At 41.9% G+C, this 70761-nt stretch overlaps 4 protein-coding genes across 8 annotated transcripts in view; 2 read left to right on the top strand and 2 right to left on the bottom strand.

Annotated features, from left to right (window-relative positions):
* Positions 1 to 28451, top strand: part of OCLN (occludin) — a 34205-nt gene extending 5754 nt beyond the window's left edge. For both annotated transcript variants that reach the window (XM_082191961.1, XM_082191962.1), the window contains exons 3-9: positions 2419 to 3121; positions 5374 to 5532; positions 13605 to 13744; positions 21191 to 21385; positions 23418 to 23589; positions 25264 to 25305; positions 26702 to 28451. In XM_082191961.1, the coding sequence (XP_082048087.1) occupies positions 2419 to 3121; positions 5374 to 5532; positions 13605 to 13744; positions 21191 to 21385; positions 23418 to 23589; positions 25264 to 25305; positions 26702 to 26803 (1513 nt within the window). In that variant the 3' untranslated portion in view covers positions 26804 to 28451. The remainder of the gene's footprint in view (positions 1 to 2418; positions 3122 to 5373; positions 5533 to 13604; positions 13745 to 21190; positions 21386 to 23417; positions 23590 to 25263; positions 25306 to 26701) is intronic.
* A 6573-nt stretch (positions 28452 to 35024) lies between these two features.
* ANAPC2 (anaphase promoting complex subunit 2) lies at positions 35025 to 39321 on the bottom strand. Its single transcript, XM_082191786.1, has 2 exons — positions 36968 to 39321; positions 35025 to 36865 (listed from the first exon to the last, which is right to left on the bottom strand). The coding sequence occupies exon 1, from the start codon at positions 39265 to 39267 to the stop codon at positions 37021 to 37023; it is 2247 nt and encodes a 748-aa protein (XP_082047912.1). The 5' UTR covers positions 39268 to 39321; the 3' UTR covers positions 35025 to 36865; positions 36968 to 37020.
* A 3973-nt stretch (positions 39322 to 43294) lies between these two features.
* On the top strand, positions 43295 to 60866 carry GTF2H2 (general transcription factor IIH subunit 2). 4 transcript variants are annotated; one of them, XM_082191755.1, is made up of 16 exons: positions 43295 to 43379; positions 44324 to 44399; positions 44497 to 44574; positions 44909 to 44945; positions 47099 to 47185; positions 47782 to 47832; positions 49406 to 49460; positions 50698 to 50803; positions 52201 to 52291; positions 52491 to 52578; positions 53314 to 53421; positions 54784 to 54847; positions 55684 to 55787; positions 56432 to 56534; positions 59446 to 59485; positions 60525 to 60866. In XM_082191755.1, exons 2-16 carry the CDS (start codon positions 44344 to 44346, stop codon positions 60642 to 60644), a joined length of 1188 nt encoding a protein of 395 aa, XP_082047881.1. In that variant the 5' UTR covers positions 43295 to 43379; positions 44324 to 44343; the 3' UTR covers positions 60645 to 60866. The 4 variants fall into 4 exon arrangements, with proteins under 4 accessions (XP_082047881.1, XP_082047882.1, XP_082047880.1 ...); XM_082191756.1 differs by lacking the exon at positions 43295 to 43379 and adding an exon at positions 43454 to 43569; XM_082191754.1 differs by lacking the exon at positions 43295 to 43379 and adding an exon at positions 43460 to 43604.
* Positions 60867 to 63971: 3105 nt separating this feature from the next.
* LOC309514542 (survival of motor neuron protein-like) lies at positions 63972 to 69955 on the bottom strand. Its single transcript, XM_082191706.1, has 9 exons — positions 69824 to 69955; positions 68742 to 68813; positions 68029 to 68154; positions 67244 to 67441; positions 66114 to 66251; positions 65821 to 65892; positions 65447 to 65557; positions 64965 to 65026; positions 63972 to 64551 (listed from the first exon to the last, which is right to left on the bottom strand). The coding sequence occupies exons 1-8, from the start codon at positions 69875 to 69877 to the stop codon at positions 64970 to 64972; spliced, it is 828 nt and encodes a 275-aa protein (XP_082047832.1). The 5' UTR covers positions 69878 to 69955; the 3' UTR covers positions 63972 to 64551; positions 64965 to 64969.
* Between the last annotated feature and the right edge of the window lie 806 nt (positions 69956 to 70761).

The following is a 70761-nucleotide window of genomic DNA, read 5'->3' as shown; positions in this document are numbered from 1 at the left end:
GAGTGTTAGTAAACACCTGACTGCACTTGGTCAGGAAAGGGTGGTCTACAGAGGCCTTTGTTTTATTGCCCACGTGAGTGACTGGGAAGATTCATCAAATCCTGGTTCTATGTTAGTGGAAAGGACTAGTTGGGAAATGTGCCTGACCAGTCTTCAGCTACTATAGTTTGGTAATGTGATGCTTTTCTCAAGCCAGTGCAATGACGTCATTAAGCCCGTGATGGCATTCCTATGGGCATGCTTGTTCCTACAGGTCAGTCCAACCTGTGGGCTTTGCCTCTCATAAACTTAAATACAGAATGAACTTCACATTGGTATTATGGCTGAAGATGTCTGCTTCTTTTAGAAAGCATCCAGCTTCCCTCCCAAATACCACCCTACCTATTACTGTATTTATGTGAATCTAATGCACCATTGAATCTAATCTGCACCCTAATTTTTGCGACATAATTTGTCTAAAAAGGTGCATGTTACATTTGAGCAAATACGGTAATTGATTTTCACTTGCTACAGAGATGACAATGGTATGAAGTTTTTATAAACTTCTGAAAGATTGTAATTTTCTTATAAACTGCTATATTACAATCACATTCTTGTATGTAATCCTCATTAATGAAAGGTCTTTTGCCATATTTTTGTTAGAAGGTGCTTTTGTGATTGTTTCTCTCTCTGCAATAATGCTAAAGAATAGGAGGTGTTAGAAAATTCAGTATAAACGGCTTTTCAAATTTTTTAAGCTAATGCAGGTGAACGTTGTCACAAGATATAAAATTCACACCATGTCAATTATAAAATTGTCTTGTTGTGTTTTAGAGGTTGCTTTCATTTTTAGAATACAGGAGGAAAGGGTCAACACCTGTTCCTGTATTAAAAAAGGGACAGTACTTTCTCATTTCCCAACCACTTTGAGGTATTTTGCATTCAAGTGGTATACAGTATAACTTGTATGAAATAAAATACATTTTGGAATTTTTATCTCACTCGCACATACAATATGCAATAAATCTGGCTTACCTGAGACAGTTTATTGCACCCATACCTGTGTTCATAAATGTGTGTGTGTGGGGGGGAATCTCTTTCCTCTGTCCCGCAACCCCACTTGTAGTCTTATTATGGGCAGAAAAATGCCACTTGTCGTACTTTGTATTCAGTTACATGTGCTCAAATGTAAAACCAACAGGCAGAAAATCCATCCACGGCATGTGGAGGACTCTACCCTTCTGCAAGCAGCTGTCCAGCTGTGTGCTCCCAACTCTTTCTGCTCAGCACTAATCAGGGCTGAGTGTGCAAGTGCCCCACTTTGCAGCACTATGGAGTGCCCAGCATGCGAACTCCTGTTGCCCTCCAGCCCATGCCACATAGGGAGATGGTGAACACCTGTTCTGTAGAACAGACAGCGGCAGAGGCTCAAGCACCAAGAGGTGTGCTGGAGAGGGAGATGGAAGCTTGATTCCCAGAGGTAGGAGAGGTTACTGAAATGAAAGCTACAGAGCTGTGTGGGTGGAGGGGAGAGGAAGGTGCAGCAGGGGCCCACTCCCCATAAGCTCAGAAGCAGGGTAGTGGGTGATCTGAATGGTGTTGTGCTCCATCAGAGATGTTCATTTCATCCTGCTCCTTTTCCAGCATTTAGAAAGTGCCCAGTATGCAAGGAGCCATCACCACTGTTTACTGCAAGGTGCATGTGTACACACATACAACCCCTACTCCACCCCATCCCAGTCAGTTTTGGCTAGTCAGGCAGCAGCAACTTACGGCTGAGCACAACTAAGTTATGTAAGGTTTTAGAAGGTGGGTCAGACTCACCCTCTGCAGAGTCCTTTGAACATGCAGCTGGAATTGTGCAGGCTCTTGCTTGCCATATATTGAGTGTAGTGTCAGACAAAGACCCTGTCTTCCAAGGGTAGGATTCGGACAACAAATTTTGGATTGACTACTAAGGCCAGTCAAAGTTTGTGAAACGCTGTACAGAATACATGCATACCATATAATGTGTTTTTCAAACATGGCAGATGTAATTCTTTATTGTAATTGATAAGTGTAAACAGTTTAATTATTACTTGCTGATCTTTAATTTTAGTGTTTACTATTGGATTCTAATGCATTATTGCATACTACCTTATTTGGTGTAAGTTGTTTATTTTAAACAACTTTTTGTGACTTTGTATATAAGATCTGATTGTTACTATTTATGTTTGATGTTTTATTATTACTTTTTTGTGTGTTGGAAGCTACCCAGAGTGGCTGGGTAACCCAGCCAGATGGGCGAGGTATAAATAAAATAATAATAATAATAATGCTGTATGCTGTTATAAATGACAGTGATTAAATGGTTTTCAGAGGTATCTAGGGAAATTAACATTTCATACTTTAATAGTGGTTCATAACAAGGCGTGTGTTGTTGTTTTTTGATTTTTGCAGCAAACCTTCACACTATGTACCAAGCAATAATGCGTATGGTGGTGAATTCCATTCTCAGCCAATGTACTCTCAGCCTGCATATTCCTACTATCCGGAAGAGGAAGTTCAACACTTCTACAAATGGTCCTCCCCTCCAGGAATAATCAAGATCATGTCGGTTCTCATAATAGTGATGTCCATTGGCATCTTTGCATGTGTTGCATCCACGTTGGCTTGGGACATGGATATGTATGGAACTGGCCTGGGAACTGGCCTGGGAACTGGCATGGGAACTGGCTATGGCTATGGTATGGGATCTGGCTACGGCTATGGTAGTTCCTTTGGTGGCTTTGGAAGTTCTTATGGCTATGGCTATGGAGGAAATTATATTGATCCACGAGGAGCAAAAGGCTTCATCATTGCAATGGCAGCTTTTTGCTTTATTGCTGGATTAGTGGTTTTTATAACAGGTGTTACCAAGACTAGCATGGCCAGGTCAAGGATGTATTACCTCCTCCTGATAATAGGAAGCTCCATCTTCCTCTTTTTGGTATTTATCGCGGCCATTGTATATACACTAGCAGTGAACCCAACTGCACAAGCTTCTGGATCGATGTACTACAATCAGATTTATGCCATGTGCAGCTCCTTTTACAATCCTACAACCACTGGAGTCTTTGTGAATCAGTACTTGTATCACTACTGTGTGGTGGAACCTCAGGAGGTATGTAGATGCGTTAATTAAGAAATTCAAAATGCAAAATACTAGTTGTATTTCGGTCCTGAATCAAACGGTGTGCTGAATAATGATGCTAAAACTAGTTTTGAAATTGAGCTATTATTGATTAGCTTATACTGGTGGCTATTTAGCTAACCTTGGGCAGCATTTGAAAGAATGTGATCATTCTCTTTTTTTTTAATACTGTCTATACTGCTCTATAAGGGACGCGGGTGGCGCTGTGAGTTAAACCACAGAGCCTAGGACTTGCCGATCAGAAGGTTGGCAGTTCAAATCCCCGTGACGGGGTGAGCTCCCGTTGCTCGTCCCTGCTCCTGCCAACCTAGCAGTTCGAAAGCACATCAAAGTGCAAGTAGATAAATAGGTACCGCTCTGACGGGAAGGTAAACGGCATTTCCGTGCACTGTTCTGGTTCGCCAGAAGCGTCTTAGTCATGCTGGCCACATGACCCAGAAGCTGTACGCCGGCTCCCTCGGCCAATAAAGCGAGATGATCGCCGCAACCCCAGGGTCGGTCACGTCTGGACCTAATGGTCAGGCGTCCCTTTACCTTTACCTTTATACTGCTCTAGAGAGGATTCAGATGATTAATTGGAGGCCTAGATCTAGTGAGTAGGGGTTATCATATGTAGATTCAGGGTTTCAACATGGCTTGATTGGTTTTATTTACTGGAGTCGCATTGCACCTCTAAATCTTGAGTTCAGATCTATGTATCCTGGTTTAAGCTCTACTTGAATTATTGAAACGCTTGTTAGGAAGCAGCTGCAGCCTACAAACCATGCTAATCCTTTTAGCTGTTCCTTTTATGGATTTGTCTATGTTGATCCTTAATTGAATAACCTGTGCTAGCTGTCTTGGGCAATTATGTTCATGGACAGTAACTCAGCTCTGAAGACATATTGAATGGTCTTGGACAAGTTTCAATTCTCCATTTGTTTGTTTGTTTAAAAAAATCAATCGGTCACCACCTAGGATTTTTGCAAAAATCTCAAGGGGATTAATAAAAATAATTTGAAATGAAAGTATGGGGATGCTAAATAGCTGCAATCAATTTTTTTTATTGCAATAATGTAATTGTTTGCTTCTGCCCAAGGAAGTTAAAGGCTAAGTATGAAAAAATTATGCTCAAATCCCCCCCCCCCGCAACAGCCTGATCTTAAAAAAAAAATTCTCACAAGAAAGTTCTGCTCAGCCTTGCCTTCCAGTTAAGAAAATTTTGCAGAAGTGAATGTGAAGGAAATGGCTCTTTGTTTCTTTTCTGCCCTATGATACACAAAAGTAGACTGAAGGCTGAAATGAAGAAGGGCCCCTGTCATGGGGAGCTAGTTCAGAACTGGCAGAACAGGAGCCAACCAATCAAAGTATGAGCTTATGTTGGATGACCTCCCCCCAAATATTTGAGAATTGTTTCTTGCAATAGCAGACAAGTCGCTGCTGCTTACCAGGAGGAAGAATTAGGAGGGGCACCGCAGCAGCGATGTTAGCACGGTGTAAACACACCAGCAGGAGCACTTCTGTAGCTCCACTGGTGCTGCCACCTTGCCCCTCCCACTGTTCTCCTGAGAAGCAGGGTGAGTGCCTCTGCTCCACCGTGCCATCTGCAACTGGTTTCTTGCATTGCTGTTGACAATTGGGAACCTGTTCCTGAGCACAAAAAAGACTTTTTAAAAAGATCACATGTATTCATATACTGTGGATTCTGCCAGTAAAGCGCAGGCAGGTGCAGATTCATACTTCTCAGTTAATGAGATTGCCCTAGGACACCTTATTTTTAAGCACTAGGTTCACCTAATTGAGCTAAGCATTATTTTTTTTAAATGACTGTTAGAAAGGCAGGTATCTCTAAATTATCCTTTACCTTTCATTATTCCTTTCTTAATCCTATGAAAGCCTGAGTTTCTGGATATAGAGTATATCAAGTTTGAGGAATGGCTTGCCTAAATAAGTGTAAGGAATTTCTACCTGCGTTGAGATCCCGAGTAATTTACAATGCACTTTGCATACCAAGTCCTGTCATAATCAGTTTTTGCAACCATCTTGTGCGGTGGGCCACCATTTTAACTATTCTGTTAAGTGCAGTTAAGTAACCATGGCTAAAAGAGTAAGTTGCTTAAGACCAATGTGTTTCTGTCTCATTGTTACTTGTAGTTTTGAAAGGGATAGATAGTCGAATTTAAGACTATCTTTGTTCTGATTTGTTGCATTTTAAAACTCCTATTGATCTGTTCCTTTCCTAGGCTATTGCCATTGTACTGGCCTTCCTCCTTGTTGTAGCTTTTGCCATAATAATATTCTTTGCAGCAAGAACCCGAAGTAAAATGAATTACTATGGCAAAGTGAATATCCTGTGGGACCACGTAAAAAGTTTTGAAGAGGCTCCCAATGTAGAAGAATGGGTAAGTTATGTTTTAATATTTTATTTTGAAATTTTTGTCTTCAATAATTGTGAGCCTGTATTAAAGATTATACACATAGACATGTGCATTAGTGACTGCAATGCTGAAGAATCATTAAGTTTAGTGATTATATGAAGTTGTGTTTTTTAAAACCCACCTCCTATTGAGGCAGCAGGGTTCATTCTTGACAGGAGTCTAGGGAAGACAACCCATTTTTATCTCTTTGTTGCACAATGCTTGTGCTGGATAGGTTTTCTTCAGGTTTGCAGCATGTAAAATTGCAGTTTGCACTCAGAATGAACAAGCTAAATGAGTTGTTCACTACGGGTGTGGTGTGTTATGGGCAGAGAAAAATATCCCAGGTCATATCCAGTGCAGAATTGGCCCTTGGATTGTGTTTTGCTGATGCTGTTTACAAAGTCTAAATGCTCTTTTGGAATATAAATACTCAGAATTTTCAATGTAACTTCAGGTAATTTGAGAGGTAGTAGTACAACATTTGAGATAATGATGCAAATGTTATAAATGCAAGGCTGAGCATTTAAAATACCTGCACTGTAATATAAAAAGCAACCCACCTCCTTATGCTGGAGGTGCTTAATTAACTAGGAAAGTGACTCAGTTCAATGCTTACTCTTTTATGAGTACAGTATTCACTGTGCACTTTGATATTTTATGACTTGCACATGACATGGACTTCATTTGTCCTTTATCCATCAGGCCAGTGTAAAGGGACTGACTGCTTCATATAGTGCCTTACATGATATGAAGCAAATGTTTCGGTGAGACAGTTTCGGGGCGTGTTCTTTACTAGCTAATGAACTTGTTTACTCATGTTTCACTCTGCCAGGAGAAGTGCAGGTGAAAAAAAAAACCTGAGCCAAATAACAAATCCCAGTGAATAACTATACAGTACCTGTAGCTTTTTGTCTTTACCAGAGATCAGATATCCCAAGCAGAAAATTATGGCTAACTTCTGATATTTGAGGAGGCTTTTTATGAAGAACTACATTAACACTTTAGAGGAAATCTCTTCTGTTTTAATGCCGGGGGAGTTCTGAGGTTCACTTATATGTAACTGATTTTTTTAAAAAATGACACTTTGTTCAAGTGCACCCAGAAAATCCACAGTGACCAATTTAGAATTATCCAGATAAAGTACTAAATACTCATGGAGCCTTTTATACTGCATGTTCCAAGCTCTGCAACTTGTTTCAGCCTGGGACTGTGGCTGACCAGAGTTATTAATAGATCAAGCAGAAAGTAGTGGGATTGGATGTATATTGCCTTTTAGATGTCCTGGAAATGGTCAAAGTCAACCATGACTTAAGAGAGTAATGTATTAGCAACACTGCTCATTCATGCTTAACCAGGTGTGGCTGACTTGTGGTCCTCTAGATATTGCTCAAGTAAAACTCTCATCAGCCGCAGTCATAATTACAATTGAAAAGGAATGGGGGGGGGGGTTCAGCAACATCTGGAGACAACAGCTTAGCCATCTCCAAAAACTATGAAAATCTGTCATAGTTACTGTTGTCGAGTAGTATATTCAATGCCCTATCTAGCGCTCTGTATATCCAAGTTGTAAAGCCAGGTTAGGAGGGCTGTCACAGCTTTTAGAGTGCACATAAAAACACTCTTATATCACCATACTTCAAATGGTAATTAGAAACAATTGTAGCATTCTCTCATTTTGTGGCGGGCGGGGGGAGGTTTAAAAAAAGTCTTCCTCTTCACATTTTGTAATGTACCTTGGAAGTCAAACAGAATCTGTTCCAGGGGTCCGTTCGACTTCCAAAACGTTCGAAAACCAAATCGCAGCTTCTGATTGGCTGCAGGAAGCTCCTGCAGCCTTCAGAAGCCATGGAAGCCCTGTCAGATGTTCGGGTTCTGAAATAACATTCACAAACCGGAACAATCGCTTCCGGGTTTGCGGCGTTTAGGAGGCAAAACGTCTGAGTTCCAGGGCGTTCGGGATCCAAGGTACCATGGTAAAGGTAAAGGACCCCTGACAGTTAAGTCCAGTTGCAGATGACTCTGGGGTTGCGGCGCTCATCTTGCTTTACAGGCCGAGGCAGCTGGTGTTTGTCCGCAGACAGTTTTCCAGGTCATGTGGCCAGCATGACTAAGCCACTTCTGGCACAATGGAACACCAAAACCAGAGCAGTGCATGGAAACACCATTTACCTTCCCGCTGGAGCGGTACCTATTTATCTACTTGCACTGTTTGGCATGATTTCAAACTGCTAGGTTGGCAGGAGCTGGGACCGAGCAACGGGAGCTCACTCCGTGGTGAGGATTCGAACCGCCAACCTTCTGATCAGCAAGCCCAAGAGGCTCAGTGGTTTAGACCACAACGCCACCCGTGTCCCTTACCATTGTACAATATATCAACCTAAAATGAAATACATGATTAGGTTTCTGAGATACATGGATGAGTGTTTGGATACATCCACCTGTCAGAAAACCGATAACCTACCTTTTACTTTGGCATATGCTGATTTTGACCTAGTTTTGGCAGTAATTATAAACTAGACGTGCAGGGGAAATGAGGGTACCAAGCTTCCCGGGACTTGCATAACATTCCTCTGTGCAGGATGTACCATGTGCACCAGTACTGAGCCAGTTTCTGTAATGGCAAACCATGGTTTTGCGTTGCATGAGCAAGCCTCAGGCTTGCATGCACCCTCCCCTTTTTTCCATGTTCCACTTAATAAGTTGCTTTCAGGATTGCAGCCAATCATGACTTGCTTTTGCATATTTAACAGCAAACTATATTTGCCATAACTCAGGAAGTGTCAGGGAGAGGTGTGAGCATATATGTAAATACAGGCTTCATTCCTGCATTGCTAAACCATAGTTTGTCTTGTATATTTATTGAATTGATGGGATCAGCAGGACTTCCGGAGTTGATTATTCAGTGCCTCAGTGTCTTACCACAACCATTATATATGTCCTCAGGCTTACTTTACACAGTAAATAGATAAACTTGGGTTTACAACCAAGCATATTCTCAACTGGGAGTTGCAGCCAAAAATGGATGATGCATGTCTTTGCATTCAGACTTCATATTTTAGGTGTGCCCTTTTAAATATAATGCGAACCACCATACTCTGGTATCTGCCTGTTCTGCATCACTCTTTAAAACTAGAGGTCATGCATGGATTTCAGTTATGCTAAACAAGAGGATGACTTGCTTCATCTCTTATAACTTAGTGAGATAGTCTTGTTTACCATGATTTGCACATTCTCTTTTCTTCTATGCCTTAGTCCCCACAAGAATCTTGCTTCTAGCTAACATGCTAATATGTGCAATCACTTTAGGTGAATTTAGGCAGTTGAACATTTTCTAGTCTCCGCCATAGGGAAAATCGTTTGGGTCTCATGTAGTACTGATTCTTTACATGCTGGGTCAACAAACCAGCTAAACTAAATAAGTGAGTTCCTTTGACCTTAAGTCAATAGGATGAAATTTGTGCCAATCCAGTTCTCAGGGTTAAATGGTTACTAGAGCTATTCCTTGAAAAAGGGTTGTTGTGTTAATTGGACAGCTATCTTTCGTTTGTGGTGTGTGGAAAGTAGATTAAATTTGAAAAGAATACAATGACTGGGTACTTAAGTGAAAACACTGCTTTCCTAAAAACATTAGCAAAGAAAGAGCTGTAGCTCCATGGTGGAGCCACCCGTCTTGCATTCAGACTGTCTTGCATTCAGACTGCAGAAGGCTCTTCAAAAGCCCTGCATAGGAGGTCCCAACAATCATCATCTGGCATCATTGTGATATCAGGTGATTGACCAGTGAGTGACTCTACCCATCTCTCTCCTTTGCCCCACAAGGGGAGAGATAAGGAGCAGATTTTGTCCAGCACACTTAGTCTACTTGGTCATGATGGCCAGAATGGGGAATTCCTTGCTCTGCATAATCCGCTTAGTCCTTACTCTGTTGGCTTTCCACTGTAGGCAGACCACCTTTTCCAGCTTGGTTTTTGTTTTTCTTTCCTCTGGTGTCCTGCATTATGCATTGCCATTGTTTTGGCTTTGTTATTGTGTATGCCTTAAAAAACAACAACAGCATTAATCACCTTGAACACGGTGTGTCCAAGATGTAGAGAGAAAGAATAAGAAATTCAGCATAAATTGAAATGGGTATGAGCTGTCCTCCAGCGCTGTTTGTGTTTTGGAAAGATGAAATTATTTCATCTGGAATGTTGCACTTCCCTCTTAAGTAGCTGCTTCTGTGCTCTGGAAAACATAGCTGACAAAGCTCTGTGGCTGTGAAGAGATGTAGGCTTTCAGCAACTCTGTATGAAGTTTTAAACCTCTGGAGAACTTGGAACCAAAAGCTTTTTGTCATATTCTACATAGAGCAAACTGTGGAAGAATGCCATTTTTTTGGGGGGGGGATACTTTCCCCCTTAAACACTCTAACAAATATCCATGTAAAGTTTGAAAAACCAGTCAAACTGCTCTTTCCCTCCCTCCTTCCTCTGCCCAAAAGAGATCGTGAGGTGAAGACACATAGCACTCCATATCTAATACTGAATATCAGATGGAATTTGAGAAGAAAGTAGTTCCTTTGTGAAAGTAGTTACACCCAGCCTCTTGGATGGGGTTGTTGTTGGTATCCCTCTGTCTCAAGAGACAATGGATTGCACCTCTAGGGGTGAAGGCAAACTGCTGTGTTAGTAGCATGGAAGTGACCTTCCTGAGGTGCAAGCCTGGGTAGTGTGTATGGAGGTCTTGGGCTGCCCAGATGACAAGACCCCCCTCTCTTGACCTCGCTGATGTGGTCCAAAGGAGCAACAACAACAACAAATTTTATTATTTGTACTTCACCCATCTGACTGGGTTGCCATAGCCACTCTGGGCAGATTCCAGCAAATATAAAAGCTTAATAACATCAGACTTATGCTTCCCTATGCATTTGGCACCAGCTTGGCTGCAGGGGTCACTGGAAAGAGGTGTACAAGGCGCCACCTTAGGGACTCCACTCCGGATTTCTGTAAGGTTTACTCCTTTGCCTTTTCTTCTCCCAAGGCAGTGGAGGGTTTGACTGTATACTCACAGAACAAATGTCTATGCACACCATTTTACAAAATGCTGAGATTAGAACCATGGTGCTTTCTAGTGTGGTATCCAGATACAGTGGTGCCTCGCAAGACGAAAAGAATCCGTTCCGCGAGTCTCTTCGTCTTGCGGTTTTTCCGTCCTGCGAAGCAAGCCGCTTAGCGGATTAGCGCTATTAGCGGCTTAGCGGATCAGCTGATAAGCGGTTTAGCGGATCAACTGTTAAGCAGCTTAGCGGCTTAGGATCAGCTGATAAGCGGCTTAGCGGCTTGGGGAACAGGAAAAAAACCCCGCAGGAACTCGCAAGACATTTTCGTCTTGCGAAGCAAGCCCATAGGAAATTCGTTTTGCGAAGCACCTCCAAAACGGAAAACCCTTTCGTCTAGCGGGTTTTCCGTCTTGCGAGGCATTTGTCTTGCGGGGCACCACTGTACTGGCAGGGAATATTTTGCCCCATTGGTTAAACTGCAAATCATTGCAGTCCCATGCAGCTTTGAAGCCAGTATGAATTTGATAAAACCCTGTAACTCAGGGGTGGAAAATATCAGCCTGTGTATCAGCCAGATGTAGCCCCAGGATCCTCCTCATTTGCATCATAAGCATCCCCTTCTTGCTGCACCCCTGCCCTCCAGCTATCAGGCTTCAAAAAAAATCCTTCATTTATATACAATTGTCCCCTGGGGTGGCAATTGTAAACCTTTCCTTCCCCAGCCAGGACCCCCTGTGCTGCAATTAGGCTTGAAAGACTTCCAAACAACAGAAGCCTAATTGTGATGTAGGAGAGGGGCTTTCTTTCTCTCCCTCCCCCCTCCCCCGCCCTCCAGGCAGAGCTTGTGAGGAGAGTTAACCCTTCATTTCCCACCTGTGATCCCAGAAAATCCCTGCTTGCAGGTAGGCGTGAAATAAGGTTTCCTTTCCATGCTAATTGTTGTTAGCAGTTTGGGGTTTGTTACTTTAAAAGCTTTTAAAAACACTCTTTTAAAAAAGCATGTGTGAGCAGGGGGTGGGGTAGCCACACCCCACTTTTGGCATGCAGCCCTCCTCCCCCCAGTTAGACAACAGGAAATGCAGCTTTTGAGCTGAAGAAGGCTCCTCGCCAATACTTGGCCATCAATCTCTTGTGGTCAGAGCTGCTCCAATTCATGCAGAGAAATTTCTGCCTAGCGGGTGTTTTATGCCTTAAAAGAGAAGTACGTGTGTTCTGTGTCTCTTGATATGAGTGGTGCACTCCATATGTAACTTCTGCCCCACCTCAGAATGGCACGACTGGAATTATTTAGCAAGATGTCACAGCTGCCCCCACCCCCACTGTTTTTACATGGTGCCATATAGTTAGAATTGTTTTTACAAATTCTGCCACCTTGGGCTGAACATTCCTGAGACTGGGTTCATGCATCAGCCTGGAAACTGACCTGGATCACTCTGGATTGATATCCTGGGTCTTGCCTTCAGCCAGCATGCCTGGGGGTCGGAGCCGCCTCATGGGAAGCTCTTTGAACTGAGAAGTTGGCTGATAAGAGAGCCAGTCACTCAAGGGAGAGGCACTTGGATTCTGCTCTGAGCAGCCTGCTTTGGGTGAGGTCAGTGAGGGTGTAGAGAGCTGAGCCTTTTCTGTGGAATGCATTCCCCAGAGTGGGCTGCCTGGCTCCCTTGGTGATAGCTTGTTGCTGACAGGTGAAATTGTGGCTCTCGTTGAAACCTTTTTCTACTGGCTGATTTGGTTTGTGTGTTTAAGCTTGCTTAAGCTTTTAATTAGCCAGTTATGTTTTGATGTCTTGAGTTATTCCTGGACTGCTGTGTTTGTTTGTTTTTCATTTTCGTGCGATAGTTGTTTATATTGATTTTTTTTAAATGAACCTTAATGTTACCATGTGCGCATTTCATCACCTGCTGCTGTTCTACAGCAGAGAAGGTGACTAAATGCCTGTATTTTCCTAATGAGTCAAGAAAGGGGATTCCCCAGTGGGAAGTTCTCGGGTGTTCTTGCTGTGGGATACTGGGAATTCTCAGGCTCCATCAACAGGCATGTAAAAGTCGCTGCAATAGGTCCAATTCAAGTAAACAGTTGTGGTAGCAGGAACCGGTACGAGTCCTGCTAGAACAATGGGTCTCCCCCCCCCACCGTCTCCTACCCCTGGGCACCCGGGCGCCCCCCAAACAGCTCTGGGAGAACCTCAGAACAGTACACAAGGGGCAGGGAATAGCATTTGTTCTAGTAAGCAGAAATGCATGTGCTGACGAGCAGACACAATAGTGAGATGTTGAATTCAAGTTCAGCATTTGTTCCAGTTGTAGTGCCGTGTGTGAGGGGCTCTTGAGAATGACTTCTAGAAAGGTGTCTCATCTCGGATCTCTTCAACTGTGGGTCAGACTAAGAAGACATGATCACTGTGTACCCCATTCTGCAAGTCTCACTTGCACATTGCTGTATGCACCAAAGAAGGGACAGGAATGGGCATTACCTGTTTGGTTTCCCCACCCCAGCAACCCCCCAAACCCCTGTTCAGGAAGCTGTCACCTGCACATGCATAATGGCTGTTTAACTGTGGTTTAAGTTAGTAAATTGGATGGAAGCTGGTATGAGGCATTAAACAGCAGTATTTCTCAAACCCTTACAGGATAGATATTCATAGTGGCTAATGTCATGCATACACAGTTTCAAACACCAGCAACGGGAGCGCACTGGAGCCAGAGTGAATCTGTATAAAGCCTTATTCTCAACATGCACATTTGAGGCAGGCTTCGTTTGGTGCGAAATTTTGGCATTTGAAAAACTTCATAATTCTCCCTTGAGTGTAGTTGCTTATTATAACCTCTTTGGGCCAAGAGAGCTGGCAAGCAACCTGTTCTACTGTGGAGTCTAATCCTTTCTTTAAATACACATTTTGCGCCATTTTAGAATCTGAAATGCAGCCAATTAAAAGCCGAGGGAAGTATTCTGCTCTGGGATGATGGTATCCTGTTCAGTGTTACGTGTTTATCTTAACACATGTATGTCTTTCCAGGTGAAGAACATAAATCCGGAGCCAGCAATACCTACCCCTGTAGCTGACTATACAGATCGAGTTGCCAGTTCTGTGGGTTACTCTGTTTCTGATGTTCCTGTACAACAGATCTATAATGACAATAGCTACAGAGCTACTCCGTAAGTATAAATGTTCCTGTTTTTTTTCCCTAATTGAATGGACACAATGCAAAAGAAAGACCACACAGGATCAATAGTAAGCAATTCAAAGCAGGTTGTGATATCATTTTCTCCTCCTCCCCTTTCGGAACATTAATCAGTTACTAAGATTCCTGTTGACAAAACTGTAACACTGACCTGCAGTTGAAAGGGGTGGGGTGCAGTAACAGCGGCAGATTTAGGGGAGTGCGACTAGTTCACCTGCAATGGGTGCTGAATTTTGGCATTACACAGGGTCCCACTGAAATTTGAAAGCCCAAATTCTGACACTGGCGGTGATCCCAGGATCTGAATTACACCTTTGTTTGGATCATGGGTTAGTTTAGGTGAACAGCTGGCAGATAGGTGTAGCTAGGTTGAGGATGGGGTGAAGGGTTAATTCTCCAGAAGGAGGGGATAAAGAAATGTATCACTGCTGCTCTGTTGTCTTTAAATGTAATGGTTTTATGGTTATTGTATGTGTTAGGTGATTCTTTTAAGCTTTTCTTATGTGAAGTGCTCCAGACTAGAGGGGATAGGAAAACTTCAATAAATAAATAACTCTTGGATCTGACCTGTCCAGAGAGTTAAGAGACTAGGGTGTATGGAAAAAAAGAAAAAAGCATACTGTTGATCTTCATCTCGTAGCTACTTTGTCATATACAGGATTTATTTGTTACAGTGTTCATCTGGGATGTGCATAGCTTTGTTTTTTCTTTTCAATATTCTGAGGTAAAAGCAAGGCTGATGCCTGAGTGGGTATACTTTTCAAGGTATGCAGACCTAACAATAAAAGTGCAAATATTTTATAAAATGTAGAATGTCCACATTCACACTTACACAACCTGAGAGAAGAAACACAGGCCCTGTGCTTTTAAGAGCGTAGTTTCATGGTTACACTGTTGTTTACTTTTCATGTGTGTCCTCCACTGTTTAATAAGTATTTGGATAAGGATAACCAATCCACATTTTGATAACCTAGGAAGTAAACATACACTTACACTCCTCTGGAAGTACCGTATTTTTCGCTCTATGAGACGCACCAGACCACAAGACGCACCTAGTTTTTGGAGGAGGAAAACAAGGGAAAAAATATTCTGAATCCCAGAAGCCAGAACAGCAAGAGGGATCGCTGTGCAGTGAAAGCAGCAATCCCTCTTGCTGTTCTGGCTTCTGGAATAGCTGTGCAGCCTGCATTCGCTCCATAAAACGCACACACATTTCCCCTTACTTTTTAGGAGGGAAAAAGTGAGTCTTATAGAGCAAAAAATACGGTAAGTCTCGCTGAGTTCTGTGGGACTTGTTGTCAGATAAGGGCATAGGATTACAGACTTAGTCCCTTGGGTGTATTGTTCTTTCACTGTTGCACCCTGCATTTCACAGCATTTTGTAAGGGAATTTATGATGAAAACAATAACATAAAGCCAACACCTAGAAACATTAAAGCAGCACTAAGAATCCTAACTCTAGGGATTTTTAAAGAATGAGCAGTACTATCCTATCTTCCTTCATGCATCTAGTAAATACTGAACAGCCTTTTTTTAAGTTCTTGGGTGTGTAGAAATTTTTTTAAAGCTTTTAATCAAGAGCCAATATCAACTTAGGGGTGTGTTGGGAGAACGTTAAGCATAGTGATTTGAAAGAATCATGTTATCCTCTGGGCTTGAAGAGGTTGCTTGAAGAGATTGCTCTTCTTGTAATATTCTCTGGCTCCATTGTTTAGAAAACTGACTATACCGAGTATAGATAGAAGTGAGAACCAAAGGAACGTAAACAGGGGGAAGCTCCCTAACTCATTTAATGAGTTAGTGGAAAATTTAGATCTAATTGACATCTGGAGGCATCGGAACCCCACAACAAAACAGTTCACTCATTACTCAGAGCCACACCAGAGCTGGGGTAGGATTGACCAGATATGGGTGACCAGGGCTATGGTATGGAGAGTTAAGAGATGTGAGATATTACCCAGGACCCTGTCGGATCACTGCCCCTTGACTTTGGAAATTAAAAACGAATTGAAAGGGCAGCTCAGGTGGAGGATGAACGAATATTTATTTGAAAATGAGGAAGTACTGGATATGGCAAAAAAAACTTTGAGAGATTATTTGGAGACGAATCTAAATAGAGATACCCAAATAGAGCTGGTTTGGGATGCTGGTAAGGCCGTCCTAAGGGGCTTTCTAATACAACAAAATAGCTATAGAAAGAAGTTAAGGGAGAAAAAGAAGGATGATATTTTAGCACAATTGAGAGACTATGAAAGAAGACTTGCTTTAGATCCGACGGACGAAATAACCAATCAAACGGTGAGGGTGCTGCGGTCCCAATACTCAGCTATTTTGAATCTAGAGGTAGAACAGAAAATTAAATTTACGAGACAGAAATATTTTGAGTCGGCAAATAAAATGGGGAAGTTACTTGCTTGGCAGCTTAGGAAAAGAAGGAAACAAAATGTGATTAATAAACTTATAATAGATGAAAGGGTAATAGAAGATCCAGAGGATATTGAAAACAGGTTTGTTGCCTTCTCTGAAAAGCTGTATGAAAAAGGAGAAGAGAGCAGTGTAGAAATAGAGAACTATCTAAATCGAGAAGAAAGGAAATTCATTACGGAAGAGGACTGTATATATCTAAATAATGCGGTGTCTGTAAAAGAGGTCCGGGACGCTATTAATAAAATGAAGAACGGGAAGTCCCCCGGTCCGGATGGCCTACCGGCAAAATATTATAAAAAAATGATAGATCTATTAGTGCCGGTACTAACGGAGGTAATTAATAATACTCTCCGAGAAGGGAGGATTCCTAGCTCCTGGAAGGAGGCGTATATTACATTAGTCCCTAAGACCGAAAGCGAAAAGACAGATTTAAAAAATTATAGGCCAATCTCATTATTAAATTGCGACTATAAGATCTTCGCAGACATTATGGCAAGCAGACTCAAAAAATTACTAAATAGATATATACATAGAGACCAAGTGGGATTCTTACCGGGTAGACAATTGAGAGACAACGTCCGGCATGTATTAGATATTATGGAGTTTTTAGAGGCAAGACCAGATGTCCCAGCAGCCCTTATCTTTGTCGATGCAGAAAAAGCTTTTGACTGTGTGTCTTGGGAATTCCTGCTACAAAAACTCGACAAGGTGGGTATAAGAGGCCCCTATCTGAAGGGTATCAGGGCAATCTATAAAGAGCAGCAGGCCAGGTTGATTGTTAATAATAATTTGACTAAGTATTTTCCGATTATGAAAGGTACAAGGCAGGGCTGCCCTTTGTCACCCTTATTGTTTATTTTGGTGTTAGAAACAGTCGTAAATAAAATAAGAACGACCCCGAGCATTAAGGGTATAAGAATTGGAGAGAAAGAGTACAAATTAAAAGCCTACGCAGATGACCTAGTCTTTTTCCTCGAGAACCCATCTGAAACCACCAGTAAGGCGATAGAACTTTTGGAAGAGTATGGCAAATTATCCGGATTCAAGCTAAATAGGGGGAAAACTAAAATACTAACAAAGAACCTTACTGCACAAGAAAGAACACAGTTAGAACAACAGGTGAATATTAAAGTAGTAAATAAGGTGAAATATCTGGGAATTTGGTTGTCCCCAAAGAATATTAATTTGGTTGAGGATAATTACAATAAATTATGGAAGGAAATTAAGAAAGATATGAACATCTGGCGTAGATTGAATCTATCTTGGACCGGGAGGATGGAATCGATTAAGATGTGTATCCTCCCGAGATTGCTATTCCTGTTCCAGAACTTGCCAGTCATAAAAGGCACCACCTGCTTTAAAAATTGGCAAAAGACCCTGACCAAATACATTTGGCAAGAGAAGAAACCCAGGGTGAAACTTAAATATTTGATGGATGCTAGGGAAAGAGGGGGTTTTGGCGTACCGAACCTAAGGCTCTATTATGAGGCGGCATGCCTACTATGGATAAAGGACTGGGCCTCCCTGAAAGATACTGATCTATTAGACCTGGAAGGGTTTGATTTAAGATTTGGGTGGCATGCCTACCTTTGGCAGGGAAAGGACAAGGTCCATAGAGGATTTACTAACCATATAATTAGGGGATCACTCATAGAAGTTTGGAACAGGAAGAAAAATGTGATTGAACAAAATACTCCCTGGTGGCTTTCACCCGTGGATATCATTAAAATAAAGAAATTAAATATGACCGGTAAAAGATGGACTTATGAGGATCTATTAATTAAAACAGAAGAAGGGTGGAAATTAAGAACACAGGATGAATTGAAAGAGAAGATTAAGGATTGGTTCCACCTTCACCAAGTTAGTGCAATATGGAGGGAACATAAGAGAATAGGTATGGGAGAAAATAAATCAAGATACCAAACCGAGATTATGGAGAGTAATAGCAAATTACTGTCTAAGATGTATAGGCAATTGCTGGAAAGTGAAAATAAAGAAGTGTTAATTAAAGAAGTAATGATTAAATGGAACAAAGATCTAGGATATGAGATAGGATATGACAAATGGCAAATATTATGGAAAAAAGGGATGAGATTTACCGTATGTGCTGACTTACGTGAGAATATGTATAAGATGATGTACCGCTGGTATCTGACCCCAGCAAGACTAGGGAGAATGTATAGAACAGCAGATAATACCTGCTGGAGATGTAAAGATAAGGTGGGGACTTTCCTCCATATCTGGTGGACCTGTGAGGAAGTGAAGGGTTTCTGGGGTCAAGTTTATGAGGAGTTAAAGAAAATTTTGAAGTATAACTTTCCCAAGAAGCCTGAAGCGTTCCTCCTAGGGATGATAGGAGAAGAGATAAAAAAGACAGATCAGACTTTCTTCCAATACGCCACCACCGCTGCGAGAATTCTAATAGCAAAGAATTGGAAATCTCCAGAAATACCTACAATGAGAGAATGGCAGGAGAAAGTATATCAATACCTGGAATTGGCGAGACTTACACAATATATTAGGCGAGATAAACCGATAAAAAAGATAGAAGAATGGTCTAAATTCATAAGCTACCTTGAGATTAATTTGAGAATTAATAACTTAACAGTAGATGATGCTTAACTCCTTCGACATATAAAGATAAATGAAAATAACTGCAGATGATAAATGTAGAATATTTAATCCAAAGCTGAGGTTAATGGAAGTCAACTGTATGTAAGGGAATGATTGAAAGTGGTTTACTTTGTGATGTTTGGTTTTTTTTTTTTTTCTTTTTTCTTTTTCTTTCTCTACTTTTTTTTTTTTTTTTTGTTATTCCTCTTTTTTAGAAGCATGTGTTTTAATGTGTTATTTGTATTGTATTTTTTTCTACGATACAATCACTTTTGTATGAGAAAGTATACCTGATTGCAATAAAGTTTTTCAATAAAAAAAAAGGACCTGAAAAAAAAAAAAAAAAAAAGAAGAAAACTGACTTTCCTTCTATTATTGACTTCCATTGCCCACTTGCTCATCAAGCGTTCCTTACATCAGGTAGTATGCCCTCCAGATGTTTTGGACTAGAACTCCCATCAACCATAGCAAGCATGGCCAATGGCCAGGAATTAATGGGAAGTGCAGTCTATAACATCTGGAGTGCATCATATCGGCTGCCACTGCCTTAGGTGATGTATTGGTGGTTTATCATTATTTTGCCCCCATGTATCACATTTTAATTGGGTTCAAGAGGAACTGGTGATCAGAAAGTATGTCGTTCATCCAGCTTGCCTTTGTACCTTCAGAACTATGTTTTGTCTGGAAGATAGCCATAGTTGAACTTGTTAGTTATTCTGTTTATGAATGAACATAATGGAATAAGGACAGTCTTTGCATACATATTACATGAAATAGCGCTGTAATGAATGGTTGTCAAAGGTTGATGGCCATGTTATGAGAGGCGCAGCAACACCATCCTGCTTGCAAATTTAGCTCACAAGTGACGATTTCATAATATTCTCAGTCTCTATATTGAATGAAATAAAAACACTGCATTCATTGGGCGGGGGCAGGCAGGGCGGCTTGTCACATTAGTGGCATTCAGAAGTTTCACAACCACGTCTTAACCTAGAATGTGTAAGTCCCTCGGTCATCTGGGGTCTAATTGCAGAAAATAAATTGACCAGGGGGTGGGGCTAATATTTTTATCGCCATGCATTGGAAAGTGTTCTACCAGCCCAATCAAGTTTCTTTGTAGCTTAGAGTTGGGCAGGGATCACCCTTGAGCAGATGGAAGAAGATGTGTTCCCCACCATCTTCAAGCTATAAAGGAAGGCTATGTTGCTAAAACACTCATCATGGCATGGCAGGCAAACCAGCTAGAGAAGAAGGTTTGGGGCAGCTGTTTGACTGGTGCTCAAGCCACCTCAACTAGTCCCTGCTAAAACAAACTCCTGTTCTCTTATCCCAGTTCCCCCAAAACAGAGCTGTAAATTGTGCCTGACCTCCCATGGAGGCGCAGCATAAGGTCAATTACTACAGCTGCAACTCTATGCCTGTTAACCTAGGAGTAAGACCCAGTGAATGTAACGAGACTGACTTTCAAATAAATATACCCAGGATTGCATTGAAAGCAAAAAGCAGGGTCCTAGAAACCACACAATTTTGGCTGTCAGGGCCAGCCAAGATGTGCCAGACCCAAGATGTGCCACTCTTGTTTTGTCACTTAAAGACTAAGTTAAATGTAAACCGCTTTCAATAATGGCTGAACACAAGTCTCAGGGTGGTTTACATAATGAAAAATAAGTTTTGTTATGAATATTGGTCTGACCCTCCCTAAAACTGCCCCCAGCTATGGCTATAGCAGGGAGGGGCAGAACCATATTCACAGTAAAATTTAATTTTAATTATGTGAGCCAGGTTGAGAGGGGTTTTCAATATCAAAAAAGACATGACAAAACACAGATGATGATGAGGGAAACTAAGGCAGGATGTATATCTGGTTGTTTCACTTGCACATACTGAGGTTTGCTTACAGAAGGATCTGAGGACTGTTGTGTGTGTGCCAAAGGAAACAATAATTAATATCATTTTGTCTTGGATTCTTGAAGTCAACTGTTTTCTGTAAATGACAGGGAGATTAAATGTGCCCAACATTTTATTTCATTAAGTTCAATGCGCAGGTCCCTTTTGTTCCTATTTTAATCATTAGCTTACTAAAGCTGAACAGTAACTCTGAGCCCTTAGAATTACAGGGGTTACTCTGATTAACATTTTTAGAGAAGGGTACCAGCTTATACTACAGAGCAGAAAGTATCTGGCATGACTTCACTGACTTTGTTACCTGCTGCATTGGTCCACCTGACTTCGTATAACAGCTCTTAGACAATAACGTCATTTTGTGTGATGAAGAAAATAATCTTAACATTGGGAAGCCTAGCATTAACAACCAGCAGTCTTTATTTTGTCTCTCTTAATATCTGCTCAGTGGAAATGAATTGTTCTTGTTTTGTAACAGGATACCTGAAGTGAATTTAACAAAGAGCCCAATGCCACCTCAGTATGCGAACACTAGCAGTTACAATGGGTCAGCTAAGGAGCCAGCACAAAAAGGAAGAGCAGGAAGAGCAAAGAGAACCTACACGGACAACTATGATGCAGATTACACCACTGGAGGAGAGTCTTGTGATGAACTGGAGGAGGACTGGGACAGGTATGGACAATTCCATAAAACCTGGGCATTGGTACCATGTTAATGGCAGCCTGGTTGTAGAGCATCAGTACAGAGAACCCCACTTATTCTAACACAAGTTGATGCAGGTTACCATGAGGCTTTAACAGGTTGTGTATGTTATGAATGACACTGGGATACAGCCCCTTACCAACACACTCTCTCTCTAGGTTTCCACTAGCATAAATGGAAACTGGATATGAAATTCAGAAGTTGATGTCACCTACTTGTTAGTGAAAAGCTAGTATTTCGGCAGGGAAAATAGAAGTGCAATGCCTTTCCTACTACTGATGGAAGCATCACTGTGTTTGAATACAAGTATTTTACATGAATGTGATGGATTGAAAAATTAGTTGCTGTTGCTTCTGTGTGTTACCTACCTATTAAGGTGTCAATCTTGTATGTTAGGGCAGAGCAGGGAAATGAAGGGAGGTGCAGGCAGATGTCATATTTTGGAACACTATTAGCCTCTGAAAATTGTCTGCTGAAACTGACTCATCCTGAGCTGCTGCTTGTATGCATACTTGGAAGGTCTCTGTTTTTAGAATCTGGTCACAAGAATGTAAGATTTCAGAAATGGCTCTTCCTGTGTTTCAGTGATATGATTCAGTTGGTTAAAAGTTCTTGGATCACTGCTTAAATAGGTAAAAACTGACAAGCAATTAAATAAATATACCTCACTCTAATCAGATAGTAACACAGTTTGTGAAATTCTTGATTTGTCCCTTAAGAGACCTTTTTGTAAGTAAAACTTATAGTAACCAATTTTCAAAATAAGAGATACAAATGAAATGCACTCCAGCTACCCTTTATGTAACCTGAGTTAGAAACTCAAGTGTGTTATGCGTAACTATGGCAACTCATACGGTGAGCCAAGATAATGAAGTATGAAGGAAAGCTTGCATTGCTTGTTAAGTAAACAGTGACCTTTCCATGCATGTGCCCAATCAACGTGCAAAAACATATTATGCGGAATGCGTGTGTGTGTGTGTGTGTGTGTGTGAGAGAGAGAGAGAGAGAGAGAGAGAGATAACCATATGTACATGGAAGAAGAAGAAGAAGAAGAGTTTGGATTTGATATCCCGCCTTTCACTCCCCTTCAGGAGTCTCAAAGCGGCTAACATTCTCCTTTCCCTTCCTCCCCCACAACAAACACTCTGTGAGGTGAGTGGGGCTGAGAGACTTCACAGAAGTGTGACTGGCCCAAGGTCACCCAGCAGCTGCATGTGGAGGAGCGGAGACACGAACCCGGTTACCCAGATTACGTGACTACCGCTCTTAACCACTACACCACACATGGAACCCCAAATAGTGGTAATAATTTCTAGAAACTGAAGTCTTGCTGAAGGAAAGTTGCAAATGGTCTACCATCATGACTTTATATGGGATTGTTACTCAGTATAAAAACTTTAACAAAATGCATACCATAAGCACGTTGGTACATTGCCTGTCTGGTTCTTTCATTTCATGACTGCAAAAAATAGGAACTGTTCAGTGAAATACCTGTGTAGTCCATTTGATCAAATCAGGTTATATAGCATGTCAATGTTCATTTCAAAAATATGCTGTGATATTGTTTGTTAAATTACATTTTTAACACAAGTGTTGCAATATTCTGCAGAAACCATTGACATGAAGTAACTTTCTGGGATTGAGAATTCTCCTTGGGAAAACAAACATGATAGTTGTATTTTTCAATTTATTGACATGTTTCTTTTGCACAGGCTAATGTTTAGTGCAGTGAAAACTTTACTCTTTAAAGGTGTGGAAATGTACTTCTTTTTTATGGCGTTGGTTCATCTTTGTACAAGGCTCCTATAGGCATTTGCCAGTTCTAGTAAAAAATGCGGATCTAAATTCTACATTTTCATGCTTTGACCAAAGCACAAAACTGAAATATTAATTTGCATCATAGGTATCCTTTCCCTATAAACAAATGCTAAATCAGCAAGTCTCTCTGCAACTGCCCACTCCATTTCTTCAAACAATGCCATTTAAATCACTCTTCATCCAGGGAATATCCACCTGTATCATCCGATCAACAAAGGCAAGCATACAAGCGAGATTTCGATGCAGGTCTACAAGAATACAAGCGGTTGCAAGCAGAGCTTGACGAAATCAGCAGAGAAATTTCTCGTCTTGATAAAGAATTGGATGACTACCCTGAAGACAGTGAAGAATATAGGGTAATTTCATTCATTGAAATATATTGCGATATGAATGTTGCTCTTTAGTGGTACATACACCTTTTGCCGCTTGAGAGAATTTTGGACATTAGAATTATGTCTGCATCTGCACATGTGCTGTAATATGCACTAAATTTGCTTGCATCCCATCTCCCAGAACTACAGTCTAGCTAATGCTGTGCAGGGTGGGATAGTCCTCCAGATGTTGTCAGATTCCTACTCCCATCAACCCCACCCAGCATGGATGATGGGCATTGCATTGGATATTTCTCATGCAGAAGGACCCGTGTTCTATCCTTGGCATCTCCACTTAAAACATTCTTAAGCAATAGGTCAAGGAAAGAGCTCTGCCTTGAAGAGTCACTGAAAACAGCAAAAGATTGGTGAAGTGACTCAGTGGTGTTTTGGTGAAGGCAAATTTGTATTTTTTATGGCTCTTCTTTGTTTTTTTGAAATGTGGCTTTAGATGTTGAACGCAATATTAGTAGCCAATGGGCAACTATTATTAGTCCCATATGCTTTCCCCTAAAAAAATCACAAGCTATTAAAGTCTGTGATACTGTAATTAAAAAGGAACCAGGAAAGAAACTCCTAATAATCAATGCAGTGTTTGTTGAAACCAACTCTAACCTTAGGCTTCCCTTAGGCTAGGTAGCTGGAAGCAGTTTTTCCTTTCTGAAGAAAAAATGTTGCTCTTTGACCTGAAAAGACAGATAGCAGTCCTTAATACTAACACTGACTGGGACTCAAATGCCTGTAGCTTTAGAGGAAGTAACATGCTTGATAAAGGAGCTTTCTAACCTACTTCATCCAACAAGAATCCCAAGTGTTGTGGGGAGTTAGCAACGTGGAAAGTATTTAATGTTGGTGACCTCTGAGGAAGACTTTTGGGGCTGACTGCACAATGTTTGCTGCTTCCTTTTTCTTTCTGAAGGATCTGAGTCAGCTTTTGAGTGAATACACTGATGAAATAATGGGATAGTTTTCTCTGTCTCCTTTCCTGCTGCTTGTTGCTCAATCCCTCTTCTAGCCTCTTTAGCACTGCTTAAAGATAGAGACTCTGGCCCTTGTCAGTGGTCAGTCAGTCTAGACTCCTACAGTGGCTTCCTGGAAACCACTCCTTATTTAGGCTGAGTTAAACCATTACTCCATCCATCCCAATGTTGTCATCTTTGATTGGTGGTGGCTTATGGGGGTTATAGGAGTCGAGGAAGCTGCATTAAAGAGAGTCGGACCTTTTGTCTATTTATCTGAATATTGCCATTCCTGGGCTTCAGAAACGAGTCTTTGCAAGCTTTACTTGGAGAAGTTGGGGATTGAACCTGGGACATTCTGCATGCAAAGCAGGGTTATCACTGAACCATACCTCTCCTTCCCCACTCCCAAATAGTGTGTGATCTCCAGTCCATATTTGTGAAGGATCGGGGTAGATGGGAATTCCTCAAACAGATGCCTATGCTTGCAGGCTTTGAGAAAAGAATGGTGGCCAAGATGGGCCCTTGGCCTGATCCAGCCAGGCTCTCCTTACATTCCTGCAGCTGTTCTTGTCACCAATAAAGATATTGGTTTAATAGTTAAATATTTATACATGCGTCATAACGAAGCCTGCCTCCATTCTGCTTTTGATTTTTGCTAATGTTTGTGATACCTAATTTGAGTTATTTTTACTTGTAGTCTGCTGCTGAAGAATACAACCGACTGAAGGATATAAAGGCAGTAAGTAGTTTACTTAAGTAATCTCCGCGTAAACCAAGATATCTCCTGTTGCAGCAGGCTGTGTAACCCACTTTGAAAGAAGTACAGCTGGATTGTCAATTTTTGCAGACTTTGAGTGGCTCCTTCCTGAAACCTGTTGCAATTGTTTTTGTCTTCTAAAAAGCTTGTGGTGTTTATTCAAAAACACTAGTAGTATCCCAAAGTTGTTAATTTTTGTTCTTCACCAGTTTGGACCTAACTCATTGAACACATGTGCAACATGATGGGGCTAGAAGTGTCCCAGATGTGTTGCAGTAATCCTTGGCCACGGAACATGTAGACTTCAATTGTGACTTAGTACTTGTTGAACAAGTTGCCAAGTTAACATAGCCTGGATGACTCTGGCCCAGGTGATTTATATCTAGGAGAGTGTGCAGTTGGCACACCAGCCTCAGCTGGTGAAAGGGTTTCTGTGCCACCAGTACCACTTTAGCCGCCAGTGGACAAGTTGGATCTACGGATTCTGTCACTGAATCTACAGGTGAGGGGGCCAGGCAGCCTCTACTGGGCAAGATGAAACCAAGTTTTCCTCTGAACACTGGAGCTATGGAAGAGAGAGGATGAATCACACCCCAGAGTTTGGCAGAAGGCTAAGATCTGTTTTGGCTTTATACTGTCCAGGTACAAGCTCATAGCCATAGCAATCCTCTGCCTCCCAGCTCCAGCTCTTAAGAATTTGGCTTTGACCTGATGGGTATTCCAAAATTCAGACCACTTTTCAGGTTGCAGAGGCAGAGCAAGGGAAGGCTGAGGTTGGGCTTGCATCTGTCCCTGTCAAATACAGAGCCAAAGTATGTTCAGTCTCTAGCTTTTTGGAGTGTTTCCCTCCCTGCACCAATATTGGACAGAATCTAATGTTGGGTGTGTTCACCATATGAATTCTTACTGTTAAAGTGGCAGCCTGTTTTTCAAACTGTTGTCTTTGAACTGTTCTGTCTCTTTTAAAACAGAAGCACAGCTATTGGCCTGCCATACATGTTCCTTCTGGTTTTTCTTCTTCTTTTAAACAAATTTTCATTGGTTTTTAAACAAATACAATAACCATTAAACTCTTATCTAATAGTAAATCTAAGGGTGCTTGTTTTATGCATTGTCTTTAGACATTTACACATTCAAAATTCAAACTTACGTGTTCCTTCAGTTTCAAACAGAAGCACATGAGGTCATATCCCTTGGTGATTATTCTGCAAATTCATTGTTTTAAGGACTTCATAAACTATTGAGAGTTTCAGAATAGGCTCATTTGTGTCTTCTGATAGTGATCACTTTGAATGAATATGACAGTATATTATTCTAGCGTTTTTAAGATGAAATCTGATTTACTTCATTTATTAATAGTTTTCATTCTGTGTTTTAGTCAGCAGACTATAAGAACCGCAAAGCCCACTGCAAGGCACTAAAGAGCAAACTGTCGCACATCAAGAGGATGGTCAGTGATTATGACAGACGAAAGTCATAACAAGAAGAAAGAAAGACAGCCTTGTTGCTTAAATATGTTAATTTTCATAAAGGTGGGACATGATTGTGTTGGACCACAGATAATGACAGGGCAATATTTTCACCAATACAATACTTGTGCCATGTTTACTATGAAGTATGAAATTGAGCACTCAGTATATGAGACCTCTTATTGTTTCACTGAGTCAAGGAATTTCACCACTCATCACATCAGGTTCATCCGTTTTAACATGTAGTGGGCATCTTCCTGTCCTTTGTCTGCGATGACTCATCCTCCATTCACCTCTGTATGTCGCATCTTATTTTTAAAAGCAGTTGAGAAATGTCCCCCCCCCAAAAAAAAAAATTGTGCCCCCCCAATAATCCAGTCCTCCCTTTCTTAAAGATTTATTGCCACATTGTATCCTTCTAAATGCCATTCATAGTGTGGTCTGGGTGCTTCTTCCAAAAGGTACGTTTCTTCATTATTTTGTTTTCGAAACATAGCAACCAATTTTCCTTGTAAATGTCAAAATATTAAGAATTGTATTTTTTAGGTGCAGCCCAGTGTTGATCATTCTGTATGGTATCATCAATGTCAATGTGAAACTAAATGTAAATATATCTATTATTTTTTAAAATAACCATTTGTATTGTAGGGAATGTTTTCATTGTACAAATGTAGCTTTGAGTAGCAATGTTTTGACTCTTAATATCTTCTGTGGGTTGACTTTTGAGTTGTATCTGAGTATGTAAAAAAGGATCGACTATAGCTAGCCTGGTTCTTCCAAGTTGCCAAAGTCTGGACCACTCTGCAGTGAAACAGTTTTGCCATAGCCAAAGAAGAATGGAAACCAAAGTAGAAACTGATCATTTTATAAACATGTGGGTGCTCCTTTTTGAATGTTATGTTTAACAAAAGCACCGTCCCTTAGGAATACCCAGTGAAAATCCAAATGAATTGTATACTTACTGAGATCCAGTGCTCTCTTAGGTCAGTTCTTAGCACACTCCATGTCTGCCGGAGCACAAATGCAATAGCCTTCAGTTCTCCAAGATTTGTATTGCCCCCTTTTCCCAAAGCGAAACATCATCTGAAGTAGCAAACAAGCCATTGTTAACATTAACTGCACCTTATCAGTTTAGATAACATGACAAGCTGCGACTAAGTCTCCCAGCTCCACCTCACACTTGTGCTGGTGACTGGCGAGGGGGGGCATTTGAGACGAAGACTTTGCTGCATACGTTCTCATTATGCTAAACTATGGTTTAGCTTGACATCTGAACCAGGAAACTGGTTCCATGAGATTAAGCTACTAATCTATATTGGCATATCAAGGCTAAAGTTTAACACTTAGTTGTTTTCTTTTTGAGGCATATTTCTCACATTATTTTGATATATTCATGCTAGGGTAATCACTTTTTTAGTCAAACCAAAATACAACAAAAAAGTGTGTATGCTTCCTGTTTTGTGACACTTTTGACATAATAACGGATAATACAATTTTTTGCATTTTTCTTGTGGGCAGACTTATTTACTTATTTCTTTGCTACAGTTACTGTAGCTCAGTTTTAAACACGGCAGACTCACACCCCGCGTGCATTTAACTTGTGTGAACACAGCTTTATGTGCCCTGCAGCTGGTCAACTGACATCACACAAATTAAATGCACACAAGGCAGAGAGCTGTTAGACTCTCAGATTTGCTTACTGGGCTTTGGAAGACTGTCACAAGGGTTCTGGAGTTTGTGAGACCCCAGAGCTTGCTAAGCAAGGCTTAAAAGCTCTCTGCCTCACATGGGGGACAAGGCCCACTCGGCACACCAGCTTCAGAAGAAGGGGAGGGGTGATCATGCCAGGATTGGTTCAGGGATTGTTCTGACTATATGCTAAATTGGCTTTATAAATGTAACCCCTGAGCAACTTGTGAGTCTACTGTAGTTGCATTGTGAATAACAGCACAATATTATCCATGTTTGCTAGTGGAATATAGATGCTGTCTAATCTTCATGCATTCCATGATAATTAAAAATGGCAGTTCTTTGTTCAGAAAAGGCCACAGTTGTAGTCAGCCATTCTGCAGCTCTGGCTTGCACTGCTTTTGGGGAAAGTATATTTGCCTGAAAGCACCCCCTATACATCCAAGACTCTAGATCAGGAATAGGCAAACTCGGCCCTCCAGATGTTTTGGGACTACAACTCCCATCATCCCTAGCTAACAGGACTAGTGGTCATGGAGGATGGGAGTTGAAGTCCCAAAACGTCTGGAGGGCCGAGTTTGCCTGTGCCTGCTCTAGATAACAGACAATGTTCATAAGGATTTTAATGGACTGAATAAAGAAAAACAAATTCCTTGAATTTGGCAAAAGAATGGAATGTGTGCTTTTAATTTGTCTTAATTGGAACATAATAACTGTGTATGTAATGGCTGATTTGTATTTTTGTTATATGGTGTCAATAAAATAATGTGCTTAATACTAATTCCCAACCTTCATTGCATGCTCCATTGCTAAGGTGTTTTTTTTTGGGGGGGGGTTCATGAACTATGTATGAACTTCAAGTGGCAGCTGTGTTAATCTATTGTGGCAGAAATTAAATTAAGAAGAGGTATGTGCTTCCTTAAAACTAACAGATCTATTGTATCTATTGTAGCTTAAGCTTTCATGGAGCAAAGTATGTCATTGGGTGCACATGATGAAGTGGACTATTAATCCACAAAAGCTTGTGCTACAAATAGGTGTGTTAGTCTAAAGGTGTCATGGGAACCTTTCTATAGAGCAACAACAGAATATCCTATTGTGTTAAGAACCTAGGGTCATGCCTTATGGGAACAGAGCATGGATTTAAGCAAAGGGCCATTGCACCTCATCTCTGCCTGGCAACTAGTGCCCACCGTTCTCAAAGGGATAGTTCAACTGGTGGTTTTTAATGGTTGAGAGGGGCAAGCTCATACGCAGCATTTAACAGGACATGGTTGTGGGTGAAGCAATAAAATGTAGCTTTCCTTTAAACACGCATAGCGATACACCTTGTATATGAACTGTAAGAATGAGTGCCCAGAAAAGTTTCCATGAGCAGCAATGGTTTAATGAAACTCCAGCTATCCTTGAATGATGCTAATTATGTGGGTCTGTCGCGGGTCTAGTTTCAGATCAGAGTCCAGTGGGTCTCGTTGTAAATTATGCCCGTGATGTCTCCAAAATAAAATGAGCATTCTAAAAAATAATAATGAACAGCTGGTCAGTTATTGTTTTAATAAAGCATGTAACATTTTCCATTATGGCTATGCTCTGCCACCTGTTCAACCAGTCTTTGTGACATATCTTAGGAGTCCAGCAATCAGATAAAGTACTTATTACTAATTTTAGAACAATATTTTTTTACATTATGAAATCTGCCACATATGAAAATACTACTACAGCCCTTCAAATGTAAGCACTGATCTGTACTCTCATGTGTGGGAGTGGGGAGGTCAAGTACCATCCTGACAATACTGAAAATTATTTTCACAATTTAAGATATACTGAAAATACCCTGTCTTAGTTCTGGTTGTTGAATATTGGACCTGGTGGGGCTGCTTGACAACCAGAGGTCATGTTCAGGTTCTTTCTGTCCTCCTTGCAAAGATACTGGACACTTAAGCATTTAAATTATACAAATACTTAGCCCCTAATGAAGCCCAAAGGCTTTGGTTCAGAAGGGGCCTCTGCTGCCATAGTCGCTTTTTTGTTGAGAGGGAAAAAATGTGCCCTCCACCTGTTCTGATTTCCGCCTTCTCTTTTGCAAAGAAACGGTAGGCACTTAAACACTACAGCTGCATAAATACTTGTGCTACCTTTGTTCTGAAGGAATATATGCTATCACAGTTTCTAGTGTGGGTTCATGCAACAATAACCACATTACTCAGAAGTAAACTACACTTAATAGTGATTGCTCCTTGATACATATGTACAAGATTGCACTATGTGGCTATCTGCTGTGAATGCGTCAGAAATAAATGGCGCAAGCATGTACAGAGTGCACCAGTCTTGCTGGTAAGGATTCCACAGCAGACTGACTTCATAGAAAGAGTACATCCTACCATCACCACGGTATTGACAGCCATAAAGTTTTGTAATCACTACACATACTCTGGTCCATGGGTCACGAAGAGTCGGACACGACTAAACGACTAAACAACAACAACAATCACTACACCCAGTGTGGTGTAGTGGTTAAGAGCGGTAGACTCGCAATCTGGGGAACTGGGTTCGCGTCTCTGCTCCTCCACATGCAGCTGCTGGGTGACCTTGGGCCAGTCACACTTCTTTGAAGTCTGTCAGCCCCACTCACCTCACAGAGTGTTTGTTGTGGGGGAAGAAGGGAAAGGAGAATGTTAGCCGCTTTGAGACTCCTTCGGGTAGTGATAAAGCGGGATATCAAATCCAAACTCCTCTTCTTCTTCTGAACAGTTTGCATAAATGGGATTAACCCAGTTCCCTCTGCCCAGTTCATAACAGGAAGCAACTTCTTGCTTAAAACAAAACAAAAAAATACATGTCTCAGGCAAGATTGCAAACAAACTTACAATTCCCAACATGCACCTGTATCAAGTTGACAGGCTCACAGCATCCGTGGTTGGTCAAAAGAAACATGTCTCAGCATTCCTTTGAAGAAAGCATCAGCAAAATTAACTTTGAAATTCCATCGGCCTTTAGTACAGGTTTTATACATGTATCTCAATTAAGCTGTTGAATGAGGTTGTCTGAAGATTTAGAGCTATCAGCATGTTCATGCCATCCAGCTCAATTTCTTTTCATCTCATTCAGCTGAGGCTGTAGCCTTGCTGAACCAGCATTTTGGATTTTAAATTGACTGGATGAGGATTGATACATTGAAGCTCAGTTCTGATAAGATAGAGAGAAGTATCCAAACCATTCTGGTTGGGGTATCACTTATGATGGATCAGCTGTGAAATTTGTGGTTGCTGCGAGACCCGGCGTTGTCAGTGGAGACTTGAATGCCTTCTGTGGTTGATATGAAGCACCTTTCAACAACTTCAGATGGTTTGCCAGCTGTGACCCCCCTCACGAGAAGAGAAAGTCTGGTCCTAATATGATTCATGCTCTGGTAACCTCCAGATTAGACTATGTACTGCAGTGAATTCTACAGGGGACTGTGTTGTCAGATGATGTTGTTGTTTAGTCATGTCCGACTCTTCGTGACCCCATGGACCAGAGCACGCCAGGCACTCCTGTCAGATACTGTACTTTAATTAGTCAAAAACAGCTGTTAAGTTCTAACCGAAACTGGCTATATCTTGTCACTCTAAACAACACCACAGGCCATTGGAACTAACCTTGAACAACCGGGGCCTGAGTCTTATAAAGAAGTGCCTTCTTCCACGTGAGCCTACCTGAGTTGAATTCACCATTTGAAATCATTATTTGAGGTTTTTCTCCACTGAAGGCAGATGGTGACCAGAGAGGGCACCTTTGCAGTGGTGGCACCTCTTATGGAAAACACTATTCTCTGGAGTAAAATAACCTCTGTGTCGTTTTCAGCACCAGGTGAAGACTATTTTATTTGCACTGGCTTCCCAGCATGTTGAGTAGCTGGTTTTAATCGCTCTACTGTGTTTTATATAGTTGTTTTGTTCTTGTATGTTTTTATGATCCTCTGAAAACTTGATAGCTGAGGCCGGGCCTTTTTGTAGTGTCAATATGGGAGTGGTTACTGAGGCTTTGCAGCTATTTCTTGAATGTTGAGAGTCTTTTCGGGAGCAGTTAACCCTCGAGTTAAAGCTTTCTCTAAAATGGCATTGAGTTAATCCAGAGGACAGGGCTATGAAGGGTAATTGACCATGATAGCTCAGTTGATCCTCCAAGTTCAGGGGAAATGTACCGTATTTTTCGCTCTATAACACGCACCCGACCATAACACGCACGTAGTTTTTAGAGGAGGAAAATCCGTAGGCATGCCACCCGTAGGCATTTCCTCCATAACACGCACAGACATTTCCCCTTACTTTCTAGGAGGAAAAAAGTGAGTGTTATGGTGCAAAAAATACGGTATTTCTGCCAGTTGCTGGAGAACAGACAAGCCTGTAGGCATCCCTAAAGTACGTATCTGTGGCACTAGACTGGTCTTGTCAGGGCGGGTTTATATGGGCTTCCATTATTGCTGACTTCAGCCCACACAGCATCCTGCCAACTGCCCAGAAAACAGACCTGTGGAGTCAGGTGTGTGTTTTCCTGGAGAGGTGGAGAAGCTGAGTACAAGCTCTTTCAAAACAGACTTTAGAAAGAATGACCTAGTTGAGAGAGGATGGCCTGGCATCCTTGGTTGTCCTATATCAATCATGACGTGAAGCACAGCCACATTTCCACATTTCAAGATACTAAAAGAAGGTGGTGAGAGAAAATAGAGGCAAAGCCTACATTCTCTTAATCAGCATTAATTATCTTTGACCCAAAATACACTGGACATTTTGTAATGTGGATGTTGAATGAAGCAACAGCAAAAACTGTTTATTATTATTGCACTTCAGCTTCATTAATGATTGTGCTGCAGCTCCATCAATTCAAATGTTTACATCATCACAACATATGGAACAGGACGTCCCTATTTTCATTGGAGACATGTTGGAGGGTATGCAACCCTTTGTCAGGAGTCCAGTCCCTGGCTTGATAACACAGTGAGTGTAGTTAATTAAAAAGGATGATTTATTGTCAAAACAAACAGATAACTAGACGGCTCTAACACAGCCTCCACCATCATGACCCTTCTGAAAAATGCTTCCAGCGAGACCAGAAGCAACTGAACTTTCACTTTGTACGTCTTTTGTTTCACTTCCTATATTGCAGCCCTCCCATTCATGGAGGGGGTCAGCTCCCTCCTCTTCCCCAGTCTCTGAGAGGCTGTCTCTTAACTCTTTCTCACCTATTTGTGCTTCCAGTGAGCTATGACTGTGTTGTAGCTTGCTCTCAGCCATTCCCTTATCAGCGGGCATTCCAAGGGGTGGGTGCATGGCAGTTAACCCTCTCTGTTCCTGACTGCTTCCTTCAATTGTCAGCAACCATTCTCTGGGAGCGGCTGCAAACCTTCCCTGGGGGGTTGGCTCATTCATGACACCCTTCTCCATTGTTTAACATTCTCTTTCAGTATTGTCTAGCTCAGACAATACTGAACTAGATGACCATTGGACTTTATTTGGTATCAAGCAGCTTCCTTTGTGCCTAAGAGGGAACAATTATGGTAATACACTTCTTTAAGCTCTTACACGATCACCTTCATTTATAATCTTTACTTAAAACACATTTTGTGTTACAAATTGTACTAAGAATATGGAAATATTTGGTCTGGCCTCTCCTGTGAGAAGGATTTCAATTAGGAGAAAAGAGGGAACACATGCAGTTCTCACCCAGTTTCAGGCTGAATCGAGAGAAGGAGGGTAAGGGTGTGGAGTCAGGAATTGCACTGAAATATTTCATCAGTTTTGATTTAACATTTGTCAGTTCCAATTGTGTCATAATAAATGATGATGCAAAATGTTCCTCGTCTTTGCAGGGAGGAACATGGTATCTGCAGAATCTGAAGCAGTGCTCAATATCAAAACTATGCAAACAAACATATTATGACAGGCACTGTCTCTCTTTAGTTTCAGGTGCCTGGTTAAAGCCATCTTATTCCAGGAGGCCTTTGCATTATGGATGCTTCTCCAATGTTCTAAAACGGGTAGGCAATCTAAGGCCCATGGCCCACAAGTGGCCCACAGGGGTCATTTAACCGGCCCCCGAGCCGCCCACTCGGCGAGCCCCTACACACTGTGCTAAAACAGCACAGTGTGGCGCAGGGACTCGCTTCCGCGGTGCCGGAAATCGCGTCTGCACATGCTCAGATGCCGAAAATCACGTCTGCGCAGATGCAGATGCCGGAAATCATGTCTGCACAGACGGAGACGCCGGAAATTGCGGCTGCGTGCGCTAATGCCCGAGCTCGATCTGGCCCACGGAGGGATCTCTGCTGGAGTAAACCAGCCCAGGCAAGGTAAACCTTGCCGACCCCTGTTCTAAAACATTCTCATTTTCTTGTTCAGATGTTCAGATGGATATTTAAATTTCTAAGGTTTAATTTTTTTGCAGTTTAATTATGTTTTTATTTTGGAAATTTTGTGGGTTTTTTCATTGTAAGCTGCTTTGAGAACGAGATGGTGAAAAGATGGATATAATTTTTAAAAATAAATAAACTGCAGGGTGTTAATCTTAAAACAAACACCACACATTTTAATTGCACATAACAACCATAAGGGTAATACCATGCATGCAAATAAATGTTGTTAAGAAAATGTAAATTATCAGCTATTAATTAATATAGGGAAAATATTTTCAAGCCTTAAAAAAGGTAAAGGACCCTTGACAGTTATGTCCAGTTGCGAACGACTCTGGGGTTGCAGCACTCATCTCGCTTTACTAGCCGAGGGAGCTGACGTTTGTCCACAGACAGTTTTTCCAGGTCATGTGGCCAGCATGACTAAGCTTCTGGCGAAACCAGAGAAGCGCACGGAAACACCGTTTACCTTCCCGCCATAGCAGTACCTATTTATCTACTTGCACTTTGACGTGCTTTCGAACTGCTAGGTTGGCGGGAGCAGGGACCGAGCAACGGGAGCTCACTCTGTCACGGGGATTCGAACCGCCAACCTTCCAATCAGCAAGCCCAAGGCTCAGTGGTTTACATCACAGCACTTGTTGTTTAGTCGTTTAGTTGTGTCTGACTCTTCGTGACCCCATGGACCAGAGCATGCCAGGCACTCCTGTCATCTAGTTCTAACTAAATACCTTCACCCAGCACATTGTTGTTGAAATAAAATGTTTTATGTGAATGTAATTTAAATGATCAGAATTTTATAGTGTGTACTTAGTCCTCTATTAAAACTAAACCTTTTTGGAACAACAGATTATAGCCAGGTGTTCTGAAGGAAAACAAATGATATTTCAAATGGGTCACAGTGAATGTTGAAATGAATGGAAGCAGCAGCAAGCTTACTGGATGGTTCCCCAAAACTTTCAACTACAGTATTTCCTAATTTCTACAGAAGAATCAGGTGGAGGTTGACATGTTTCAAACTTGACGTTTTATATTGAAAAATGAGTGTTTCCATATTCTAGCAGTATTAGACAGGTTTTGTAGTTTTTTTTAAAAAAAATCGGATATAATTAATTGGATAGTCTGATTTGTGTGATATCCAGAGCCCAAAACCTAAAACCTTAAGTATAAGAGGGCTATTTATTTTAAAGCTCTAAAAGTAAATAATGTAAAATTTCCATGAAATATAATAATTTAAACAGCAGTCAAAAACATCTAGTCTATAAAACCACATAAATTATTAAAATAGCTTAACTTTCTCAAAATACAAATCAAGAACTGCTTGATGGGTCCTGGGCTGTTATACCTCTTTTTAACCAGCTAACATGGGCTGACTGGGTGACCTTTGAAATTATTCTGTTCATAAAAACTAGACTAAAATTGCCACAGATGCAAATGTTAAACAACCAAAGTGTTTATAATTTGGTCACAGAGCTGTCTTTTGAAGTCTTACTATTTTAAAAAAGAACTAAAAACTACCTGGTTTTACTTCCTTCCTTCCTTTGTTTTAGAACAGGCTTGCGTGTATCCATTTTTCCCTTGAGAACATGACTATTGATCTTCATGTTATGATTGTGGGTTTCTGTCATGTGACATAGCGAAGCATTTTGTTTGGATATGCAAGTAGACGTGTTCAGCTGTTGGGCAACTGAAGGTATCGGGAAATGCACTCTCACTTGCTTGGCAGGTTTCTCCTTGAAAGTTGTGAGCACATATGGGGGTTGGTTTTTTTGACATCTTATGGTGATGGATGTGATATTTGTCCACATTGTGTTTAGTCATTCAACAAAGAACTGCAGTCTCCAGAGAGACACGGAGGAAAGCCTTTTTGTGCCCAGATATGTTTTGTGCCAAATATATGGTTTTGGGTTTTTTAATGAACAAATAGCTTTATTGCGTGGGAACTGTAGCGTCCCCAAACAGACATCACCCAGTGGATCTCTCACACCCAGTGGATCTCTCACACCCAGCGCTTCAGTTCCTGGCCTTGGGGAAAAAACCCAGGCGCTTTGCTTGTGAACCAATATCTTTATTGTGTGGGAACCGTAGCGCCCCAAACGGATGGCGCCCGGTGGATCTCTGGCACCCAGCGGATCTCTCACACCCGGCGCTTCAGTTCCCGGCCTTGGGCAGGCGGTAGACGCCGCCGCAATAGACCAGCTGCTCGTCCTGGACCTTCTTCTGGAGGAAGATCTGGAGCTCCCGCAAGTCAATCTCGCTGACCATGGGACCCGTCATGACGAAGATCTTCAGCATGCTGTGGATCCGCTCGAGGGGCAGGCTCTCCAGGTTGGTCAGCATGGCCTGGATGTAGGTCCAGAAAACCTGGAGCTCCCCCTCCTTCTGGTCGGCCTGGGAGGCCATGGCGGAGTCGCCCTCCTCGTCGCTCTCCACCAGCACCACCTTCTCGGGCGCCTCCTTGGGCGCCTCCTCCACCACCGCGAAGGTGCCGGGCGCCTCTTCGCGCAGCACCCCCTGCTGGAGCCAGAGGGCCAGCTTGCGGCGCAGGAGGGCTGGGGGGCAGTGGAGGGCCGCGCTCAGCTCCTCCAGGGTCCAGGTGCCCTTGTCCTGGAAGTGGAGAATGATGGCCGCCTGGGCCGGCGTGACGGACAGGGAGAGCGTCCTATCGGCGAGCTCCACCTCCAGGCAGACCGCCCCCAAGTGGTGCTTCCAGCTCAGAGTCCGCATGGCCTTGAGCTTCTCGTACTTCCGGGCATAGTCCTCCATGGCTGCCTTGATCTCGGCCGGCAGCTCCAGCTTCTCCTCCTTGAGGGGCGGCCAAAACTCGCTGGAAATGATGGCGGCCGCCAGCCGGAAGGGGGGCCTCTGGCCTTCCGGAAGCTTCTGCTCCTCGTCCCGGATGTGGGCGTTGATCCGGCGCGAGTCGGCCATGTCCTTCAGCATCACCTCGCAGTAGAGCATCTGGGTTTCCCCAAAGCGCAGCTTGAGCAGCTCGACGTTGCGGATTTCCCTCTCGGCGCTGTAGTTCAGCTGGTGCAGCAGGCGGTCGGCCAGCAGGGTGCGGTATTCGTTGATGAAGAGGTCCTTGCTGCCGTAGATGCTGACCAGCAGGGTGATGATGTCCGCCGAGCGGCGCTTGGCGGCGGGCTTTCCGGCTGGGTGGGCGTCGACCGGGTCGGGCACCCAGTCCTCTGGCTGGGCGCCGGCCTCCTCATCGCTCTCCTGCCCGTTGTCCAGGGCGACGGGATCCGCTCGGGAGAGCTCGTGCGCCAGGTCGCCCGATCCTTCGCCCGTCAGGCCGGCCACGATCTGCCGCACAGTGTCCTCGCGGGTCCTCAGGTACTTGCGGATGGGCTCCCCAGCCACCTGCAGGATGACCATCGAGGGGTCCAGCTGGCGCAGGGCCTTGATGGCGCAGATGTAGAGGGTGATGATGTCCGAGGTGTTGACCCCAGGATGGAGGAGTCGCATCTCCAGGGCGCTTTTCAGGGAGGTCAGGAGGTGCTGGCGCTGGTTGGTCCTCTCTAGGCAGAACTTGAGGTCCTCTATGGCCGGCTTGGAGTCGGGGAAATCTCGAATGATGCCAAAGAGCTCCTCGATCCTCATGGCGGTGTAGAGGCGGTAGAAGAACCTCTGGACGTGGCAGCGCCAGCGCCGCAGGGGGGCGGCCTCAGCCCCGCCCTCCCGCCGGAAGACCCAGCCGACCCAGCCAATCACGCGCTCGAGCCATTCCTGGAAGTCGGGGAGGAAGGAGCGCTCGAACTCGCCCCGGCAGGTGCCCTCCAGGCGCTCGGCGATCATGCGGTGGAGGATGTCGGTCACGGCGGGCGTGCTGATTCGCTCGAGGAGGCGGAGGCGGTGCAGGACGCCGTTCAGCTCCTCAAAGCGCGCTACAGTTCCCTCCTCCTCGCCGCTGCCCGCAGGCGCTACGTTTCCCGCCATGTAGACCCGGAAGCTTCGCCCGTAGAGGTCGCCCAGCGCCTCCTGAAACGCCCCCGGCGGCGCCAGGAAAACCACGGCGCGCAGCAGGGCATCGAGGTTCCCGCGCAGGCGCCCAGTGGCGCCGGTGCCAGGCACCGCCTCGGGCACCCACTCCTCCAGCAGGGCGGCGCCACGCAGGTAGGGTGCCAGGTGCTCCTCCAGCCAGCGGAAGGCCTCCAGCAGTTCACCGGGCGCCGCGCGCCTCCAAAACTCGGGGCCCAGGCGGGACTGGAGGTCCGTCTGGAGGACCTCGAGGAACCAGTCTTCCAGGGCGCCCTGCAGGCCGTGGTGGCGGAGGGCGGCCCAGGCCGGGCGCAGGTCGGGGGGGGAGTCGTAGCGCGGCGGCGCCTCCATCCCCAGGGCTTCGGGCGGCACCAAGCCGGTGCTCAGCGCGCTCCAGGCCGCCGACAGTTCCATTTCGCGTCCGAACGCGGCGGCGGCAACCCGGAGGAGGACTAGGTTCCGCTTCCGCGCATGCGCGGACCGGCGGCGACGGCAAATGACGTCCGACGCGCGACGTGACGTCGCCAAATATATGTTTTGACACTGAATTCCGGAATGAGATAATAAGCAAGAAACTACAATGCAGGAAAAAAGCAGATATAATAAAAGTTTTTTTGGGGGGCAGTTACTGCCTGCCTTCCTTAATGTTTGATTGGGACAAAAAGAAAGAAAATGGATCAATTAATTATATGAACCAGGATGTTTTTTGCTTGTAGTTCAGTAAACTTATGAAATGTCATGACCTTTGGCTAGCACAATAAGCTTATTGTTGATGATAGGCTTATACCATTTTTGAGCCATCTTGTTTTATTAATTTAAAACAGAACATTTTTTTTAACAATAAAAAGGCTAAAAGTGAGAACCCACCCTATCGCTTATTTGTTAATGCAATGCTCTGTTACAGAGTCTGTTCACCTGTGATTAGTGACTCCCTTGTCCTTGGGAAATTGAAAGCTAGCAACACCTTTTTGGGGAAAAGGTGATGCCAGTCTCTGACGGTGTGATGCGTTTCAGGGAAGTCCAAAATGATTAGGAAAGGCACATTTGGGATTTCTGTTAATGGAAGCTGGAGATGCTAATATTTTGATTTATAATTTGGTTGAATTGTGAATGGTTTTATATTTTAACTGATTTTTATTATTAGCCGCCTTGAATTTATTCTGAAAACTAGACGAGATATAAGTTTTTAAAAACAGACTATCAATAAATTGGAGTATAGAAGGGAGCTGATCAGATATATACTTGATTAAGTATACTTAATTAATGTAAGGCTTAATTTGTACCAGCTTTTTTTTTAGGAGGGAGAAACAGTTGAGGCTCCAAATGTTGCTGAACCACAACTTCCATCAGCTCTAGCAAGCACTGCCAGTGTCAGTGGATGATGGGAGTTTTTTTTTTCTCCCCCCCCCCGGATGATGGGAGTTGTAGTTCAGCAACATCCAGCGGTCCAAAGGGCCCCCTCTTGACTTAAAGAGAAACTGGCTCAAAGGTTCCCCACATCTGCTTTAAGCGATGCATAGTTTTGAACCAGCTGGCCAGTGGAACATTGGAAGCTGCCTTGAATCAGTGGTCCATTAAGCTCAGCTTAGTCTGACTGGGAGCAGCTCCACAGGTTTTCAGGCAGCTCTACCTGGAGATGCTGAGTTGAACCTGTGATTTCTACATGCTCTGCTAAAGCAGACCCTCTAAATGTCCCTATTTTCCAGGGATGTGCTTGATTTAGAGAAGCCGTCCAGGTTTTTGATTTGATACTGGAATGTTCTACTTTTCCTTAGGCTGTCCCTATTTCATTGGAGAAATGTTGGCGAGTATGGAGTTATCAGACTCATGAGCCATCTGAAGGCAATCCTGTATAGGGAAGGTTTTTTTTTTTAAAAAAATATATCTTTAATATTTAATGTTTTCTTATGTTTATATATATATGTTGGAAGCTGCCCAGAGTGCCTGGGGAAACCCAGTAAGATGTGGCGGGTATAATAGTATAATTATCATTATGGAATGGGACATTCCTATTTTCATCAGAGAAATGTTGGAGGGTATGCTGAAACTAAGCCCTGGAACTGGTGAAGCTCAGAGGGGGAATAAAGTCTGTGTGATTAGAAGGAGAACTTTCCCACCCTGAGATGCGCCCCAAAGTTACAAGCCTCTAAATTTTAGCCTCTAAAATACAGTACCTACTGGATGACAAGGAAGGCTATCCAGGTCACAAGGCATGGTCAGCAACACTGTAGACACTACAGGTAGGCTTAAACCGCAGCGTTAGCAAAAGAGAAGCATCTCTGAGAGCCAGTGTGGTGTAGTGGTTAAGAGCGGTAGTCACGTAATCTGGGGAACCGGGTTCGCGTCTCCGCTCCTCCACATGCAGCTGCTGGGTGACCTTGGGCCAGTCACACTTCTTTGAAGTCTCTCAGCCCCACTCACCTCACAGAGTGTTTGTTGTGGGGGAGGAAGGGAAAGGAGATTGTTAGCCGCTTTGAGACTCCTGAAGAGGAGTGAAAGGCGGGATATCAAATCCAAACTCTTCTTCTTCTTGGTTTCTGTTAGAAAACACTGATGTCCTAGATCTGGAAGGGTTTAACAATGCTTTTGGGTGGCATGCATATTTGTGGTACGACAAGGCAAAGACTCATAAATTGTTTAAAAACCATATTGTCAGGAAAGCTCTATTTATTGTCTGGACTAAATATAAGGACTTACTTGAAAATAAGACTCCGAGGTGGTTATCACCGATGGAGGCTAAGGCCATAAAACTACTTAACATGGAGAGTGGCTGGGCAAAATATTGTGAGATAATAGAAAGAGTTGGTGATACTTGGAGGTTGCAGAGTTTTGAAAAACTGAAAGGAAAGCTGCGAGACTGGTTTCACTATGCCCAAATCTTAGAGATCTTTAAAAAGGACAAAAAAATTGGTTTCCAGGTGGAAAAATCAAAATTAGAGTCAGAATTACTTGAACCTAAGACGAAAGTGCTTTCAAGAATGTATAACTTGTTGCTTAAATGGAACACCCAAGATGAGACAGTTAAATCAGCCATGATAAAATGGGCACAAGACATTGGGTACAACATTATGTCTGAAGACTGGGAAAGGTTATGGACCACCGGTATGAAATTTACGGCATGTAGTGCCTTAAAAGAAAACATTATGAAAATGGTGTACAGGTGGTACATGACCCCAGTTAAACTTGCAAAGATTTATCATCTGTCTGACAATAAATGTTGGAAATGTAAGGAGGCTGAAGGAACATTCTTTCACTTCTGGTGGACATGCCCGAGGGTGAAGGCCTTTTGGGAAATGATCTATAACGAGTTGAAAAAGGTATTTAAGTATACCTTTCATAAGAAACCAGAGGCCTTCCTCCTGGGCATTGTAGGCCAGAGAGTGTTAAAGAAAGATAGAACTTTCTTTTTATATGCAACTACAGCAGCAAGAATCCTTATAGCCAAATATTGGAAGGCACAGGAGCTACCCACGCTGGAAGAGTGGCATACGCAACTGATGGACTACATGGAACTAGCCGAAATGACTGGCAGAATCCGAGACCTGGGAGAAGAGGCAGTGGAAGAGGATTGGAAAAAATTTAAGGACTATCTACAAAAACATTATAAGTTATATGAATGTTGAGAATTTGCTAAGTTTTGGGAAAAACATGCTTCAGTATTGAGATTTGAAAATGATGGAAATTAAGTTATGACTGCGAAAAGTTTAAATTTTTAGAGTATATAATTAGATGAAAGTACAAAAACACATGAAACAAGGTATCAATTTGCTGTTTATTTTTTATTGTAAAGAAAACAGGGGATGGAAGATGTGGGGAAGTCCAGTTGATTATGACAAAGGATCTGGAAAAGTGAATGTTCTTTTATTTAATTTCCTTTTTCTTTTTGTAAAATCGCTTTTGTTGTGTTATCGATGATGTATTCTGACCTTGGAAAAAAAAGCAATAAAAAATATTATATAAAAAAACAAACAAACTCTTCTTCTTCTTCTTCTCTCTGGACTGGAGGAAGCAATAGCTGTCCATAGCAGTTGCACCAGTTTATTCCCACGCCCCTTCCAAGACAAAAGGGCAGCAAAGAGTGGAGTCTTATTTCACCTGAACCGTTCATTATTTTAAAGTTTCTAAAAGTCTGAGAGTCCCCACATTGGGGGCAGGGACGTGAAAAGAAGAAACTGAGAAACTTCTTTATGACATAAGCTTTTGGAGTCCTTTATCAGCCTTTAAAGTCCCACAGGGCTTTGTTGTTTTTGCTGCGACGCAGACTATAGCAAAGTGGGGTTTTAATTGCTGCCAGAAGCTGAGGCTGCGTCATCCATAGCAGCAGAAACATACTTTTTTTTTCTACATCTATGTCAGTCACCCTGCTCTTTCCTTCTTCTAATCTTTCTCCCCAACAAGCTCTCTGCACGGCGGAACTCTTCTTCTCAATATTTGCGCTGCCGCCGGAATGTTTAAAGTGTGGAACCTTTAGCCAGAGAGATGGTTTTCCTAGAGAGGCTCCGAAGTGCATGCGACTCGGTTCTTGGGCGCGCGCTTCTTTTGGTTCCTCCTCTTCGATTCTTTCTGTCTCCAGAAAGATAAAGGCAGGTGGCAAGAGCAGCCTCCCCCCAAGACCTCCCTGAGAGCTGTTAGCCTATTCCTGAGCGAGGAGACTTTGTGGGAACAAGACGCTTTTGTCCCAAGCCCAACCTTGTTCTTGTCCACTAGCTGAGGAGGGTAGTTCTACTTGTCTGGCTCTTGAGAGTTTAGAGGTGCTAAAGTTGTAATATGTGGCAGCTATCTTAGTTTTCGGTGGTGGAAGTGTCATTTTATCCTAGCTATTTTCATGTTGTTGGTTTTGTTCTTTTCTTTTTTAAAAAGTCATTTGGGTAAGGGTTGAAATGTGCCTACTGTATGTTTTGTCCTCTTAAATCAATTGCAGGAAAAGGCTCGTTAAAATCAGCAAAACTTCCTAATCTGAAGGGGGGGGGGAGGGAGGCTTGAAGCGAGCATTAAAAATAAATAAATCTAGTTGATTTCCTTGTAGCCAGAAATTTGCCCAGGCTGGGACCCCAGCTCCGGATCAACCAGAGTAGTGATGTGTGCTGATGCAGCAGAATCAGGATGTTATAAATCATTTCCCATCAAATACCTCTCCTTTTCCTAGTTTTTAGTACTGGATGTAGCTTTGTAGACTCTGAGTCTTGAAGACCACAAAAGCTGATGGGGTTTCATAAGGGCTTCTCCTGAGAGTTACATCTGATTTCTCTGATTTATGTACTATTCAGGAACCTTGAACCTGACAAGATGTAGCCATTTGTACATAAGTTGTGTACATAAGTTGTGTTATTTAATTAGTTATTGAACCTGACAAGATGTAGCCATTTGTACATATGCTGTGTTATTTAATTATTTATTATTTATTTATAAATTCTATTATAATATCTCAAAATATAGTTTTAAATTACAGTATAATAATTTTCCTTATTAGTTTCTTAACTTGGAAGAGAAATGGATGATGAACCAGAGAGAACCAAACGGTGGGAAGGGGGTTATGAAAGAACTTGGTAAGCTTTTATATTTCTCCCCCCCCCCATTGTTTAAGAACTGTAGTCTTCTGTTATCTATATACAGTATATTATACTTTATTTTTGTTGCTTCTAGGGAAGTTCTTAAAGAAGATGAATCTGGATCATTGAAAGCCAGCATAGAGGATATTCTTTTTAAGGCCAAAAGAAAAAGGTAATCACTAAGCTGCACAATGTAGGAATGCACTATAAATGACACTTCAGAATAAATTGCATTTTGCTGCAGTCTTACAAGGAGAAGGGTGAAAAGTTTCCAGTTTAAATTCAAATCTAACTTCATTCTACTTAGGTTGTATGATGTTATAGTCAATCAGATTACAATGTGGCTCTGACATCCATCTTCACAGCATAATTAAAAACTTTTGTATCAAAGTATTTTAAAAAAGTAAATATGAGTCATTGAATATAATCTGTTTTTCACAAGTGAGATGTATAATATATAAATGCTATAACAATTAGCAATTAACTTTTTTTTCTTTACTTTGCAGAATCTTTGAGCATCATGGACAAGTTCGACTTGGGATGGTAAGTTCTCTTTTTCTACTTGGCTCTAAACATATTTTGCTGTGAAGTTGTATATGAAATAGGTCTCGTTCATATGCCTAATAATAGCATAGTCAGCCACTTGTTTTTCCTTAGATTGCAGTTTGCTTTGGGCGGACAGCTGCAATATCATTCAGCAATAAGAACAAGAAGAGACCTGCTGGATCAAATCAAAGGTCCATCTTGTAAAGCATTCTGATGTCACAGTAGTTCACCCGATGTGTATGGGAATCCCACATGAGGGATATGAGCACTCTTGCTTGTGTGCCCTAGCAACTGATCCTGGAGGTCGTATATAGCCACTGTGGTTAATAGCCATTGAGAGCCTTTGTCCTCCATGAAACTGCCCAAGTTGGTGACCATCACTACATCTTGTGGTAACAAATTGCATAGTCTGAGGATGTGCTATGTGAAGAAGTACTTCCTTTAGTCCATTCTGAATCTCCCACCACTCAGATTCATTGGATAACTCTGGCTTCTAGTATTGTGAGAGAGGGAGAAAAACTTTCCTTACACCGTACACACCTTCTTGTAAAATTGCAGTGACATTTAACTATAATCTATTTAGGCATAAAGAAATTCCTTCCAGCAGCACCTTAGAGACCAACTACGGTAAGTTTGTTATTGGTGTGAGCTTTTGTGTGCATGCACACTTCTTCAGATACCTGAAGAATACTTGCATGCACACAAAGGCTCATACCAATAAAAAACTTAGTTGGTCTCTAAGGTGCTACTGGAAGCAAATTTTTAATTGTGTTTTGACTATGACAAACCAATATGGCTACCTACCTGTAGCTAGAACTATTTTGGCATGTTCATATGACCTTTGAGCTTCAAGCAAGCAGGTCAATAAACTTCAAATTGCATAGCAGAAATTCTAGCCATCCAAGTTCACAGATATAATCTGAAGTCAGCCTAAACAAAAGGTAGCTCTGATTGTTTTTTGGTTGAGGGAAGTTGGATTCTGTTTAAAGCAAATAAAGTTTAAACAAGTCTTAGCTTTGCTTAAGTGCTTTCAATAAAGACTCTGGGGTTCTGACTGCAGCTTACCAGCTTTTAGAGTTGGTTTTGGGATGTTATAGTAAAATGCTGGATTCTTCAGTTAGGATAAAGACGTGAGAAAAGTTCTACTTGATTATTATTTTAGGCTGTGTGCAAATTTTACATTGCATTTATTTGTGATGTTATTGGACTATTAATAAAAAAGTATTTTGATTACCGTACATACAATTGATTGGATTTGAACTTTTTTTCTGCCCCCCTCTTCCTCTTAACCAGACCCAGGATAGCTAACAAGAATCTTAAAAGCATGGGTCATGAAGCAACGGTTTAAAATTATACCAGTTTAATGTGCTTAGAGGCACAGCAACAGATGAAAAGGTCTCTGGATTGCATCCAATGATGTTGTGCTGTTAGCACAAGGACTTGAATGGGACTACCTCTTCTCTCCCCATACCCCTGCCCCCTAATCTGCTTCATAGGGTTGGGGGAATCCCAGAACCTATTTGTAGGGGTGAGGGAGGAGAGTCTTGCACTGGACAACTTAGTTGGATATAACCCTCTGTATCTTTTATTATTATCATTAGTCCTCTGCTTTGGTGGTTGACCAGATTGGATGTTGAGTGTAATGTATCTGAACTGAATCATTTAAAAAAAACAAACCAACAACCCATGGATGTCTAAGAGAATGTCAGGGCAGGATTAGTGGAAAATATGGGTTTCAGGGAATAAGTGAGTATATAGTATGATAAAGGTTGACAGGCTTCCTTGGCTCAATGCTGTGTGCTGCTTAAAAGCAAATAATACTGTCAGTAAACACAAAAACCCAAAACCAGCACAAAGAGAAAAACAAACAGCCTGAAGTGTAAATTTACCCTGAAGTAAGTTCCATGGATTCAGTGGGGACCACTCAAAAGCAAGTACGCATAGATTTTCAGTTTTCAGATATATTTCTGTAACTCTGAAAGAAGGGGCCAACAGCCCACAATTCCTTTGCAATGTTGTGCATTTAGAATAATTTGTGAATCCTAGATTACTTTTGAAAAGGTATGTATCATATTGGCCTGATACTCTATTTTATGAATATTATAATAAAATATATTTTAATTCCCTAAAAATATCTTACCCATATGTAGATGCGTCACCTGTATGTAGTGGTTGATGGATCAAGAACAATGGAAGACCAGGATTTAAAACCTACCAGGCTAACGTGTACCCTAAAGGTATTTATTCTTGATAACTTGCATTTCTCTAAGATCACGGAAATCAATGAAAATAGATAAAATGTCAGATTGGGACAACTCAGATTCAAGTTCTTGCTCAGCTCTGAAACCCACTGGGTAACCATGGGCCAAGTCCCATTTCTAAGCATAATGTACCTTGCAGAGTGGTTTGGAGGGTGAATTGGGTGTGGTTAGATACAGCAAACATCACCTAGAATCTCTTGAAGGAAAGGTGGAGAGAAGGAAACAAATGTGATAAATTATCCTTCATTTGTTTCCCTTTCTCATCTGGTAATCTCAGGGTTTCCAGGAACAGTGTCTTTCAGCCATCAAATGGGAATGTTTTCAAATTCCTCCTGAAAGTCAATAACTGTCCTAAAAATAAGGTTTAGATGGACCTTAACATCACTCTTGAAATACCATTGGTAACCACAACTTTTTTTTTGTTAGTTATCATGCATACTTTTTAGATGACAAGAAGCTTTTATCATTTTTGATGACTAGGTATAAAATGACTGTTGTGATGTTTATAAAGTTGTGCACTGTAAAGTAACACTTGAGAACTAATGGATCTAATGATATTTCTCTTTTTGTAGTTACTGGAATATTTTGTTGAAGAATATTTTGACCAAAATCCGATTAGTCAGGTATGTACACTGTGCTGGAGATGGTTGCTGTGGATTAGAAATAATCACCTCTTCGAATGTTTAGCTAAAAGCAATCTTAAGTGTGACTATTAGCATATCGGTGAGTTAAAAACATTCTAAAGACAAAATAAAAGCCATGATTTATGTTAAAATTAAATAATGAAAATGTTGTACTGGGATAATTCAATTTTCTGTCAATAAAGCGCAAATCATTTTGGCATTCTAAATGAGGGGGTTAATATCTTCATCCCTGCCTGTGCATTGGAGAATGTCTGAAGAAGGGAGCCTGCTCCATGAGACAGGCTGCCACCATGATTCAGAGTTCTATGCGATCATGCTTCCAAATCACAGGGCCATCTTCCAGTGCATAGCCAAAGGGGGCTGGACACCAGCAGGGGACTTGGCAGTCAGGCCAGTAGGTGGACTTTGCTCTCTAATCCATGTGATTAATACTAAGGTGATTTATAATGCCTAAATAAGGTTTGGTCCATATAAATGAGCATGCATTTGATGATTTTGCACAATTCATTTTGCTTCTGTTATCTATGGGCAAGAGCAAGAAATGACACAGTGCAATGAAGCCTCTGACCACCCCTCCTTTTGCCTTTCCCCTCCCTCCCTCGGCTTTTGATTTCATCAGGCATCACCTCCCATCAAGCCTGTCTTTGTATCCACCTAGGCTAGCAAGAAACTAAATAAAAAGGTAAAGGGACCCCTGATCATTAGGTCCAGTCGTGACCAACTCTGGGGTTGCTGCGCTCATCTTGCTTTATTGGCCAAGGGAGCCGGCGTACAGCTTCTGGGTCATGTGGCCAGCATGACTAAGCCGCTTCTGGCGAACCAGAGCAGGGCACGGAAACACCGTTTACCTTCCCACCAGTATTTATCTACTTGCACTTTGACGTGCTTTCAAACTGCTAGGTTGGCAGGAGCAGGGACCGAACAACAGGAGCTCACCCTGTCGCGGAGATTCGAACCGCTGAGCTTCTGATTGGCAAGTCCTAGGCTCTGTGGTTTAACCCACAGCGCCACCCGTGTCCCGGAAACTAATTAGGAAGTGGCTAATAATAATAATATTAAAGCAGAGACTCTCGAGATTCTGAAATTTGCAGTGTCAAACTCTGTTTCTTCGTCATGCTTATGGAATAAAAGCTGCTGTAAATATAGTAGAATGAATTATATAGATTACCAGGAACGGCATAAACATTCCCCCCCCCCCCCCGATTTCATATTTATAGCTCTTGGTCAAACTTATCCCCAGCTGTTGATGTCATGGGGTAAGTGGAAGTAGCAATGGCTTCCATAATTCAAAGGCAGGCGGAGATGAAACTATCCAGCTCTGCCATGTTGAATTCCCTGCAGTGTTGCTCATTACATGTTTTGATGGGAAGCTGCAGGAGTGCTAGGTGGCTCTTGGTCTTCTTTGCATCTCAAGTAACTCTTGTTACTATAAGCTCTGCAAATGATTCTTGGCCCTCTGCTGCCACCTCTGTACGTTGGAAAACATGGTTGGGCTCAACAAGACTTCATTACTCAGTTGTGACTCTATTAATAGTAGACATCTTTCTGGCAGGTTGGAATTATTGTGACTAAGGGCAAAAGAGCTGAAAAACTTACTGAGCTTTCAGGTATGAACAAATTATTTCTTTCATACTGAGAAGAGATTTGTTATTATGGCCTTGCCATTTTTTTAAAAAGCAAAACAGATAATATCTTCTATATTTCTGCCTCATTCGGCCATTATTGCTATAATAATCATGATACAGACAACTGACTTTGACCCAGTGTGAACATTAAAAATACACTGGAAATTTAAGGATAGTTACTGGACGGAAGTAGCAAGTTTAAAGAGGATGTTCCCTATAATGTTTCTACCTTAGACTGTGTACAAATGAAACTTTACTTGAGGGCAACTCTGTAAATTCATTCACTGTTTGCTGTTTAAATAAAGTTTTCTCCAGGATGGTATTGATCTTAAGTGTATGTATGTGGTGGGGACGGTGACAGGTTTGGTTTTGCAAATTTGATTCAGCAGCCAGATGTGCCCAGTGCTCATTGGCTGCCACATGTGACATGTCCCCAAAGCAAGCTTTTAATTTCTAAAATTTTAAATAAAGCATTGAACCAGTGTTTTAGTTGTGTATATGTACACCCCCCAAGTAAAAAGTGCAATGAAGATTAAGCATTCTCAGTCCCAGAATGTTGACAATCAGTTGGAAAAGAAAATGGGGTGGAGAAAATGAAATGGTTTTCTGGAGAAGGGGATGGTTGACTGATTGGCTGACTAGAACTGTGAACAGGATCACTCTTATCACTCTAGACCAGACTTTGTCAGCCTTGGGTCCCTAGATTTTGTTGGACTACAAATCCCATCATCCCTAGCTAGCAGAACTAGTGGTCAGGGATGATGGGAGTTGTAGTCCAACAATATCTGGGTTCCCAAGGTTGACAAAGGCTGCTCTAGATTGCAGCATTTTGTTGCAGGCCCCATTTCTTAGGCATAATGGACACTGGACAAAGATGAAGCAGGGCTTGAATAAGGGAAACTAGTTGATTGAATGGATAGAGGACCCTCTTGCGGCAAAGGAGAAGGAGTGCATGAAAAATACTTGTTTTGAGCTTTCATGTGATAATGAAAGCTGGGCTTGGGGTGCCTGGAGACTTAATGAGCATTGTTGGTATAGTCTTGGTTCAGCTATAATGCCAGACCATGGGTTGATATTGCATGAATGTGTGTCAGTTTACTTCCTTTGTATTTTCCTTCCTTCCTGCTAATAAAAGCAACGTTTTACGTCAGAATATTTGTTTTTTGTTTTTTAATTCAGATATTTTCTGATGTTTGATAATGAGTGATTTTCCTCATAGGGAATCCGAGAAAACACACAGCTGCTTTGAAAAAAGCTGTAGATATGTCTTGTCTCGGAGAGCCATCTTTATATAATGCCTTAAATTTGGCCGCACAAACATTAAAGTAAGTATATATAGTCTACTGTAGTGTGCTTTTTTTTTGTTTAGCAACCATGGAGATCTATCTGACTATAATCACAGGGAGAGTGATTTATTAATCAAGTATCCCTTTTCAGCATTCATTAATCTGCTTCAGCAAAAACAGCCAAGTTTTGTAGCCCCTTAAAGATTAGTATATTTATTATGGTATAAACTTTCATTCATTTCATTAGACATATGGAATGTTTTTACTCATGGTTTGGGGAGAGGCAGAGTGTAAACTAGGTTAGAAGGAAATCAAATGCAATAAAGCAGTCTGACAATTGTGTTAAAGTTTAAATGCATGTAAAATAATTACAGTGACCATTCCCAGAGCAGTGTTGATGATACCGTAAACATTGTCGCATTGGTTAGCTAATTAACACCTATATTGGGATAAGAACCTGTTCTGTATTCAGGCCACAGGTGATAGAATCAAATTTCTTGATAAGTAGTTTCATACTAGAATTTCCTGTTTGAAGTTCTTTTATCCAATAATAGAATATTTTGTTCAAGAACTAGATTATTCCTCTTTGTCAAGATTGGGGAATCTTTCTGCAAGAGTCTTGGGTAAACTTCCAGAGACTGCATATTGAGAACAAAACTGCATACACCTCCCCATTCACATGTACCTATCCATTTAAATTATCTCCCCATTCACACACATCCATACAAACCCAGTTCTCACACAGCCATTTAAACAGTCACTTACGTTATCTCTCCACCTTTTCTCTCTTCTCTCTTCCTGCCCCTCCTCAGTGTGGCACTTAGGCTTAGATTTTTTTTGGGGGGGGGGTGTTGTGCATAGGGTGAGGGGAATGTTAGCTTCCTCCCCATGCAGTAAGTAGTCACAGGGAAAAGAACGGTTCCATTTGTGCAAATGGGACCTTTTTCCTAAGACCGAGGGCTAATTACTTAGTACATGGTGAATGGCACTGAAGAGGGCAGGCTGTGGTCCAGATTCAAAGACTTAGCCAGAGATTGCCCACCCTGGCTCTTGGACATTCTGCAATTTGAAGATGCTGCAGCAACTCAAAGCAAACTGCAGAATTATCCTGGAGATTAGCATGTGCTAAATTACAGTGCTAAATGTTTAAAGTCCACATGTCCAAGACTGATTCCCCTCCCCTATTTCTTACTTTGCTTTCAACAGCCTTGGCTGAACCACCAAACTACTTAGTGAGCATAAATGCTCCTACTTATGCTGTGTGTCTGTGTGCAACATCTTCTCTGCACCGATTCATAACAAGTCTCATTGCTGTCAGAGTGTAAAATAATGTTCTCACGTAATTTATGTAGAAATGGGTCTCTGTCTTGCGCTTGATTGTTTTGGCATTTGTTTTTGTTTGTCACAAACATAAAAGAGTGTTTTATTCTCTCTAGGCATATGCCAGGGCATACAAGCAGAGAAGTCTTAGTAATATTCAGCAGCCTGACAACATGTGATCCTTCCAATATTTATGATCTAATTAAGGTACGCAAGTTTTTGCTTTATTCTTTTTCTATTAAAACAATCCAGAATGAATTCTGGACTTTCTTGACATTTGGGATGATGCAGAGATACTTAACATGCTTGAAACAAATATTTGTCACAGAATCCTGAAAGCCTTGCGCATTTTATAGGTTTTTTTTAGATCTCTTATTGCATGTGTTTTCTCTTTTTTATATCAAAGAGTTTAAAGGCAGTTAAGATCAGAGTGTCTATTATTGGCCTTTCTGCTGAAGTTCGAGTTTGCACTGTACTTGCCCGGGAAACTGGTGGTATGTATATGTATTGAGTGTGTCTGAGTGAGTGAGAGAGAGAACCATTAACTAAATTGAAAAAGCCCTGAAGGCCTGCATTTTCAGTTGGCCTTCTTGCTGTGAAGTTTATAATTTGGATGATCGTCTGACTGTAGTTTTGAACTGTAGTTTTTAGCTTTTAAAAATATCTATCAGGTTTTTTAAAATCTTTCTTTGGTTTTGATTGTTAGCTGCTTTTGACTGGCATTTGCCCCAAAGAGCTATCTGGAATAAATAAAATAAAAACTGCTCGTATCTAACATATTTTGATGACAAATCGCTAAAAGCTGATGCTAACAGAAGGAAAATTTCATAAATAGTTAATCTTTACAAAGTCAGTCAGTGTTATCTAGGCTTATCTAAATGACTTTTCACGTCAAAACCTTTTTATCTCTTTGCGCTCTGATGGAATTAGTGCAAAACTTTTCATTTGCTGTTAAACCATTGCAGCCTTTCCTCTGACATACTTTCAAAAAGCCTCACAATTAGGTCCACAAGGTAGTAGATGACATGTATTTTTACTCGCCCATCTGTCCACATATACCTGTGTCAGGTTTGGCTAAAAGGAGGAAAAGAGAACTAATTGGTTTTGCAGGGCTCCTTTCCTTAGTCACTTATTGACAATTCTTACTTACCCCTGGCAACCAGATGAGCCACTGTTGAGATGCCTGCTCTCAGTTAATTAGATTTTTATTTTGTTTCCTTGTGTGGCAGGAACCTATCATGTCATTTTAGATGAAAGCCATTATAGGGAACTTCTGATGCACCACGTCAGTCCACCACCAGCTAGTTCAAGTTCTGAAAGCTCGCTTATTCGAATGGGTAAGAAATTGTCCTTTAATATTTTTGTGTACTGGTATTGAACACACAGCATTATTTACTCTAAATCCAGAGGCAAGCAATTAGGATAGTGCTAAAGATCACCTATTCTGAGCTGGCGATTTCGGTGTTATATTAGGAAGATAACTGATTTCTTCACTGGCTCCCCTCTTCCCGTATTAAAGTTGAGCCATCATTCCGAATGACAGTCAATTGAAGGAACGAGGAAACCCCAGCTTTCAATATTAAGTTGGAACATTGCTGGATGGAAAAGTAAAAAATTAGATCCAGATTTCCAAAAATATATTAATTCCTTTCTTATCATACTATTACAAGAAACTTGGGTGTTATATTATGGTTGCCAGTAATTGGCATAAATTATCTCCTGCCATACTCGGTAATATTTCACTTGTATTCTGCAGATATTTTAGACCTGTGGTTCTCAAACTTTGGGCTGCGCAGAACAAAAATTTGCTTGTGCCACACTGCATTTTTTATTGATAAGAAATGCATTGGGAAACAAAAAGAAATAACTCCTAGCAGTGCTTGATTTATGATACAGAACACAACTACCTTATAATACAGTGGTACCTCGGAAGTCGAATGGAATCCGTTCTGGAAGTCTATTCAACTTCCAAAATTTTCGGAAACCAAGGTGCAGTTTCCGATTGGCTGCAGGAAGATTCTGCAGCCAATCAGAAGCCATGGAAGCCATGTCAGCCGTTTGGGTTCCAAAGAACATTCACACTCACTTCCGGGTTTGTGGCATTCAGGAGCCAAAACATTCGAGTTGCAAGGCATTCGTCAACCAAAGTACGACTGTATTAGGTCTAATTTGAGACAAACTCTCATCTCCTTATCAACACAAAGAAGCCTTTCCATTTTCTGATCTTTCATATTTGTCAGAGTTGAAAATCCTTGTTCACAACAATATGTTGTGGAGAACTGTAGAAGAATAGCCAATACTCTTGAAGAGAGATGTAGATACTGTTTCCAGTTGTATATCCATACCACACTGAAATGTTTAAATTTTTTTTTTATTATCCTTGAATCTTCCCCTGACAATTGCCATCCTCTCTCCTGCCACACCCATGCGCAGTGCCACATTCTTTGAGAACCACTGCTTTAGACAATTATTGTTTATTAACTACAGGTTATTACCATTTTCAGTTATCTGTAACATACATTTTGCCCTGTCTACCTAGTGATGGCATGGTCCAGGCCGACCACACAGAGATTTGTGTGTCAGCGCAGTAAAGTGGCTTATATTGGGATGTAAATCAATGCACACTAAGATTCTCCTCTTAAATGAGGACCACAATACATATAAAGTGACTTAAAACTATGACTGTTCTTTTCTGCTAGGCTTTCCTCAGCACACCATTGCATCTTTGACTGATCAGGACGCAAAGCCATCTTTTAGCATGGCGTAAGTAATGGGTTGCTTTGTTTAGACATAGCATGGACCGTGATTTAAAAGTCTGAATGAGTATATTGAACAGCCAGCATTTTATCTGAAATTACTGCTTCAAGAGCTCCAGTAGTGTAAGGGAAAACATCATTTTAATAGCAGCTCATAGTCTCTTTCAGCATTCAGAAATAATTTGGTGGAAACATCCGAGGCAGGTTTGGCTGTGTAGCTGTTCTTCCCCATATGTCTAGATTTTGGTCTTCAGTTCTGTTTAACTAAAACTAGGTTTTGCTCATTGTCAATTTTATTATTGCTAGAATTTCAGTTGAACCAACTTTCTGTATGAGGTAGAACTGTTTAAGGATACAGTGTCTGCATGGGTCTTCCCAGATGGATTTATGGCACAACAAATGCAGAGTTCTTTTGCCGTAGAAGGAGATCTCATTGTCTTTCCATTGCAGAATAGTCACCTTTTCTTCTGTAATATTATAATGAACTCAAGTGACTTACTGGGAGGGGAGGGGAAAGGCAGCAGTGAGGATGGTGTGGTCCAAATGCAGCAGTGGGAGCAGCGGGTTGGCTCTTCCCATGCCTTGAACCATGCTGGCCTCTCCCCTCCCCCTCTCAGTAAACAGCACTGATTGTAGTGATGAAGCACCCCTGCTGGAAAATGCAACTCTTCTTCAAGTGCTTGACAAAGCGTTGCGATTTCTTTAGCCATACTGGCTTCCCCAAGAACTTAAACCATAAACTTTGAGGCCTAATGCCATTTCTCACAGTTACAAACCTTTTCAGTTTTTTCAAAATGTTTCTGTGCAACATTGTCAGGGCGGTGGAAATGTTATTCTTTACAGGCAGCTAGAAAACAGCAATGATCCAGGTCTTACCCTGGGAGGATATTTCTGCCCCCAATGTAGAGCTAAATACTGTGAGCTTCCTGTGGAGTGCAAAGTTTGTGGTGAGTAATTAAGTGTATTTATCTTTGGCTATTATAGTAGGGTGTGTGTGTGCGCTCTAACCCCCAACTGGGAAAACAGAAAAGTAAGCCACCAGCCTTGATTCCTGCTGCATCCACTGTGGTTTAGCCACACACTTCACAATTGTGCATGCTATCCAGCTTCAATGTGTGAGGCAATTATGACATTCCCGGTACTCAGTTTCTTTTCTGGGGTGGAAGGTGGTGAGTTTCCCCAATATTTAACTTCTAAACGAAATATTGCCACAGATCAGGCCTGTGTAAAAGTCATATCCTTTCATCTAGAAACCCTTCACATTAGTCACAGATAGGGGGTTGGTTGTGGTCTCTTGATCATGAATTAAGTGTCATTTGTACATACCAAAAGCACTCCTTTACTCTGTTCATATCTTCCAAGCATTCAGAAGTGACATCCAGAACAAAACCTTGGTCATTTACATGGTGAAGAGCAGAATTTGCATACTTTTTACATCCGTAAGGCTGTATATGTTAAACAAGTTTCATGAGAGGAGCAGAAGTTTGAAATACTAATAAGAGGGTTAATAAGCTAAAGCTACGTTTTAAAAAGGATAATTGAGAATTGTTTTTCAGGAACCCTTTATAAATACACTGATAATTTTTTGTAGGTCTTACACTAGTATCTGCACCCCATCTGGCTCGATCTTACCATCACCTATTTCCTTTGGATGCCTTTCAGGAAGTCCCACTGGAACAGTATATAGGAGAACGGTGTGTAAAAGATGTCTGGTATAACCAGTCTGAATACCAGGGGTTAGTGTTTCCAGCATGTGATGGGTTGATAGCTTTATCTCTGCCTACAGACCACAACACCATGGTGAACACATAGTAACAATGGTACATTTGCAGTGGGTTTCTTTCCCACCAAAGGGTGAACTATCTTTTCATAATTCCCATTTCTGCTGTTTCCAAGAATGGCTCTGGAGCTTGCGGCTACTGAAACAGAGCAAGGATTGTCACCTTTTTGGGTTTGACTACCATTTCTTTTTAAATAGCCAGTAGCCATTGATCCCGCCACTGTTCTAGTTCCTTTAAAAAGATGGCAGGGTAATGTTTTGCTTGGAATAAGAAAAATTTGTGATACAACACCCCCCCCCCCAGTTTTGTGTCAATCAACTCACCATCAATCATTCATTTTGGAAACAGGTTTTTGTTTCAGATATAAAGGTTCATTATTATGAGCAAATTGGGGACTCTGATTGTATGGTGGTAAACTGACACTTCTGTTCTTCTTTCTTGAGTGACCAGAGTGGCAATATCATAGAATCATAGAATCATAGAGTTGAAATAGACCACAAGGGCCATCGAGTCCAACCCCCTGCGAAGCAGGAAACACCATCAGAGCACTCCTGACATATGGTTGTCAAGCCTCTGCTTAAAGACCTCCAAAGAAGGAGACTCCACCACACTCCTTGGCAGCAAATTCCACTGTCGAACAGCTCTTACTGTCAGGAAGTTCTTCCTAATGTTTAGGTGGAATCTTCTTTCTTGTAGTTTGGATCCATTGCTCCGTGTCCGCTTCTCTGGAGCAGCAGAAAACAACCTTTCTCCCTCCTCTATGTGACATCCTTTTATATATTTGAACATGGCTATCATATCACCCCTTAACCTGCTCTTCTCCAGGCTAAACATGCCCAGCTCCCTTAACCGTTCCTCATAAGGCATCGTTTCCAGGCCTTTGACCATTTTGGTTGCCCTCCTCTGGACACGTTCCAGTTTGTCAGTGTCCTTCTTGAACTGTGGTGCCCAGAACTGGACACAGTACTCCAGGTGAGGTCTGACCAGAGCAGAATACAGTGGCACTATTACTTCCCTTGATCTAGATGCTATACTCCTATTGATGCAGCCCAGAATTGCATTGGGTTTTTTAGCTGCCGCGTCACACTGTTGGCTCATGTCAAGTTTGTGGTCAACCAAGATACAGTAATTTACGTTACTAATTGGAATATTTTCAAATAAAGAACTTTAGCTCTTTACAGTTACAGCTTCTGTCATTTCACAGGGTCCAATATTTTATGCCACAATATAATTAATATAATCATGCAGTTTTTGTGTTGACACAAGTGAAAGTAGGAACATGTGAGGGATCTTTTTTGCTAGACACGGGTTATCCCTGTTTTGGCTGGACTATTGGACATTTCTCTGTGCATTGTAAGTCCCCATTAAAAGTAACACTTACCGTATTTTTCGCCCTATAGGATGCACTTTTCCCCTCCAAAAATGAAGGGGAAATGTGTGTGCGTCCTATGGGGCGAATACAGGCTTTCGCTGAAGCCTGGAGAGCGAGAGGGGTCAGTGCGCACCGACCCCTCTCGCTCGCCAGGCTTCTGGAAGCTATCCGCAAGCCTTGGGAGCCCACGGGAGTTCCCGCCGGGCTCCCACGGCTTGCGGAGAGCTGCCTGCATCCCGAAGCCTGGGCGTGCTGAGCAGTCGCGCCGGGGCTTCGGGTAGCTCTGTGCAAGCCGCGGGAGCCCTCCCACGGCTTGCGCAGAGCTGCCTCTAGATCCGAAGCCCGGGTGCGCTGAGCAGCTCACACCTGGGCTTCGGGTAGCTCCGCGCAAGCCATGGGAGGGCTCCCACGGCTTGCGGAGAGCAGCCTGTTCTGGGGGCTGGGGAAGCTCCAGCTTCCCCTGACCCAGCCCCGCGCCTGGGAGGGAAATAATTTTTTTTTCTTTATTTCCCCCCAACAAAACTAGGTGTGTCCTATGGGCTGGTGCGTGCTATGGGGCGAAAAATACGGTATACAGGCAGGGGTTATGTTCTGGGGATAACGCATAAAGCCAAAATTGCATATGGTCAAAACACATTGGGTTCAATGACATGTGGCGTTGCCAAAGTCTTTTTTCCCCACCAGCCCCCTTTCCACCCACTTTCAGAAAATGATATTTTGGGGGGCCGAGCATGTAAAGCTGATTCCATGCAAGTTAAATGTGCATAGGTACCCATAATAGCTGCTGTACATTTCTGGCATTCGATTATCTGGTTCTGATCCTATATTCTGTTATTAAAGTAATAGTTGCTTTATAAACACAACAGTAGCAGCACTGTTACTGTTTATTTAGACCCTATGCATGCACATAACGCTTTACAAAACACAGAGAACAGGTCCCTACGTCAGAGGGTTTACACTCTGTAAGGCAACAAAGGGAGTGGAGTGGAGGCAGGAATAAATAGAGAAAGATCTGCATCATTTCTGTTATATATACTTAAGGCGAGGGTGCGGAACTTCTGGCCCTTGGGTGAATGTTGGCTCACCAGGTCATTTGTCCCAAACCATGTCTATGTGTCCATCAGCTAACATCGTGGGGTGTATTGGGTGCTAATTCTCCACTGTGTTTCCTGGGGGGAATGTGCTGATGAAGCAGACCCCTCTCCCTACTGTTGTGGATCAACTTGGACGGGTGGGTGGGATTGTCCACCTACCAGTCGCCTTATGTCATCATGATGTAAGCTGATTGACAGGTGGGTGGTCCCTGCCCACTTGTCAAAGTTGGTGGTTGGGATGTAAGAGGCCCAAAATGTTCTCCACCCATAATTTAAGGCATGAGAAATAGAGGTTTAACGTGAAGTATGCATTAATTAGTCTTGCTAAAATCTCTTCGTAAATATTCTTTTTAAACAGCTATTGCCAAGGATGCCAAGGAGAAATTACAGATCAGCATGTAAGTCTTCAGCGTTCAACCTATAAATTACATTATATTTGCTTGCTCTCCAGGCAAGTAATGTTTTGTGTCCGTATCCTTCTCTTCCAGCTAAAAAAAATTGTTATTGAATGTTTAATACTTAATACAATATAAACAAAGGTCATAACTTTTACATCAGAGAGAGCAGAAATATTTAGTAATGTTTAGGATTGTCTCTTTGCAGGCTATAAAAAAGTGTCTGGGCTAGTTGATAGATCAAGGCTCTTTCCTGATATATAAAAGAAGTTTTGCTAATATGGTAACATTCAAATTAAAAGCAAAGTGGTGCATTGGTTAAAATGTCAATGATTGATCAACCAAAATATTTATGGAGTGGTAGCGATGTAAGTCTGTGCTATACCAACCTTCCCACCATGTGGTCCTGCTCATGAACGCCAGGTCAGTTCTCAATAAAACAACCCTCATCGGGCACCTAATCATAGCTGAGGTGTCTGACCTGGTATATATTTGTCCAGTCGATGCTACACCAACACAGATTGGTGAAAGGGTTCCTTTGAGCATCACACACCTGTCTGTGCAACTGTGGCTCTCTCCAGCAAACCAATCCACCTGAAAACTGGGCTTGAGGGTTTGTTCCTGGTGTTTGGGCAGGGATAAAGCAGGGATTTTGTTAGTGAAGCACCTATCCCTGCTATATAGCATCAGCTGGCAAAGGGCGTGGGCTTCAATATTCACAGTGATGCACCTTGTCAAGACTAGTTCAGTGCATTGGAATATTCCAACTGCCATGATGTGCTGTGCTGTGCTACAAAATGTAGTCCATATAATTAAATGAAATGAAACATTTTAGGGTGTTTTACTTCATACCTGAAAGTGGCTAACCAAACAATCAAAAACGTAAACAGAAGGGCAACTTAAAATAAAATAATATGCATTATGATTATAGCAGATAAATCTATGTTAGGTGTTCAGTACACAAGGCAATAGTTGAAAAAAATAATTCTAGTATCTGCTGTAATGTAACATTTTAAATTTCAAATCTTTTTTTTTTTTGTAGGTCTATATATGTAAAGTCTGCCAGTGTGCGTTTTGTGTAGAATGTGATCTTTTTGCTCATGATACTCTGCACTGCTGTCCGGGTTGCATTCACAAGCATCCTGCTCCTCCCTGTGTGTGATGCTACCTAATGATCAACAATGTTGGTTGCTTTTCTGTGAGTAAAAAATTCAACTTGACTGTTCAGTGAAGGTCTTCAGCAAAATAGCTTAAGATGAGGAAGAGCACTTTGCTGAATGCTTATGTAAATATTACTATTTCCACACCCAGTTTGAATATACATGTGTGTACAGCTATTTGTATGTGGAACTAGTTATTGAAACTTTTTCTTCTTCTGAAATAATCTGAATAGTGTGCAAGTTTAAGAATAATCTGAATAGTGTGCAAGTTTAAGTTTAATAATCTGAATAGTGTGCAAGTTTCTGAAACTTGAAATGGATATGTGTCCTAAATTAGTGGCTCTTGCTTTCATTTTAAATAATAATCAGCACAATAGGCTACAAGCCACAAAGCACAGTCATGGAGAAGCAAGTTTAATATGTCATTAGGACTTAAAATCTAGGATGCAAAATCCCTGGTGCGATGGTCACTCTAGACCATCTCATGATAAGAGCTGCTTCTCTGTGTTGGCAAAGGTTGAGAGTGATGTCAGGCAATCTCCGTTTCAATAAACAGTGTTAGTGTGCTGCGTGTTTTGTTTTTACTATAATGATTACAGATGAGAGAGTCTTTTTACGTTCAATTGCACTTCAGCTTCTGCAGGCAAGAGATAGAACTGTACCACACAGTTAAAAAAGAAAAGAAAAAGGTAAAGTCCAGTCAAAGGCGACTATAGGGTGCTGTCTTCAGTAGAAGAAATCTATAAAGCACCTTCTAATGAAAAGGGACACGGGTGGCGCTGTGGGTCAAATCAGAGAGCCTAGGACTTACCGATCAGAAGGTCGGCGGTGCGAATCCCCGAGATGGGGTGAGCTCCCGTTGCTCGGTCCCAGCTCCTGCCAACCTAGCAGTTCGAAAGCATGTCAAAGTGCAAGTAGATAAATAGGTACTGCTCCATCGGGAAGGTAAACGGCGTTTCTGTGTGCTGCTCTGGTTCGCCAGAAGCAGCTTAGTCATGCTGGCCACATGACCCGGAAGCTGTATGCTGGCTCCCTCGGCCAATAAAGCGAGATGAGTGCCGCAACCCCAGAGTCGGTCACGACCGGACCTAATGGTCAGGGGTCCCTTTACCTTTACTAATGAAAAGATGGTAGAGGGAAGTGCTATGATCTAAATCAGTAGGAGTATGAAATGAATTTTTTAAAACTTCTCTTAGACGCATCCTTTAAGAAGAAATCAGGCACATGACCATGGACCAAAGGAATGGCTGAGAGACCTCTGTTGCCTTGCTGCCATGGGAGTTTGAAGGGGGGAACTTAACTTTCACATATGTCAGATCCCTGACTTTTGTGGTCCACTTGCTCCATTAGGTGTATACGCCCTCCTTTCTTTTCAGTAGGCAAACTGCTGCACTCACTCTCTAAGCTCTGGGTAGTTAGGGACTCTTTCACTCTTCAAAACTAAGGTGGGTGACCATATTAAATCGTATTTGCTGCCTGCATACTTGTACCATCGTTTTCTAAAGCACTTGTACTGCTCATCTTTCATTTCTGAATAATAAACCAATCATTTCTACTTTAGGTTGTGGCAGGTCCTTTATTAGGCATACATGTATACATGCTTATTTAATAAACTCATGTTCTGACTCCATACAAGTTCCCATTCCTCTCAGGGTATATGTTGGGTTCACATATGCAGTGGACATGCCTGTGGCTTCAGCCAATACCCCTTGTAACAACCTGCAACTCCAGTGACAAGAGCTGAATCTGAGGCCACAGCAGACTGAACCTGCTCCTACAGGGAAAGTGCAACCCCATTTAGAGCAGGCAGCTTTGTGACTTTCTCGAACAGAGCCCTCATCTTGCCAGGTTTCAGACTCAGCTTATTAGTTCACATCCAGCCCACCACTACATCTAGATACCAGTTCAGGACCTTCTCAAGCATTCTGAGGTTACATAGAAACCGAGCTGGTTATCATCAGTGTACTGGTGACACCTCACTCCAAATCTCATTACCACTCCCACCTGCTTCACATAGGTGTTAAATAGCACTGGAGACAGTACGGCATCTTGCAACAACCTGTAGTTCAACAGCCAGAAGGCTGAGAAACACTCATTCAATGCTCTCTTCTTGAACCGTCTCGAGATTAGAACCACTGCAGAATGAAGCCCCTGTTACCCATCTCCTGTAGATGGTCCAGGAGGATTCCATTGACAATGGCACCAAAAGCTGATGAGAGATTGAGCAGGAACAGCAAGATTGATCTCCCCCTTCTCCCAATCAAAGTCATCCATCAGGATAACCGAGGCTGATCAAGTCCTGAACCGTAATTGGAATTGATGTAGATAATCAGTTTACCTAAAGAATGCCTGCGGCTGCACTGCCATGACCCCTTGAGTACCTTGCCCCAAAAGAAGGTATTTGTGATTGGCTGGTAGTTATTAAATGCCATTGGATCCAGGATATTTCCCTAGGAGTGGCTGCACTACTGTATCCTTCAGAGAGGAAGGCCACACCTCCTTGTACAAGGACACATTCACCAGCTGAATGTTATTAATGAATTAATTAATGTTTGATTGTCAAAAATAAGCTTCAAAGTGGTTTACAAAGTATACAAATTCTGAAATATGAACATTCGTAATTGAAAATAAATAAAAATCTCCCTTTAAATTAACACAGACACTAAAACAGGAGGCTGACAGAAGTTGCATTATACTGAGTCAGACCACTACTCCATCTAGGACAGTATTGTCTGCACTGACTGGCAGCATCTCTCCAGGGTTGCAGACATGGGTCTGTTTTACCTGTAGAGGTGGATTTAGGACAGCATGACCAGTTCCTCCACAATGGGCCCGAGTCTAGGGCGAACTGCAAAGCATCACAACAATGATGAAGTGAATTGAGCACAATGGAAGGTGAGAGGTGGGGGAAGCAAATTTTGGCCTTGCGCAGGGTGCCACTGAAATTTGAAAGACCCAAGACCCAAGGGAGAAGAGAAAGGGAAGCTACTGCCATATGTAACCTAGACTTTCAGACGCTAGGGTTAAGGAGATGAAGGGCAGTTGTATTTCCGAAATAGTATAATCTCTCATGGTATTTTATTTAGGAATACTAGTACATTCTGGTTCTGAAATTAGTGCTATGTTTTCCTGCTAACAAAATGTTTAACCTAGATGGGTGTGTGCTGAACAACCTAAAGACATCACTGCATAAAATTTCAAGTTCAATTCCCTCAGAGATGTAATCTTCATCCACAACAAAATGTAAAAAGATGTTTGGTAACTTACAACTTACCTAGAAGCTTTCTAAATATAAGCACCCACCCACTGACATATTATACAAGCACAAGTTGGAAAAAAATAATTTTATTGATCACTAATACAAACCAGTTGAATGGTGTAACTGATAAGTAATCTCTCTCTCAACTTACCTAGGAATTGTTCTAGTCCTAGGATTTGGACTGCTGCATAATTAACCACGTGACTACACAGTTTCTGTTATCACCACTGCCATCCACAGCTAGAAAGGGACATACATCAGTTTCGGCAAAATATGGTTAGATCCCATAAAACTGACCTCATTTAAGGTTTAAATGTGTAGTCAGCTTGGCATCACTGAACGAGTTAGAAATGAAGATATTCTACAAATTGAAAGATTGCTTTACAAATCAAAGCAAGTCCAAATAATCAGATTCACCTGAATAACAGTTCACTTAGTCCAGAACAGGTACCCAATGATTAACAAGATACGGGCACCTTGCAAAAAAAGCAGGGCTATCCATTCAGAAATCTTGCTAATGATGATGAAAACATTGCTGGCAGATTCCTCTCTGAGTTATCCAGTCAGTATTCCTGGTACCATTGAAAGCTTCTTTGCTGACCAATACAGAGTTGGGATGTCCTCCTTCATGGGAATCTTTTTTTTAAAACCTAGTTTTAAAAAGACCATGTGGGATAGTAAATTCATTTTAGAAGAAGTTATGACAATGCTAAGGTCATGTTCTATCGAAGCTGATCTTTATATCAGAAATAGAGGAAACTTAAAAATCTGATGTTGATAGCCATCCATCCCTCATACACATGCACTCTTTTACGGAGAATATACTCATGCAAGCCACATTCTAGTATTTGACCCCCCTTTGCAGCAACCCTGGACTCATTTAGCTACAGGAGCCTATTTTCTGTGGGCTCCCAAGGAAACACCATAAGGTGTGATTTCCGCATCTCCCGAAAAAGCAAAAAAAATGTCACCAGCCCAAAACTGATCTTGTGCCTTCAAAATGAAACTAAGTTCAGATTGCCCTCCATTGCAAGTTAAAGTTAAAACAAAATGCAGTACTTACAACAGCTACTTAGAGTGGGCATGTCTCCCCAAGGCAGCTTCCATGCGGCTCTGCTTTAAACCCTGTGCAATACAAGAGACAGAATGGGTTGTTACAGAGGACCTGTTCATATTTCCGCTCTCTAAATTACTGGGGGTGGAAATCATATTACACTTAACCTGATTATCTAAATGTTCTTAATAGCAGTGGTAAAAGCAGTTCAGTAGGTCTTTGGTTAAGAGAAGGCGCACCAGCTGGCACTCCCTATAATCAGAAGATAATACACAGCAGAATTGTCCCCCGATTAAATGTGTGCAAGTCTGTCAGCCACAGTGTTCCATGTCTCTCTAATGAGCTACAGAAATATTTATTTTATGTAATCTGTCAGGTGCTGACCAGCCACAAATCGAAAGATTAACCTATTTAAGCAGTGTTAGCACCTTAATTGGTGACTTAGGCAAGTTGCTTGCATTTTAGTACAGAAAAAGATGTATGTTTCTTACCAGATAGTAACCAGTGTGATAGCCACTCATATACCAGGCTATTAACATACTTCCCAATGCTTCGTCGTCGTCAGGAGAATCTGGACTGAAAGGTGGTGGAGGTGGTATCAACTAAAAAGATAAATGAAAGACTTCTGAACTGGAATAACTACCTTTTCTTCTCAAGACATTGAAGAAGAAACAATTGTTAACTACAAACATTTAGAACAATTCTTAATGCAAATTTAATTGAATTAGGGAAATAATAATTGTAGGGGAATATTCCATTATTTAAATCCCCAGCTCAGGTGGTACCATTCAGCGTCTGGGTTATTAACTTTCCCTTTTGTGACAAGAGTATCCCTTTGCTGTCATGCATTTTACCCATCACTCACCGGTGGTCCTGATGGAAATGGTGGAGGCCAGCCTGATAAAAAGGGTGGAGGTCCACTGAATTTCATTCCAGTCTACACGAGAGTAATTTAAAAGACAATAAAAGGTCTTCATTATACCAATGCTTGCAGAATTAAGCATGCAAGATACAGCAACCCCCAAATCTCACAAAAACATCCATGACTAGAATGGCACCTGTAATTCTGCTTGTAAAGGTAAAGATACTACTCTTCTAAATAGCTGGAACACTACCATATAGTAATTGGATGTCTTTCAGATTTGCTTCTATGCTTACCCTTCCAAGGCCCGGTACTGGTGGTGGTGGAGGAAAGTGAGAATTCCACTGTGCTGATTTGGCACGATTGTATTTGTTTCCAGGTGACCGGAATGAGATGTCACTTTCATCTGTTGAATACTGAGTCTCGTTTTCATTCTAAAGAAATAATAGTAATAAGGAATTTGCAACCAGTATTTGCAAGCCATACATAGCTATAACTAACGAAACTCAAAAAAGCAACATTATTTTCTTCTGTTCTGAATTTGTGACATTCCAAAAGACACCCTCTTACATGCAAACTGTTAAAAGGTTTTATGAACCTGTCCTTCTGGAACTCTACTTTCATCCTTCCCCTATTTCTGCTTAAGTTTTGACACATTCTCATCCATGCCTGCCCTTTTAACTATTATTGCTTATGTCCTACTCCTCTGCCTTGATTTTTAAAAATAAATAAATACTGGATATTACTTAGAAGCATTTTAACATGCTTCAAATATGCACAATCACATCCACTCCCTGGTTGCAACAGAAGTTGCCTGCCACAAACAGCACAAAAAGGTGAAAACACAGCAAAATGCTTTCGATCTTTTGGAAAGGGAGCCAGTAGAATTTTTGTTTTACCTCACTATTTGAGCTGCTTACCATGTGGTCTTATGGATATACAGCAGTTGCTCGAGTAAATGGGATCAAAGCTACTACTAGACCAATATACAACTGGACTCAAGAACCTTGGAGATAGCACTGGAATGTGTGTGGGTGGAAATGCTGCCTTTTATTCTGAAATTGCAGGCATGTTTCATCTCCAACCTTTGTGTTGTGTGTTTACTACAAACATTTTTCTGTGTGCTCTTTAGAGAAGCTCTATAAAAAGCAGGCAGCAGAATTTTAATCTCCCAATCAGAAATCGCTATGCAAACAGGCAGAAAGACTTGCTATGAGGGTTTCATGTGGCTTGGCTGTCCACCCCTGAAATAAATCATGTGCAGGAGGCTCAAGACTAAATTCAGCTCCCACGGGAAAAAAAGGTAAAATCCTATATTTCATATATTTAATCCTCACACACTGTACTTCCCTGAGCTGTGAAAGACATGTAGCAATGATAAATTGTTCCCATTTTAGTAAAGTGTAAATTTTCTACTTGGCCTCACCTCAGCAGCACTTTTCTCATTTGTTCCCTCAGCATCCGTTGGTGATAGCAGATCTGACAGATTTTGCTCTTCCTTATTTCCGTATCCAGTATAGACAACTACACATGTCCCTTTCTTCCAGTTAATTGAGGTAATAGTTGCTTGGTACACGTTGCCATCTTCAGACCAAACTGCACTGCACGCATCATTAACTCTCCACTGCATTGAAAGGAAAAAAAGTTGGTGGTGTTATGAATTTATTCCTCACTCTACTATACAAGTATGACTTCCCTCCTGCATACATGTATGTCATATTTGTGACATACCTGTTCAACACACCTATGTAAAAATTAACATATTGTAAACTGCACTCTCCTTCAATATTTGTTAGCCACATTAGCGTTAAAAACTCAACTTTGGGTATCATGCTACGTTTTACTTTGTATTAATCAGTTTTAAAACTTCATCCTTTAACACCTCTGTTTGAAATAGTTCTGCAGATGCACTACCTAAAAAATACTCTCCAGCAGCATAATACATTATTATTGCATATATAAAAAGTATTTCCCCATTTTAAGGACTGGAATACCTGAACTGAACCAAAGGCACGATACAGGCCATGGCAAAAACCAGGTTATTTCCCTGTAAAAATTCAAGTGCAACAAGAAAAAGGTGGCTAAAGCTTTAGGGTTTTTTATATGGGAGAATATATTTATGTTTGAAGAAACAGGATCTTAATTCCATGATTTTAAAAACAACATTCTTAGTACTTTCTCCTGTCACAGTTCCCCTCCCCCCAAAATCACCTGTTTCTGTGGTCCAGCATTACTTTTCTTCCTACTCTTGTTCTTTTTATTATTTTTTCTTTTTGTCCCAGCGTTTTGTTCTGTTTTATCCAAAGGCTCTGAACAGTCACCATTCTTCAAAGCATTCTGATGGAAAGAAGATACAAAATAATTATTTTGCAAGTTTCCAACTCTATTCACTCCTTAAACTATGTTACAGCTATTGGTATTTAATTTTTTTTACTAGTATTAATACAATAATTATTACTTGAAATATTCATATATTTCATCTAGATCATTTGATATAATGATGCACTGCACCAAATTTGATTAATCAAAACGTATCAAGCATAAAAACTTAACTTCCAAGCCAATGTTAAAAATATAAAATAGCATATATACAGAACATCCTTCTTAGAGCAGCCAGCTTTTTCCTGGCAAGGCTCCTTTAGCTTTAAAAACGTATGTGACAAACTGAACAGGTGACGTTTTCCCTGTCACTGCATTTCTGCACTAAAAACTGTTCCATGGACTATCTGCTTTCAGCTCAGCTGTTAAAAACCACAAGGATATTGAGAGAAGAAAAATGCAACAATCTTCTTCTGTTCCTTTCTTCCAATCCACCTATCTTTGGGGTGACAGTGAAGGATCAGAATGGCTGGCCACCATACAAGCTTGAGTCTTTGCAGTTCACATGTTGCATAGCAGGTGGGTCATGCTAGAGAATGTTTTACCTTGAAGGATGCAACGGCTTTATCATATGCTTTTATGAGCGCTGTATCATCCCATATATCAGAATCATCACTCTGTAGAGACAAAACAGAATTGTAGCTTTCCTTTTTATTTTAAACTTTTTAAAAAACCCAAAAGATATTTTGAGAATTACAGCCAAATCTAAAGGTGCGGCTTCTTCAATATATCAAGATCATCTCATGCTATATGCTATATTATTGCTGGCATCTAAAAAGTTAGTTCCGGCACCACCAGCTGATTGCCATGTCACATCCTAAGAGGCTTTCCCCTGATTACAATAACTGGTTGCCATGTGCAAATGCAAGCATCCCCTTGTGCATGTAGAACTTAGTTGTGAAACTAGTTGCATTCCGAGACAGCTTTACAGTACTTGGTGCATAGCTCATGCTTTTGTTGAAGTTGCTAGGGCAAGCCTTTGGAGCAGAAATTCAAGGCCCTGCTCAGCAGAATGAACAGGAGCGCACACACACACCCCGCCCCATGGCTGGTATGCGGCATTTGCAGTTGGTGTACACGTCTAACTCAGAAGTAACCTAACAGGACCAGCTAAGTGGACTTAAGCCTAATCCACAGTGTCATCTAAAGAAGAGATCCCCAATGAGACTCACCTTACTATACCACTGCTTGCTTCCGTTTTGGAAGCGGGTCGACCTTCTTGCCTACCCCACTTAAGCAGTTACTTTCTAACATGTGCCATTAAGACGGGGAGCATGCAGGGAAAATGATTTTGAGGAGATATGGAAGGTGTTTGTAGAATTTATACTGTTAAAACGGAAAGGGGTCAAGCCATCGCAAGAGGTTTTGGGAGGTTACAATGGAATGGTCTTGGTGACGGGGTGTACAATTTTATTCTTATTCATTTATCATTATTACTTCGTCAAAGTAAAAAATAAAAAGCAGCTCCTTTCCCCTCAGAATCCGCTCCGCTGAACTGCGAAGCTCAGAGTCCCTCCCGAGCAACGCCTCACGCGGGAGGAGCAGCCTCGTCTCGCCCGCTCAGCCGACAGCGGAGGGAAAGCGAAACCCCATGAAAGGCCACGGAAAGCCCGGCCTACCCCAGTACCTGCCCGGCCCCGCGTCTGAACAGCACCGCCTCGTCGCCGCCGCAAGAAGCCATGAGGGCTCCGGGATAAGGCGCTTTTCCACAGGGCCTCCTGCTTCTACGTCATCAGTCAGCGACCGGAGGGGAGGAGCTCCACCGACAGAAGCCTCTTGAGAGCGCCGCCACCTCAGGGTAGATTGCCTTACTGCCCCCTGCAGGCCAGGGGGCCTCAAGCTCTTCCCGGCGGCCGCCTCCTCCTCCTCCTTCCTGCGACAAAAGCGGGGCGGGAATTCCACAGGTAGCAGCCGCGCTTTTGCTGCGCAACGAGTCTGGTGCAGGATTCCGTTTCCAACGATGGGCAGAGAGACCGAGGGATTAAAAAGCAACCCTCGCATCCCAGCTGCCCAGCCCTTCTTTCGATCCACGTATAGGGGAAGGTGTGGGAGACCAAACCCTACCAAGTCTCGTTAGTGGTTGACTTCGCCACGGTTACGACTTGTCCACTTGTTAGGGCTTGAGGTGTTGTGCCAAAGGTATTTGCTGTTGCTGTTGTTGGTGTTTTTTTAATTCGTTCATACGTAAATCACCTTGAGATGGTTCGATCAGTGTTGATGAGACTGCAGCCTAGCAACATCCGGAGAGGGAAAGTTCCCCTATATCTGCTTCATAGGAAAGCCCGCATTTATATGGAATAATACACACAACAAACCGCATTTATATGGGGCACTTGATATTCCGATGCTTATTGCCTCAGTCCGAACATTTAGCCATCGAAGACAACCGCTGCTGATAAACCATATCTCCATTGATTTGTATAATGCCTTTTTAAAACGATTTATAGTAGTGGCCGTTTCCCACAAGGTCATGAAAAAAATCTGTACCAGAAATCATCCATAGACTTGTGTGATCAGGAAATCGCAGATGGCCACTTATAGTTGCTATCAAGCTATACCAGTTAC

The sequence above is a fragment of the Podarcis vaucheri genome, assembly GCF_965113315.1.
Source record: "Podarcis vaucheri genome assembly, chromosome: 11".
NCBI classification, from domain to species: domain Eukaryota; kingdom Metazoa; phylum Chordata; class Lepidosauria; order Squamata; family Lacertidae; genus Podarcis; species Podarcis vaucheri.
This window is presented reverse-complemented; position numbering and strand designations above follow the sequence as displayed.

What these genes read in the sequence shown, in the direction of transcription:
- LOC309514542 (XM_082191706.1), bottom strand. Translation starts at nt 69,877, where the DNA reads ATGGCTTCTTGCGGCGGCGACGAGGCGGTGCTGTTCAGACGCGGGGCC. An exon ending in ATGCTGGACCACAGAAACAG is followed by an intron (nt 67,442 to 68,028) that starts GTGATTTTGGGG and finishes CTTTCAATGCAG; the next exon opens with TGGAGAGTTAATGATGCGTG. An exon ending in ATCACACTGGTTACTATCTG is followed by an intron (nt 65,027 to 65,446) that starts GTAAGAAACATA and finishes TGTATTGCACAG; the next exon opens with GGTTTAAAGCAGAGCCGCAT.
- GTF2H2 (XM_082191755.1), top strand. Translation starts at nt 44,344, where the DNA reads ATGGATGATGAACCAGAGAGAACCAAACGGTGGGAAGGGGGTTATGAA. An exon ending in TTTAAGGCCAAAAGAAAAAG is followed by an intron (nt 44,575 to 44,908) that starts GTAATCACTAAG and finishes TTTACTTTGCAG; the next exon opens with AATCTTTGAGCATCATGGAC. An exon ending in GAGAAATTACAGATCAGCAT is followed by an intron (nt 59,486 to 60,524) that starts GTAAGTCTTCAG and finishes TTTTTTTTGTAG; the next exon opens with GTCTATATATGTAAAGTCTG.
- ANAPC2 (XM_082191786.1), bottom strand. Translation starts at nt 39,267, where the DNA reads ATGGAACTGTCGGCGGCCTGGAGCGCGCTGAGCACCGGCTTGGTGCCG.